General features: G+C 45.5%; 2 protein-coding genes across 2 annotated transcripts in view; both read left to right on the top strand.

Moving 5' to 3' along the window:
• The window catches only part of LOC142765645 (uncharacterized), an 18,036-nt gene extending 12,996 nt beyond the window's left edge, over nucleotides 1-5,040 (top strand). The window contains exons 2-4 of the mRNA XM_075866988.1: nucleotides 2,231-2,404; nucleotides 4,771-4,854; nucleotides 4,927-5,040. Coding sequence (XP_075723103.1) covers nucleotides 2,231-2,404; nucleotides 4,771-4,854; nucleotides 4,927-5,040 — 372 coding nt within the window. The remainder of the gene's footprint in view (nucleotides 1-2,230; nucleotides 2,405-4,770; nucleotides 4,855-4,926) is intronic.
• Nucleotides 5,041-14,220: 9,180 nt separating this feature from the next.
• LOC119178240 (neprilysin-2-like) lies at nucleotides 14,221-60,193 on the top strand. Its single transcript, XM_075887306.1, has 8 exons — nucleotides 14,221-14,347; nucleotides 15,133-15,184; nucleotides 18,116-18,180; nucleotides 19,210-19,313; nucleotides 51,895-51,951; nucleotides 52,539-52,646; nucleotides 53,091-53,149; nucleotides 59,724-60,193. The coding sequence occupies exons 1-8, from the start codon at nucleotides 14,317-14,319 to the stop codon at nucleotides 59,824-59,826; spliced, it is 579 nt and encodes a 192-aa protein (XP_075743421.1). The 5' UTR covers nucleotides 14,221-14,316; the 3' UTR covers nucleotides 59,827-60,193.
• Nucleotides 60,194-72,089: the final 11,896 nt, after the last annotated feature.

The raw sequence follows: 72,089 nt of genomic DNA, 5'->3' as shown, positions 1-72,089 counted from the left end.
CATGCATAAACAATCTTACGTAACAGTAGAATTCCTAAATCATCATCTAAGCGTTATCAATATGGTACAAGAAAATATGCACACAAAATGCTTTAAGAGAAAGATAGTTTTATATTTTTTTATCATTACAAATAAGATTCTTTGTTTTATTCCTGTTTTGTTTGCGCTGCAATCTGCATTTGCGTTTCTCTTCTGCTCTCATAGGTCTCAAGTGCACTTGTGTAATCGTATTAATCTTGTATGTGCATTACTAAATAAGTATCGCATATATAATGTTGTGTAAGTATTAATCTATGCTCTCGTAACGGCCTCTGTTGTTTTAGTTATGTGTAGATTGGGGTTTGACACTCGGTCAGGCATTCATGCCTTTTTGTCACCCTCCAAGACACGACACATGTACACTTGTTACTTGTTTTCTGAAAAAAAAAATCTATCTTATCTAACCTTCATATACATGTACATTGTACTCTGTAGTCGCTTGGGGGAGTTTTTACAATTGTACAACTTACGTGAGAGAAACGCGATCGTTGTGCTGAGAGAAGCACTACAGAACCTCGATGAAAATAATTTACCTTTCAGTGAAAGCTTTTTTTTTTCTTGATACTCGTTGGATGAACACAGTGCTGCCGGCTGATATTGTGATCGTCCTTGCAAAATTGTTTTTCTTTCAGTGTTTGCGCAAACATGTCTGGATCAACAAGCGTGTTCGTTATCTGAATGAAACCTTGCCCATAAATCTGCACGTAAAGGTTGTAGGGTGGGCGGCCACTCCAACCCCTCCGGAAATTTCGACCACTCCGGCCACTCCGGAGTGGTCGAAATTTCCACTCCGGCCACTCCGGGCGGCCACTCCGGAAATTTCGACCACTTCAGGTTCTTTAACATGCACCGAAATCTGAGCACAAGGGCCTATGGAGTTTTCGCCTCTATCGAAATTACAGCCACCACAGCTGGGAATAGATCCTGCACCTTGCGGGTCAGCAGCAAAGTACCATAGCCACTAAACCACCGCTCTCCTCATCCTCTGATGACCTAAAGAGAGGGGATCGCATAGTTTCCTTCGTACTCTTAATGAATATTTCAGGTTCAACGCCTTCCCAAGGGCGATTTCACACTGGAATTCATTGCAAGATCCGGTCATGACAAATAAATCACTTGCTGACTATTTAGAAGCTATAAACTCCACAGTGTACTTTGGTTTCATCCACCAAGATTGTGATGACATGAATAAATTACGTATCATGTAATTAGACTATGATGTTTAGTTCACGTGTTATGTGCTTTAATATATGTGTTTCAGCAGTGGTGCTTTGTTCCTTGTGTTTCACTGATGACCTTGCAATTACAGCCCTGACGTGGTGGTCTAGTAGCTAAAATAGTCAGCTGCTGACCTGCAGGTCGTGGTATCGAACCCCGGCTGTGGCGGCTACATTTTCGATAGAGGTGAAAATGCTGTACGACAGTCTGTTCAGACTTAAAAAAGCCCAGGTCGTCGAAACTTTCGGAGCCCTTGACTACAGCGTCTCTCATATCCATATGGTTGTTTTAGGACGTTAAACCCCACATAACAATGAACTTGCAATTATAAATATCTGTTATATGTGTTTTGATATGGGTTGCGAAACAATATGTGTTTCTGCAGCGAAGATTCCTTTTTGTGTTTTTCTTATGCACGTTTTTGTTTAAATATGAGTTTATTTCACTACTGTAACATTCCTTCAGAAAGCGCTGACAGTACCAATAAATGAATGAGTGAATAGTCGCACCTATATTGTCACTATAGTAGGCGGGCCCATCGTCACGCAGGTTTTGTCAATAATGGCGGCTCGTCACATTACATTCCAAGAACTGTTCACTTCTGTTATTTGCACCCGAAGGCACTGAATTGAAGCCAGTTCATTGCAGCAAGCAAGCCATCACGTACTGTTTTTCGTCTGTTGGGAAGCGTGTTGTGTACCGTGTTCAACTAACAAGAAAGAAAGGGGTTCTCTCATATAACTTTTACCCCGCCCACTGATGTGAAACCCCCGGTGCGCCAATACCTCAGCAATAAATGATTCCGGGCCCTCACGTTTTCTTTGACCACATTTATTTTGTGGTAGAATTTTTCTCCATTTCGATTTTCCAAAGCAGCACAACAAAACCTGACACTCACAATAGAAATACGAAAGTTGTTCAAATTATTCTAGAAAAGATTTTCTGCTAATGCCGACACTTGTTTCTTGTACAGCTCGACGAAGCCGACGTGCTACTTGAGCGCGTAGACGCCTCGAGCTATGAAAACGTAAAGAAGTTTACGTTCCTTGCTTGCAAGTTTTTGGAGATTGTTCATTCTGCAGCAGAACGAGACAACAGCACCAAAGCCTGCATGTCCGTCGCGCTTGTGGCAATCGACATGGCCAAGGTATGTGGTTTTGCCACTTGGAATGAAATATTTAATCCATTTTATTTGAGGTTCACAGTGGTAAGTGCCGTATTCTCTATCTGGATGGAAAATATTATCGGATGTGGCTAAGTGACCTGTTGATGTGGGCAAACTCGCAGTACTGTGCCCACTCTTGTGATTTAGAACTATTGACATCAGTCTTCTTTAAAGTGGTCCCATCAATGGTTACAGTACTTGTTGATATGAAACTGTGCGTGTTTAGATATTCAGGCAATCATAGAATGAATGCATACACAGACGAGGATATATCCCACTGTTTTTGACAAACTAATTGGCAACGTTCTGCACGATCGTCGTGAAAGAGCACACGGTAGAGCTTAGTGCCACCAATGATCATACTGAATTACGATGATTCTCGGTCAATACGGCATACTTTCCAATTGGCCTGCGCGTCGTAACTTTCGCTCTTATTCTAATTTCTTTCTCTCTGCTCTTAGCTTTTAGCTTTTTCGTTACTGTAATGGGTCCGCACGTGTGTGTGTTTGTGTGTGTGTGTGTGTGCGTGCGTGCGTGCGTGTGCGTGTGTGTGTGTGTGCGTGCGTATGTGTGTGTGTGTGTGTGTGTGTGTGTGTGTGTGTGTGTGTGTGTGAGTGTGTGTGTGTGTGTGTGTGTTCATACGCGCGCACACGTCCACTATGATGAAACAAAGGCCTCCAGAGAGTGCTATGCTCTTTGGCCCTGCCATCGCAATACGACTTTATGCGATGCAGGGGAATGTTTTGCATGCGCACTTTAACGTACCACTCTTCTATGTTCGTTGATACAGCGGTAGAACAGTAATTCTTACTCCAGCCTCTTACCGAGTCTCTTTCTGAGATGTACTCTGTCGTATTGTAAACTAACAAAATAGAGGCTTCTACCGTCTGCGCAGGGGTCATCTATATGATGTTGAAAAGAGCGCTCAAGTGAATAAACATACTGCTGTTCTGTTGAAAATATGACATAAATTGTCTGCAAGAAAATAAATAGAGCAGTTTCTTCGGAGAGAATCATTGAGAGGGGCTGCTAAGCATTACGCTACACGAAGAAATATCAGTAGCACTGTCTGCCTCACAAACAGCGCAGGACTTCAAAACTACCTCGCAAGAGCATGGTTCTTTTTTACAATTTGTGTTTTTGCGTGCACAACAAATAACTGAAAATGATGGTTTACTTTAAATGGTGGAGAAGCTAATAAATGATCGAGTTTAACTACAACGAGCATTTACGATCACCTAGACTATAGTAAAGCTTGCGCATGCAAAGTTTACATATTAGCTCTTTCCAAAACACTATTCGCCAAGATATATGTTTAGATTCATAAATATCTTGCGTTAAAAGAACCTGTGATGGTTATTATAACTCGAGACACACATGCGAACACTCACATGAAAAGCGAGACATCTTAGTTATCGTGACGCTCTTCACGCGCTGTTGATAGCCGGTAATAAAAAATATATGTGAAGAACAAGCCGTCCAATCACTAACGTCACCACAATATTTGCCTTTCCACCTTGTTTTGTTGTATGGGGCGGAAAATTACAGCAGATATACAATAAAACAGAGAGTGCTTTACTCCGCTTCTGCGTAGTGCGTTACGGCATAATAACAAAAAAGAAGGCTCCGCCCACAAGTGTTCATCATCTCATAAAAAAAACAAGAATCTCTGGACGCTTCATTCAACTACGTACCCTCAATTCAGTGATTTCTCGCACTTGTGTTTCTCCATTGTACTTGAATCTTATCACATTCAGATACACCTTGATGTCATTGAGCTTATGCAGAAACATTGAATGACCCTACAAATATTCTCATATGTGCCTGATAATAAAAAAATAAATTTTGATTACGAAAGATAGAATCCCGTTGGCCACCACGAAGACGCTCGTATGTCGAGGGAAGACTGACTGGCATGCGTACACAAAGTTGAAAAGCAGGCATGCCGCATTTCTAATAGTCTAGCTTACATTTACTGTAGGTCCTACCCCAAACTAACTGTCCACGTTGGTGAGAATACATGATAAAAATCAAACGCAGTCAACAACTGCCGTACCTTGAATTGTTGCAGCACCTGTCGAAAGGGAAAAAGTGAGGCTCAGTATGACTGCAATAGCTACAACAGTTGGGATTAGTTCAACTTGCGTATTCTAACATTACTTAGCAACGATGATTAGTTGCACTTTCGAAATTAGTTGCACTTTCGCAGGTGCAAAACTAAACAATGGCAAAGCTTTTGATAGAAATATTTGTACAGTGCCAACTCATACGCTCACTTTAAAATGTCGTGGGAGCATTTTCCTGGAAATAACGCGAGTTAAATGTGAGACATTTCGCTTTTTTCGCAGTCATCTTCGAGAGAGCTGCCATTCATCGACCGAATGCGGAATTTCACCCTAAAGTCATTCAAGGAGCTCATCGCATTTAAAACGGTAACGCAGAGCTTACATTTAAGGCTGTACTGCTGCGAGTGTGACTCAAAATTTGCGCGAACGCGCTTGCAGATGATATACAGAATCGCAAAATCGGAACGCAGACTGCGAGATGACACAATGCTGGCTGTAAAAAATCCAGCGCAGATTGTCAAAGTGAAGTCTCTCCTATCGTCAAAAGTGTGAGTGAGGACATCGTACTACTACTTTAACAAGATTTATTGTTGAATTATGGTGCTGTTAATCATTTTCTCACTTTAGCGCAAAATGTGACGTGTCTCTTTGGTCACACAGACAATCGCTGTTCTACTATCTGGGTCTTCACGTCACGGTCTACTTGTCCCCATTCCTGATAAATGGGCAGCCGTTCGAGGAGGCCAGCTCGTTTCTTCTGTCGGGTCGCTCACGGTCCCAACCAAAATGGCGAATCTGCGTTCGGCTAGTGGACATGATTATGCCAGGCTTGCTCATGTTGGCCTTCGAACCCTACATGAACACCTCAAATATTTTCTCCGAACTAATGGTATGTTTAGAAGCATATAAATTGGCCTACTTACCACCTGAAGATGTCACAATAGCACAATGAATGCTACTTAGTGGTGGGGCAGCATAGCTACACACAAAGCACTTAGCGTGCCAAGCAACCCATAGTGAAAATTCATCTTAGGTAGAAGCGTAGCATATTTGCTTCACTATTCATGAGCTTTCTTCTGTCCTTGTGGGTGCTGCAAAAATTGCTTTCATTGAGAACTTGGGCATTCATTGTGCACCAAATACTGGTGAAGTTGCCGCCCAAGGCACTATGAATTTGTCACGAAACTTCCTGTCGTCCATCGACAGATTCCACGTAAACATACAACAGAAGAACTGCGAACCAGTGCGTTAGGCGAGCCTTGCATATCATATGCGAGACAGATAAAAATTGCATACTTAAAAGCAAGGCAGACTTTGATCGACATGTGATGTACTTATATAATGTCGTTATTTTACCTCTCGTGGTAAGTGTCTGTGATAAAGCGAAAATAGAACTAGTTTGTACCAGTCAGTGCGACAAAACTTGAACCATTGTAACACAGTCGGAAGGTTAAGACACTTTTATTGCTTTTCCCTTTTGGTGAAGAGAATCTATTTTGATGCAGAAAGTGCGGCTTCAAAAGAGTCAACCAAGTTAAGCTCCTACTTCGAGTTATGAGCTATTCAAAGCAACTGCAGCAAATCTACCTAATTAGAAACCTCAAATATAGCTTGCCACAAATGTTTGTGGTAGGCGACACTATCAAATGAGTCTGTCCATTTAGCTCCTGACACGCAAAGACCCATATTCTGAAAAGTTCCTTAGCGCATACCACTTTTTTACGTTACGTTTGTAGCCATTTATGCCTTCTTGTCTTAAGAGCTCCTTGAAAGAGTCAGCATGCTCTAAAAGCTCCCTTCAACCTACCTTTACAAAGGGCTGCCTCAGTAAGGTGAGGTATGTGTTTCACAACTCTAGGATCGAAAGTGAATATGAAGTATGAGCTAAATATTTGCTTTTAAACCAAAAATATTCTATATTGTTTATCCACATAGAAATTTAATAATGTGCTAACTTCTTTTTGTGATATCGGCACAGAAACTTTTTTATTAAACAGTTACGGGTAGGCAGAAACTGGTTAGGCGAAGATTCTTGGAGCTATACGCTTCTATTGAGACATTTCTACTACCATTTATTTGGTAGCAAGTAATAAAGTTCATTTGAAGAATTTCTGGCATCAACGAGATTGACCTCATGACTGCGCAAGGAGAGGCCAGTGAAATTCACCCAATTTGACTGAAATTTGTCTCCAATATATTGATGCCCAAGTTAATTATTATCTTTTTCGGAACAAGGCTGTTTTTTTTTGGGGGGGGGGGTGCTTCGCTCTTTTCTGGATTGACCTATTTTTTCCAATACGAGACAGTCTTACAACAGCAGTTTACAGGAGCCTCAGTCTAGGCTGTATTTACAGATGTGCATGGTTTCTTAGTCGTCTTATGGTGTCATAGCTTGAGGTTGCATCCTGATTTGTTTTGCTACCCTGGTCACGTGACGTAATATTCCACTGTAGGATTCTGTCAGGTAGCTTGACCTTATATGCTAAATTTGACTAGCGATCAAATTTGCTGAACGTATGAGCCAGGCTCACACAAGAAATCCTACTGTTTTCATCTCCACTAAGTAACCTAGTCCAAAAGTTTATTATTCGGACTTGTCACTCGCCTGTCACTCGCCTGTATCCCTACAGGTTACTAACCGGAGGGGCGTATATAATCAGTATGAAAAGAAAGCCGGGATTCTCGCAGCTGCATTGTAGCGCGCACAGGTGCACAACTGGGTTCACTAAGACAAATGTGATTTTCTTCCGCCTGGACAACCGCATCTGCTTAGTTGTCGAAGGAGCCTGCATGTCATGCGAAGAATGCACATGCATAAGATGTCATTGCTAGCGTGATGCAAATAAGAACCTTGTCAATCTATATTGTTTTCCAAAGAACATATTGGTCATGTAACCGTTTTTTACTTTTACTTTGTTTACCCTTGTGACTGTATAATACCAATATTCTTTGTTCTTTTTTTTAAAAGTTAGTTCTTCAAGTAACTAAAACCTCCGTATAGTTCGCTAATAAACCTTTAGTGTATATGGCTAAAAAAACTGTCATTCCCGGAAGACAACAACACGAATGCTATGCGATTATGTGTACTTTATGTACACTTTGACAGCCCTTGTGGCTTTTCCCTGTTTTCTATTCCTATAAAATGCCTTGTCCGTGACCTTTACAAAAAATGTTGAGAGCCATTCAGCCAGACGTTCAAAAACATTCCTGACAAGAAATGTTTCAACAATGACGACGATATTAATATAGTGAGCTTCTGCAGAAATACGAGGCACCCTTCAAAAAAATAATAAAGCGCTCAGATACAGTGGCGCTGAAAAAGTACTGCAGAAAAACGCCCTTTCTGTGCACATCGCAGGGTAAGGAGGCATGAAGATTGACCTCGAGCTATCTTAACATGACGAAGCAGCAAGAAAGGCTTGATTGAGAGAGTTCAGTAACGAATATTCCAGAATACGGGATAAGGCATGCTACTGGATAATAAACACGGAATAAGGCACAGCGACTGTATTTAGAGGATGCTTTTCAAAATCCTGGTATGAGCTTACAAAGAATGCAAACGCTAGTTTGAATGGCAGAGCTGTTTTTGCCAGCCGTTCGTCGTGGTCCTTAAATTGAAAGGACTACCATTTCTATGAACCAGAACGCTCTATCTGCATTCTCTTTTTCATATTCTTTTTTGCTCTCAAAACACGTGTTCTATTCCTCCAGCGTGGCGTGTAATCACGCTGACGTGCTAACCAACATGTAAACAGAGACAGAGAAGGGGAGGAAAAGAAAGAAAAAAAATTGATAACCTTTCAACGCAAAACCTATTGTCAAGGTGGGATTCCAACCCGCTGCTCATGGTCTGAAGGCGAGCATCATAAGTTGGTTTTCTAAGCCTGCTTTCAAAGCATAATTAAGCCTTGTGAAGTTCAGTATTAATATGGAGTGGGAAATAGGTACATGGACAAAGAGATCAAGTGAAAGAGAAAGCGAGAAAGAAACAGATGCACAAATAGAAAAAAGAAAAGCAAAGAAATGTGCACTAAATAAGGAATGAAAGAGATAAAATACATAACTGAAAACCAAGAACAATAAAAATATTAGCGGTAGAGAAAAAGAAACATAGAAAAAGAAAGAGAAACAACGATGGTGGCTTCGCTCTGCACTTCTTTCCCGCTTCGCAGTGCTCACTGTGTCTTATCCTTTTTTGCAATAATACAACGAATACTGCCCCATTCTGAGTAGAAACAAGACAACAAAACTTGTTTGCGAAAGCGGAAACTGGGTCGACGCTTTATTCTAAGTACACAAGTGTACAAAAAGTGAAGTACAATATTTCGCGCTTAGATGCCTAGCGAAATGATACAATGTGCGAAGTTGTCACTGCTCTAGTTTATTACCATACGATATTGTAAAGTGAGTAAAAGGTCATCATCATGTGAGCGCACCCTATGCATGGGCATGGTTCTCTTGGTGCGTCTGATAATATTCACAACGAGGAGAAATTCAAGTTAGCTCCGCCAGCCTTATTTCTCGGGCAAAGTACTGCAAATGTATTATGCCAAAGCAGCTGATCTGAATTTACCATGTTATCTTCACGGTTAGGCATACATCATGGCCGAAGAATCACGGGCCGACTTCGTCGACGAGTTTTCTCACCTTCAGCATTTCGACAACTGGACTAAGTTTGTCATCTCGGAGAAGGTAAACAAACTACGCAATGTACATCTACTTTGTTGACGCTAATGTTCAATTTAAAGTTCTACTTTTTCCACGCGTATTGTCTGCATGTCAGTAACACCCATTTCATTCGAAGCGCAGTGTTTTATTAGTTTGAAAAGAAATCTACACTGATGCATGATTGATTCAAGGTCTGTACTCAAGCATTTTGGTAGTTTCACGCATAAATATCGGGTGAATATCCTGTGGTCACTTAATGTATTAAGGGCTTACACGCTGTGGGAGTGTAGAAACACTCCTCCCGACTCTACCTCAAACAAATGGGAGAGGTCCCTCAAGAGCTCAGTTCTCGCCGACTAGCAATGGGCCATTCAGCAGGCCCACGAAGCAGCCGCCCTGTCGGTCGCTACGTAGGAGATGCCCGCTACGCGCTAAGCGCGTCCTGCAGGACTGAAACAAAGATTTTTCACTCCATTCTATTCCTTGGCATAGCGCGTAGAATAAGGAGGTAAAACAGTTGTGTAAAATAAAACGCGTACAACACCAATTAGTAAATGATTGACATGTGGGATCTAACGTCCCAAACAATCTTATGATTATGAGGGACGCCGTAGTGGAGGGCTCCGAAAATTGAGACCACCTGGGCGGGGGGTCTTTATTGTGCCCCGAAATCTGAGCACACGGGCCTACAGCATTTCCGCCTCGATCGGAAATGCAGCCACTGCAGCAGGGATTCGATCCCGCGACCTGCGGGCCAGCTAAGCCCCTAGATCACCGTGGCGGGGCACCAATTAGAAGATAAGACACTATGTTTCATCCCTGGCCTCAGCAATTACCTCCGGAAATTGTTGTCGTATATTTTCTCCGAGGACTGATCTCTCATAGGGAGCAACCCACAGTAAAAATAGCGTGTTGTTACAAATAAACAATTTAGTCCAAATTAATATGGCGCGTCGATAACACCAGCCATTGTAAAACATAGATGCCCTGCAGAACAAAACAAATTTGGTATAAAATTGTTTTTTACGTAATGTTCTCATGAACACTTCGTAACAGTGTTTGTCACAATGAAAGCTAAGTTAGCATTTCGTATGCAGTCCTCAAACGAGACGTTGGAGTGAGCTATGTGCTCCTCTATACAACACATGCTAGAGACATTGTTGTGCTCATCAGTTATGCTTTGTGTTATCCATAGAAATGGTGTTTAAACGTGGCTGCACTCCTAAGAAAGAAGCACCGTGCACATAAGTAAAAAAATACATATTTCAAAAAAGTTTTATCTTTGATACCGTATGTACGACCAGTGCGCCTAATAACTATTCTCCCATTTATGTCAACTAAATACTTCTAACAGCTTGAACAAGTTCAAATGCTGTTCCTGTTTCCTGGTCGATACTCAGCGGACTCAACGATAACTTGGCTGGTCAACATGGTGAGCTTCAGATTTGATTAGTGACATATAAGTGTGGGCAATACCGTGAAAGTTAGCAGACATACTGTTGGCGTCTTCCGTGCGCACTTCATCCTATCCCACCTTTGTTATCAGTTAGGGTTTTGTGTATAACCTAAACGTAAATTTTGTCAACATTGTTCCAGTAGCATAGAAACACACTGCACAAAGCAATTTTGTGAAGTTGCAGCTCATGACCGAGTACACAACTGAAGCTTAAAAGAACGCCGTTAACATCATATTGTTAGCTCTAAATGTCAAGCTTTCAGAGATATAGGTGATCAATTGATTATCGTCAAACACTTGCCAAACAGACGGAAAGTGGTTGTAAAGATTTGAACCACTTTTAGCTACGAGACAACGCAAATAATTGGTGCCGCAAGTTATTCACCGTAAAAGGTACTTCATGCATGACTGCTTTCACCTCATTTCGAAGGCATTTGCTTATTTCTCGCCAAAGCTAGAAAGATGGCGGATTTAAGGCACTATCGACACGAACAGACATGTGCAGGTTGGCTGCTGGGGAAATATTCTTCTCTTATCAGCTCGTGAGCACTGCTTTCTTAAGTCTTTCGTTTTTAAGAGCGAATAAAAAAATTTAAAGGGGCATTTGACAAATTTGTAGAGGTAGCATACGGAGACTGCCAAAAATAGAAAATATTCACGCTTTGCAGTACTTTCCATCTATGCCATTGTAGACTTTTTTCTACTGTCAAAGCTCATCAGTAAAAAGAGAGACCGTGATTCCCTAACTATATAACACTATTCGTATATGTCAAATGACTTCTCATTCAACACATGTTTTGTATTAATTCAGATTGAGGAGCAGGTATCGGAGATGAACAAGTCTTTCGAGTATTTCCTAAAACTAAGTGCCATCGTCGCATCCAAATGGGCAAATACTACCTGGCATTTTGTCTCTGATGGTCGGTAAGTGCTTACATGACGGAACAGCCAGAATGTGACCCTAGTTAAGCTGAATTTTAACCATAATTTTTTTTCTCTGGTCAACTACATAATCAGCGCATAATGCCGAGGGCGCACACACGTGGTAACTTAGGACGTCATGAGTGTCTCTTGGTCCCCATTAAAAGCAACTAAGCACAACCTTTCACCAAAATACTTAAACTTATTTATTTATATTAGCGTTTTCATTTATTTAACAGGTTTATTGTTTTAGAGCACAAATACACATTCACTGAGCTGAATGACTGAAATGGATTTCTATTAATATTTTTGCTAAGTCACATGTGCAATCCACCACGTAAAAGTGTGTTGCAGCTTGGGACCTGCTATGGGACAGCGTAGGCACTCCCTCAAGTAGCTCCTAATGGTTATAGAACAAAACGTTGCTAAAGCATTGTGGCTGTAGCTTCAACGTCATGACATCATTGCGGCTACCAGGACAATAGCAGTGTACTAGCGTTTCAGTGCATCGGCTATCATCAGTGATAGAACCCCTTTCACAAACAACCGTTCGTTTGTACCACAAGGTTCTTGCTTTGATTGGTTTATTCACACATAAACTACAATGCGAATTTCCGCATAATGCGCGTGTCGCTTATATTGATTTTAATGTCTTGATGGCGCTTACATTGGTGACGTATACCTGTGCACTGTTGCTGCAGACTGGTATGAGGTGACGCATTCAGTGGTGAAAGCTTGGCCAATGTTACGAATGAGCACTTCGTAAATGTGGGCTTCTACGTTTTAACAGGTGTAAATAGAGATAATGTTCCAACCACTGATAACATAATATCCCTTATTCTATTTTTTGTACCCATATATTCGGTTGAAATGGTTTATCATTTCAACCGAATAGTAAAAATAGAAGAATAGGTTCTGTCCAGTTGAAATAGCTATCACCGCTAATTTTCTAAGTGTTCGCTTATACTATCAACCTGACCCACCTAACGGCTTATCGCTTGAGCAGCTAAAGGTGACAAAAGTATTTGCAGTACATAGGGATGGTAATAGTTAGATTTAGCCAACTATCCACTTATATCCGTGCTTCCAACAATGTGAAATATATTTAAAAGAGTAATTTTGAATATACTTTTATCTTTTTTTGATAAGCATCAAATAAAAACAACGAGTCAATATAGTTTTCAAAAAAATTAACTGAACAAATGTTACTGTATATCAAAGATAACACAAGTGAAATATGGAAAATAATACACGCTCTATTATATATATATATATATATATAGTTTGGGAAATGAGGTGTGTAAACGTTTTTATTTCAGTTCATGTGTTAACGTTGTATGCACGCTTCTCAATCTGCTTGTTGTCCATTTCTCTGAAACACACGTACTGATTTTTGTTGTGTGTTTTTTTGCTGTGCTCATGTCGAAGCTTAGCACGAACTGCGGGGAGGGGGGGCAGGGGCTTTTGTCAAGCTGGTTGCCCTTAGCCCTTGCCCTTGCAGTCAGCTCTGCAATGTGCTTATTGTAAATGAGATGCTCCTACTCTTACTTGTGCGTTGCATATGCATACAAACAATAAAAAAAATTCTCAACATGTGCGAAATCGAGCGCTACTATGAGAAGGAGTGCTTGTTGTACTATTTCTGTTCTGGTAAATTTGGGAAGACTATTATAAGCAGGGCGAAATTATAACGGGGTAGTGAGCGTAGCGAAGGTAAAACGTAATCCTAAATGTTGGTTACAGACGGCGTGTGTCAATATTTAACACTGATTGCTACTACGACATAGGACGCAGCGCCGTTGGTGAGTGTGTTCCCTTTCGTACTCTGGTATTAGCGGCACTGCACGCAGGCTTTGTTTGTAGACGTGCATAGAAAACAGGCGTGTGAGTGGGAATTCGATAAAGGTGCTATGTTGTTACGTAATATTGACCTGGTTTATCATTTGACGTGTTGTTGTTGTTGTATGCGTGTGTTTAAAAAGAAGCAAGTGAAGAGTGGCTGAGTCACGTCGGCAGCACTGTGCCATGTGCCTACAACTTGGTATTTAACTAATAGTCCTCTAACTATGTATAAATAGTTTATGAAGAGATTGAGCAAAAGGCTTTTTGAGCCTCGTTTGGCATAACGGTAACACAGAAGTAGCAGCAACCTAACATTGGGTACCAGGGAAGGTACTTCGACAACTTACAGATTACCATCATTTTCGCACAAGATATCAGTGCGCAGCAAGGTGCAATAGATGGTGCGCAGCGAGGTGCAATATGCAGCTTTTAGATGCATCGGTGGGAGCTAATACAATATTTAGATGCCAGTTTTGGCAACACACCGTTCCTTTAAAAATATTCGATGTGAAAAATGAGTGTTCAAAGTCTTCTACTTTTTTTTACTGTGACTGCACATGAAGAATTGCCTTGAAGGAATACTGAACAAAGATTCGAAAACTGACAAAACTACGGAATTCTACTCGGAAGATGCCACTGTTCCGATAAACGGTGTTTATTTCCCGCATTTTTCAACAGTTGGTTGTATTTTTGATAGATTGTGAGCGCGCAGCGGCTGCTCGCGAACGCGAGCAGTGACGTCGACCTCACCGAGGCGCATGCAGGGTGTAAGTGTTCTTGTCCTCCTCTTCCTTTTCTCCAGCTGTGCTTTCACTCCTCTCTTTCCTTTCCCCAAAAGCACTGGCACTTTGCCTCAGCAACAAGCATTGTTCGCTGGTGTTGCTGTTCATACCGGTTCTAGGCACCGAAGTGAAAGATGAGCGAGTTGAGAGACGCGGGCGATGGCTGGAATCGTTGGCTTGCCAGTTTCCGGTGAGCTTGACGTCACCCTACATCACATCCTCTAGTTCACGGCGCTGCCGCTAGACGCGACAGTTTGTGAAAACTGCTTTAAATTCATTACTTTGCCGTAGTTTCTGCTTGTGATGAAGGTGTTCTCTATCGATTTGCTGATCCAATCTATAAATTTGGCTGAAAATATTGGCGGCAAAAAGTTTGTATAGTATCCTTTTAAGGAAGACGTCTTTTCATGGATGTCTTCAAAGTGTATTCATGTTGCCTAGAAATAACGCCAACTCTGAGCCGACGAGGAGCTTCGTCAAGGCTCTTCAACAAGGGCAAGTTCACTCTTGAGCATGTTCAGTTGAGCTGCCTCTACAATATTTCTCAATGCATTGGCAAAAGGTTTGAAACTCCTCTTTTTTGTGTTCTTTTATGCTCTAACACATGCTTCAAAAGGAATAATCAGAATAAGCTAAAGTTCTCGAAAAGCTCATTTGTTTCCAAATAGTCACTTCTGTAGAACATTTACTACGCGGCACGGGGTGTCCTGGTGACTGATCTGCAGGCGTTAAAAGTGATTTTCTAAGGCGCCAAAATGCAAATGGCAAAAAAAAAATACTCACATCTACTTTATGCATTTCTGTGCATTAACGCAGTCTTCGTGCATTACAACATATAACGCGTAATAATTATTTCTGTTTTCCAAACTGAAACATTTCTGTCTTGATTGTCGAATGCTTTTTTAAACAGCGCGATTTTATTTTGGCAGTTTTCTCGACAAATTAATGTTGATTGAAACCAACTTTCGCTTACAGTTCTTCCGCTCAGCCTCTACAACATATCAATACCAACTTCAGTCAAGGAAGGGTAAGCGTATGCACGTTTAAAGCAATTGTATTTTTGTTTAATACTGTTACGCTGCTTACTAGAAAAGGAAGTATTAAAAAATGAAATAAAACCAAACGAATGAAACAGTGTTGCAAAGCTTCGTGCCATATACGACGGAAATTCAAGGAGAATATGTTTTTTGAAAGTCATTTGTTCTTTAATACAAATTCTTCTAGTTCATGTCTTAAAGTTGCTCTAGTAAAGATTCACCAATCGCTCTAGTACATCAACATCGTAATAATAAATTGTAGGAATATTATGTGGCAATGCATGCACAGTGGCAAACATACTGTATGCGTAATTTGGAAGATATCGGACGCGTCAGTCGCATTCGCTTCTTTTCAAAAAGGATTTGTAATTACGAAAATAAAAAACATTTGCCAACTTCTCTCTAAACGCAACTGTTCTTGAACCGCAAAAAAAATTATAACCATAGAACGGTATATACTTTTATCACATCAGCATCTATTACAACGCACGTAACAACACGTGCTTTGCAAAAAAATTCATTATGCTCGAACAAAGTGCAGGATTGTTTGGCTATGTTGTGAGGTTTCCTTGAGAGTGTGGCGCCAGTATGGCGGTTAAGATCATCGCCTACTGATTCGAAGTTAACGAGCTTGAATGATTCGGGTGGCCGCAATTTAAGGAGTCCTTCAATATGGCGCAACTCAACATCTTATCGCCATATTTATGTGGACAACCTTGCATTGTTCGGCTAGTCGAGCTGATTAAGCCAAGAGCTGGTTCAGTCCGATCTTGTTTGTCTTTTTCAACACGCCGCACAGACACCCGAAACCCATGCGGAAGTACTCTGCTTTCCGCAAGACAAACTACACGAATTATAAGGTTATTTAAGGCGGATGCATAAAACCTCAACAGGACAAGAGCTGCTGAAGTTGAGACGTGTCGATACGTCTTGAGACGTATTGAGACGTGTTGACTGAGAAAGAAGCGCCAAAGAAAACACTGGTAATGGCGTGGATGCTGACAATAATTGTGTACTTTAATACTCTGTCGTTTTTTTTACTTTATTATTAGGGTAATGTAGGGGCTGAAACATCCGAACACAGCCCCCTGCACGATATTAGAGCCTCCCCCTATCCCCTTTTCACTTCGTATTCAGGGCCGACGTTAAAGTTTTTCCTCAAAAGACGTTAAGCAGCAACAAAAAAAATCTGGATTTCTTTCGGCATTGTTCCTTTTCGTCACACAAAACCTCTTATACATATTCATGGTCATAAAAATTATTAATACTTGGCATATTTTATTGATTTTACATTACGAGTCTTGCTTTTAAATATTGAAAGATGTGCTGACACTATTTCTATCTATTGTTCGTCAAAACTATTACTTCCAGTCACCGAACTTGTTTCATTTTCCTTTCCATTTTCACTCTTTCCACTTTTTTTACTGGTCTGGCCCCACCATGTGTGCTTCAATCAACTCGGCCCTCCTGCTGAAAAGATTAGTGACGCCTGCGTCAGTGGATCAGCTAATTAGGCTTGTACAATCTGCATAGTGAAGTATTCGTTTGCACAGGAATGTTTATCTAGAAATTGCAAACTAGGTGGTGCTGTGGCTTAAAGTTGCTTAGAGACTACTTATTCGGCTGCATTTTTAGATCTTGAGTCATCATAAAGTTGCACATGCTGAGTGGTTTTGCATTCAGTACGCCACATAACCATCAATAAGATAGTGAAATGAAACAGCCATGCAATGGTGCAAAAAATACGGGAAACATGTATGCGTCTCAACCATATCCCAAGTGATAGCAGCTTAGGTTCATTTTTATAAGGTTACGGAGAGCTTTTTGTCTTTGTACTGAACTTTTTTTTTATATAAAAAGTATTAGTTGTCATATTTATGCTCATAGGAAGATAAGCAACGATGCGCGTGAATATCTCTTTAATTTGCAGCATCAAGATAACACAATGATGTGTTTTAACTTTTCGAGCGCTACTACATACGAAGTATTTACAACTTTCGCAATAATTTTTAAAGATGCAGCTCATGATAGCAGCCCACCCTCGGCGGGTGTTACTGGCAAGAAGTGTAGCGATCTCAGTAAGTGCTTAATTAGCACAACCATAACGCTGCAGGAATACGCCGCTAGAAGCATTCATTATGTTCTTTCCCTCGTGTACTCCATTACATCTATATTGAGCTGCTTTCCCAATAGACCAGGCAGTTTCCAACCATTGGTTGTCTTATGTGCATTCTTTGCGTACACTATTTTAAGCTATTGTATACGTATACCTATTGGCTCACAATCACATGCTCTTAAGTAACAATCAAAGAAGTAGCGTGTCTTATTAGAAAATGTTCCTTATAATGTGTCCATAGCGGCGCTGAAACCCTGCTGTGGTTACCTGTGCATTTCGGTCCCCTAGTGTTCTCTAACTTGCACAGATATATAATACCCGAACCTCTAGCATTCAGCCTCCGACGAAGTATGACTGCCGCGGCCTAAATCAAACAAAAGTATATTAGGTACGTAAGTAAACCTGAAGGTGAAGTAGATCCGTGCACCTCTTGAATCCACATTCGCCAAGGTTTCTGTAATTATACCTCATCGCAAACTAGAAATTTTCTGAATGCACGACGATGACAATCTACGCGATACACATTGAACGTGTTGATAAATCACAAAGTGAGTAATAATATGTTGCTGTAAACGTTGGCATCATTAGAACTTTTCTACATGTACTGTGAAGATTGTGTTCGAATCAGCGTGTGTATTACTACTGATTCTTTAAAGACTGCGATGTAAATCTTAAGGGTTTGATTCATTTGACCGAGCAAGTTTTGGTTTCAATAAGTGCTCTACTGTAACTGGCATTTAGTCTTTTCCCAGGGTACGCTACAGGTCAACAGCACGTAGGATATTTTTCGTTTCTTTTTCTGCAGGATGTTCCACATTCCGAGAATTGGCCCTCGCATTTCGAAATGTCTCTTCGAAGCTACTTTTGGAAGTAAGTTTATAAAAGTGACAGTCTCGCCTCGGCAAAAGGATTCTACTATACGTACTGTTTGAAGCCACCAGTAACGAAATAGTGTGAAGAAAGCTCATGGAAACAAGACGGTAATAACACTGCATAAATGATTAATACACTTCATCTCCCAGCCCTATATTGATCTGCAGAAAGCAATCGCACATACCCTTGCATCATTAGGTCGGCTACCAGAAAACAGCACACCAATTCTCATGGGCTATTCTATAACACCATCTCCTGCTGTAAATATCACCCAAATGATTACTTATACCCTACATGTTTCTCGCAAAAGTGGAGCAACTCCATAACAATTACCTCACAGCAAGTAGGAGAGTCTGTCAGCAGACTCTCCCACTTTTTGATAACATGAACAGTCCTACAAATTGGCTCGATAAAACAAGAAAGTGGCAAGTGTCCGCCACCCGTTGATTTATCTACTAAAATCGGAGTACGCTTGCCTTTAGAATAACTTAAGCTAACCTCCGTTCGTAGATAACCCATGCTGTCAAGAATTCCGCATGGTATCACACTCCGTTTTTATTGTGTTTTTTGGCATCTTCAACTTTTGACAGATGTTCATGCGACCTCGTATCAGCAGCGCATTCGCTGTCTATAAGCTGCGGCTTTCTCTCCATTAAACACCAGTTGCCAGTTAGTACCTATACTAAGGGCACTTTACTATGTCCTGTTTTCCTCGACCTACCCTTCAACATGAACATTTACGAACTCGCAAAGTACGTTACTTCAGATCAGTTAGCTGTTTAGGGCGAAACTATCTTCATTCTGCCCGAAGTTCAATGCATGTACACTGTTAAAATCACACATTGAACATTTTCTTGAAGTACTTGCCCTATGTCCCCCTATACTGAAGTTGAGCAGCACGGCTGACTTTCATTTCCATGAGCGCAGCAGCGTATCGCATTTCATACTTAGATTGCGCTGTTGTAGTATTAACCTCAAGCATGAAAGTAGGCTTCATTAATATTTTCTTTGTTTTTCGCATGGCAGCAACTGCTTTGAATACTATCAATATACCATGGACAGAAACGACGTTGAAGCAGTTTGACTCGACTTCCCAATGTTTGGAGAAATACTACAGTCCACAAGAAAAGGTGAGATAAAATGTCATAACATTATCATTCACCATGAAAAACACCTGACTATTGATAGCGTGAATAACAGCGTAATGTTGTACTGGTGATAAAATACAGCATAAACGTCTTTTCTGATCCGAAAGTTTGTACGTGGAAAGCACAACACAAAGTTGTTTAAACGTGCACTGCCTGGCATCCTTAAGCATAATTTTTGGAGTAGTTGCCCAAACGAGGGTTCTGTATTCGTGTGCACTACAATTGAATTGTCACGTACTACGATGAAAAAAAATGCATCCACGTTGTTCTATAATGCATATATATATATATATATATATATATATATGTATATGCATATATATATATATATATATATATATATATATATATATATATATATATATATATATATATATATATATATATATATATATATATATATATATATATATATATATATATATATATATATATATATATATATATATGCTATGGGCCGGGGTGATGATACGTGTATGAAACTGTCACCCCGACACAGCTGAATTGGCACCCAAATGAAGAAGACGACAACGTGGTTGTAGTGGGTTGGACTCTCGAGCTTCTCCCGTTGGCCTGCATGACTGTGCGCTCTTTAAGCCGTTAGCAAGACCAGCTCTCGGTGAATAAATCTTCCCCGTAACGTATTTTGGTGGAAGGTGCGGGTTCTTCACACAACCCGGCTCTGGAACTCCGCAGTGGACGCCAGCTTTCTCCAGCCGCGATGCCTGAAACTGGCACTCAGGCCTCGCCATCCGCGCCGGCCCCATCACCTGTGATTCCCCCCCATCTTCTCGACCCTGGCACGTTTTCCGGGACGGACAGCACGGACGTCGAAGAATGGCTCGCATTATTCGAGCGCGTCAGCAAGCACTACAGGTGGGACGAAACGCTTATGCTGGCAAATATTCTGTTCTACCTAGGGGGTACGGCACGCGCCTGGTATGAGACGCACGAAGAAGAATTAACCAGCTGGGACACATGCAAGCAAAAGCTTCGCGATTTGTTCGGTCGGTCAGTTGCTCGTCAGATGGCAGCCAGGCAGGACCTCGCGTCGCGTGTTCAATCATCGACGGAGTCGTACGTCACGTACATCCAAGACGTACTGGCACTGTGCCGGAAGACGGACAAAAACATGTCCGAGGCGGACAAGATCAGCAACGTGTTGAAAGGCATTGCTGATGATGCTTTCAACATACTAATGTGCAAGAACTGCACCACTGTCGACTCCATCATATCCGAATGCCGACGATTTGAACAAGCAAAAGGCAGGCGAATCACCCACCACATCGCGAGACTACCAAACACTGCTGCGACTTCGTCTTGCGAGGATTCTGCAGCGCCCCGTTCACTTGCGCCTCCTGCCAATATCGCAAGGATTGTTCGCCAGGAGCTGGAAGCCATGGCACCCGCTTCCTATCAGCCCCCTGCGCAAGACCACTGGGCAACAGTCTCGCTCATTCAAGCCGTCGTACGCCAGGAGTTTGCTAACCTGGGCGTCCAGGTTCCCCAGCCGCAGCCCATGAGCACTCCTGTCCACATTCTAAAACGGGCTCTCGCTGATCCAGCCCCGAAACGCATCGTATGGGCTCCTGGCCATCAGGGCCTACGAGGTAATGAGGCCGCTGACGCGGCCGCCCGAGCGCTTACCCACCGGGCTCCTCACCTTGGCTCTTATGACTCGGAGGCCAATACACCGCTGCTGCGGTTCAAAGAAATTGTCACCTATTATCGTGACACTCACCGCCTTTACCCGGCTCCTGCAAAGGGGCTGAGTAAGGCGGAAGAGCGAACTCTAAGGCGCCTGCAGACAGGTACTCTACTCTGTCCTGCAATCCTAAAGCATTTCGATGCGAACACAGATGGGCGGTGCCCACACTGTGGGGAGACGTGTGATATCTTCCACATGGTATGGGCATGTCCGAAAAATCCCCACCTACCCCCTTCCCCTACCTTTTCTCGAGAGGCATGGGAGACTGCCCTCCTACACAGCTCATCACTAGAGTCTCAACGGGCTCTGGTGAGACGGGCGCGAGTAGGGGCCTCGTCATGCGGCGTCCCGGACTAAGGACGCCGACCATGTAGCAGGGTCATGCTTTGGCCCCGTACCTCTCTCTTTTATAATAAATGTTTTTCATCATCATCATCCTGTCCACAACGCTGACCACCACTCTGCCCCACTTGTCGCTGCGACAGCTTCGACTCCTCGGTTTCCACCACGCTACCGAAATCCATCTGAGTGGCGTACGCACGATGATCGACCCATCTGTTTTAGATGCGGAGCATCTTATACTCGCGCCTTGTAGTGCGCCGTCCGCGCCGTCCGCACCGCTTCTCGAACATTCGACAGCTGACGCGCGCGCATGCGCCGTCGCGCCGTCGCCCACTCTTCCACCATCTGTGCATCCCTTCCTCCTCTACACACCGCGCGCGCTTCACTCCTCCACCATCTGTGCACCCTTCCTCCTCTACACACCGCGTTCGACATCTACAATTCTCCTGATTCTCCAGTGGACGCGCATGTGGCGTCGCGCTTCGAGAACATTCAACAGCTGACAGTGCATGCGCCGTCGTGCTGTATATATACTCAAGGTCGGCGCTCGCTCGCTCAGTTGCCGCTCGTCGGTTGGTTTGTACGGCGCGTCGACGTCCAAGGTCGCGGTGAAATGAATTCCAACGAATCCACAAACACAATGATCGACGTCCCTTCGACCAGCGCCGCCCTTTCGCATACGTGTGTACGTGTTCACTCATTTAACACCCCCTCCTACAACCACGTTAACCAATTTAGCCATCGACCCAAGTAAGTCGCACTTTAACACCCCGTTAACCAATTATATGGTCCGCATCCTCCTCAGTGTTCCCCCGAGGGAAGCTGCGGGCAATTTTTTTCTTGCTCTCGAGTTGGGCACATCTCCCGCCATTGTCGCAACAGGGGATATTTCCGGCCAAGCTTTCGTAATGTCGACCGCCGTCAGGACCGTGGACACTATTCGCAACCCGGTTTTTCGGATGACCATATTCAGGACTCTTCCGCTCGCCGTTCACCTCCACGCTCCGAACCGTCCTACGCTGACGTCGTCGCCCACAGAAACTGGTCAAGCCGCTCGCCGTCACCTCAGGGTCGGCCGTCACGCTCCCCTCAACGCCGCCGCTCTCCGTCACCGGCTTATTCTGGCCATTCCCCGGGAAACTGACGAGTGCAGCTCCTGGAGGTGGCGCTGCGTTGACGACTCGGAACAAAAACCCTCAACCAGCTACAATTTCAAGACGCAATTTACTTCGGGTGTTCGTTGATGGCCACGCCGTTACTGCTCTAATTGACACTGGTGCCCAAGTATCTGTTATGAGTTCTACACTTCGATCTCGCCTGAAAAAAGTTCTCACACCAGCTATGTTCTCTACTGTTCGAGTTGCTAACGGAAGTCGAACATCGGTACTTGGTATGTGCACTGCCCGCGTTACTGTTGCTGGCCACCACACTTCCGTTCTCTTCGCAGTCCTCGATGCTTGCCCACACGACGTCATCCTTGGAATAGACTTCTTAACCACCCACTCCGCCCTCATCGATTGTTCCACCGGTATCTTACGGCTCGAATTGCCTTTGTGTCCCGATTTCACTCCTCCAAGTCGCACTCGGCTACGATCCGTGGAGTCTCTACGGCTACCGCCCCAGGCTGCTATGTACGTTCCTCAGTCGCCCTTCCCGTCCGTTCCTGATGGAGACTATCTGGTAGCTCCCCTCATTGATTTGACCCTTACGCACCACATCGCACTACCACATACTATAGTGATTGTTGCTAACAACACGGTGCTACTTCCAGTTCTGAACTTCTCTACGTCGACCCAAGTTCTTCCCCAAGGCATCACTTTAGCTGATCTTTCGACCCTTGATGAATGTTCGATTTGTTCTTTTACACCTGACACTAAGACCATGGCGAAACCTGTCATCACGTCGCAAAATAAGGCGTTCCTCGACAAAATGATATCCAGCGACCTCTTACCTTCCCAAATTGCGGCGCTCCGGGGTGTTCTGTTTTCTTACCTGGATATCTTTGACGTCGACGACCGACCCCTGGGCCACACAAGTGCCGTAACCCACCGCATCGACACCGGCGACGCCAGTCCACTCCACAAACGCCCTTACCGCGTGTCACATGCTGAGCGCCAAGTTATACAGACGGAGGTCGAGAAAATGTTGAGGAAAGACGTCATTGAGCCTTCATCGAGTCCTTGGGCCTCCCCTGTGGTCTTAGTTAAAAAGAAGGACAACACCTGGCGCTTTTGCGTCGACTATCGCCACCTGAATCGGATCACCAAGAAGGACGTTTATCCTTTACCCCGAATCGATGATGCGCTCGACTGCCTCCACGGCGCCAACTATTTCTCGACCATTGACCTTCGATCCGGATTACTGGCAAATTTCGGTCGACGACCGCGACCGCGAGAAGACAGCATTCATCAATATATATATATATATATATATATATATATATATATATATATATATATATATATATATATATATATATGGGAGAGAAGTGTATACCTAAGGGCTCGTATTTCCGTGTTTTAACACAATATTAATGAGATATAACAGACAGTAATGCCAAGGAATGTACAGGGGAAGTTATTAGAACCAATGGAATGTAAATAAGAAGAAAGAAGAAAGAAAAGTGGATGAAAAAAATTACCAGCTGTGAGCAGGTAATTATATATATATATATATATATATATATATATATATATATATATATATATATTTATATATATATATATATATATATTGTGATGTACTAGACAGAGAACAAGAGACAACGCCCGATCCTGGGCCAGCTGTTCTTATTCTGTCTTCATCTTCCTCTCCCTTCCCTTAGCTGCCCACGCGCCGAAGCACCAGCGTCTTTCTTGGTCATGACACTCGGCCATGACTGCGCGAACGCGAAGCTGACGGCAAATTTTCTGGTGGACGGCACTGGCTGCCTCGAGCTGGTCGCTCTTTCGCTCGCCACGATGTCTTTTGAAAAAGTGCTGTGGACTCAGGCGGCCGGCACTGGCTGCCTTGTTGCGGCCGACGCTCTCGGCCGCGATTTGCTCCCGGTATCTGCCAAAGGTAGATCTGGTGGTCGATATAGTGGCTGCTTCTCGGAGGTCGGCCTTGGCCACGCTGAAACTCGGGGCCAGAGTCTTCCACAAGTCTATCGGGAGGTCGAGAGTGGCTGCTGTCTGCATCTTGAGTGCTAACTTTCTCCTCATGATCTTGGTCAGTGACACCAGCAGTGGTTACCTTGGCCTCTACCGGCGCCATCACCGTAGGCGGTTCAAGCATAGGCGATGCTGGTGTCTGCTCTTGCCTCAGTAAAGGTGATAGTAGGGCTGGCTTCTCTAACTGAGCTGTATGAGGAATGGTATCAGCCTCTTCCACTGACATGATGGCATCACGTGCCGGCGCGGGTACTGAAACAGCAGTGGCGTGTCGCACCTGCGTCTGACGTCATTCGTAACACAGGCGGAGAAGCTTTCTGCTGCGTGGCTGGAGGGCTCCGAGGAACCTTCGAGGTGTTGCTCCACTTCAGCTCGGTGTGCGAATGGGGTTGCGTCGTTAAAGGGCAATGCAGCACAGTCGAGAGGATTTTCCGCGGTTGTTTCGTTGGAGCAACGCACTTCAAGATGTCCAACTTCAGTAGCGGCCTCTGGCCGCAGTGAACTTGCTTCGGGAACTTCTCGTGTGGTAAGCTGCAGTGCACAGCTGCAGCCTCGAGGTGGAAAGCCTCTGGAGCTTGCTCCTCGATACCGGCCAGGTTGGACGGGGTGGTGGTGGAGAGGTGGTAAGGATTACGACCGAAAGCAGCAATGAGCTTGCAGATCCCCTCCGCCTATGACTGCTGCTTCCAGCCTTCATACCGGTGCCACGCCGCTGCACCTTCCCGAAAACGGTCTACAGCCACGGTTCATTTCTGAGATTCCGTCCAGGCCTTGCGCATTGCTTCCGCTTTGACGGTTGCCACCCAGCTGTCGGCGTCGTTCTTGACCCCGTGGAATTCCGGTAGTTTGCAGACGGCTCGTGATTGTGAGGTGGCAGGTGGGAACGCAGAGATCACCGACGTTAAGCAGTCGAGCTGGTGTGAGAGCTTGATCAGAGAAGACCGAAGCTCCTTGCGTTGCTGCGGTGTGCTTGCCTCTAGGTGGTTTGAGGCAGCTACACCCAACACTGCGTTAATGTCACACAATGCTGGCAACATTGTAGGTGCTCGCTTGGCGATCAACGCTGTCAGTTTGTTAGTCTCGGCGCGGAGCAGTGTGATGGTACGCCGCAGCTCCATGGCACTGCCGCACGAGGCTTCTGAACCGCTTTGGTTCGCGTCCGTGAAGTACGTGGTTCTAGTAGTACTCACGGTGGCGACACGCACGTCCAAGGAAGCATTAACAGCGTTTCTTGGCGGCTCATGTGTTGGAAGAGTACCGGACAGGGAACGCAGGCCGTGGGAAGCTTGAACAGCATTCCGAAAGGACAGGAGCCCGTGCGTATTACGACCGCGAAGTGGTAGCATAGTGTCGATTGGGTGATGCCCTGGTACCACAGAGGAGGCATGGACACCGTCCACTGATTGTCCAATGGGCAGCTGAAGCGTCGGCCGAGTTGTTGACTCCATCGTCAATAAAGCGTGAACGGCGTTCCTGGATGGAGAAACCCGCGCTGCCGACGAACCACGAAGACACGTACTGTAGCGATCAAGCTATGCCTTGACCCAGCGGGTCATTCGCCACGCCGGATTAGTGCCAAAAGGACAGTCTCGCCAGGTCTGGACGGAGGAAGCAACAGAGGCCGACTCCACGAGACGGCGCCCACTGATTGACAGCGGCGCCAACTGAGTGGAATGTCGCTAAAGAGGGCTTTGGAGCCGCCGCTCTATCTCCCGCCTGGGCCACGCATCGTTAGCGCGTTAACCGGCAGACGACGACGGCGCTGGTCAAAGGGCTCTCCCCAGAGGATTCCACGAACCTGGCACCTCTCGAAAGGGCGCGCTAAGATCTCCTCGTGGGAACGCAGCCCGAAGACGGCACCAAAGGGGTCGAGGAGCCCGTGCGTCTTCCGCTGTCCCCCTCCCTGTTCTACGGCAGCGCTGCGACTAGTGGCAAGGGTATGTGTGTATGTGCAAGCCTGTGTTGTGCCTCTATGAACAGACATGATGGGCGGTACTTAATTGAGACGAACTGCCACATCACCATTGATCCGCATTGTTTTATATACTGATCCCCAACCTAGGGACCTAGGGAACGGGGGTCAACAAAAAGGGCGTGCAGTGCCTCGCCCAACGCTCTTCTCTTCTCTTCTGTCATCTCGACAACTCACTGTAAAGATGTAAATAAATCCGTTAAGTTTGCTCAAAGCTCTCCCCTAGTCCTTGGCTCGACGGAGCGACGGCGATCGGCCCCGCTACCCGCGGACTGCGGTCGCCGCGACGCGCAACAACTGGTGGCAGCGGTGGTATGCCATCAGCGACCTTCCTTTCAACCGCACCAGTACCGGTGGGTTTCCGCAGAGGGTTCACTTGTCGGACCGCCGAGGAGGCCTTGACGCCGTCCCCGAACGGTGGTGGCAGTGGTGGCAGGTGAACAGCTGCCGAGGAGGCCTTGACGCCGTCCTCAAGTGGCACTTATCGCGGCTGTTCTGGATGACGAAGCCGGGACGTAAGCCTTCTTCTTCGTCGACTGCGCCATTGTGATGTACAAGACAGAACAAGAGACAACACCCGACCCTGGACCAGCTGTTCTTATTCTGTCTTCATCTTCCTCTACCCTCCCTTAGCAGCCCACGCGCCGAAGCGCCAGCGTCTTTCTTGGTCATGACATTATATATATATATATATATATATATATATATATATATATATATATATATATATATATATATATATATATATATATATATATATGAGATCTAACAGACAGTAATGCCACGGAATGTACAGGGAAAATTATTAGAACGAATGGAATGTAAATAAGAAGAAAGAAAAGTGGATAAAAAAATAACCAGCCGTCCAGCCGTGAGCAGGAATCGAACCTACGACCTTCGAATAACGCGTTCGAGGCTCTAACCACTGAGCTACCACAGCGGCCTTCCCTCCATCCACTTTTTTGGGTTTATATGTGAATTTAGAAGTAGGACTGAGAGTCAGCGCCATCTGTAAGCCAAACGACGAGTGTAAAAACACTCTTATGCGCATGTTTGGCGTCAAGCAGCACGTGAACTTATTATGAGCGGGCAGCTGATTAATTGTGCCTCTTATACAACCTAAACACACCAAGTCTGCCAGTACGAAACCCTCGTTCAATGAAATAAGGGAAAGAAGTGTGTACCTAAGGGCTCGTTTTTCCGTGTTTTAACACAATATTATTGAGATCTAACAGACAGCCATGCCAAGGAATGTACAGGAGAAGTTATTAGAACCAATGAAATGTAAATAAGAAGAAAGAAAAGTGGATGAAAAAATAACCAGCCATGAGCAGGAATCGAACCTACGACCTTCGAATAACGCGTTCGATGCTCTAACCACTGAGCTACCACAGCGGCCTTCCTTTCATCCACTTTTTTGGGTTTATATGTGAATTTAGAAGTAGGAGTGACAGTCAGCGCCATCTATAAGCGAGACGACGAGTGTGAAAACACTCTTATGCGCATGTTGTGCGTCACGTAGCACGTGAACTTATTATGAGCGGGCAGCTGATTAATTGTCCCTCTTATACAACCTAAACACACCAAGCCTGCCAGTACGAGACCCTCATTCAATGAAATAAGGGAAAGGAGTGTATACCTAAGGGCTCGTTTTTCCGTGTTTTAAGACAATAATAATGACATCTAACAGACAGTAATGCCAAGGAATGTACAGGGGAAGTTATTAGAACCAATGAAATGTAAATGAGAAGAAAGAAAGGTGGATGAAAAAATAACTAGCCGTGAGGAGGAATTGAACCTACGACCTTCAAAAAACGCGTTCGAGGCTCTAACCACTGAGCTACCACAGCGGCCTTCCCTCCATCCACTTTTTTGGGTTTATATGTGAATTTAGAAGTAGGACTGAGAGTCAGCGCCATCTGTAAGCCAAACGACGAGTGTAAAAACACTCTTATGCGCATTTTTGGCGTCACGTAGCACGTGAACTTATTATGAGCGGGCAGCTAATTATTTGTCCCTCTTATACAACCTAAACACACCAAGTCTGCCAGTACGAGACCCTCGTCTAATGAAATAAGAGAAAGAAGTGTATACCTAAGCACTCGTTTTTCCGTGTTTTAACACAATAATAATGATATCTAACAGACAGTAATGCCAAGGAATGTACAGGGGAAGTTATTAGAAACAATGGAATGTAAATAAGAAGAAAAAAAGTGGAAGAAAAATACGTGACGCTAAACATGCGCATACGAGTGTTTTCGCACTCGTCGTTTGGCTTATAGATGGCGCTGACTGTCACTCCTACTTCTAAATTCACATATAAACCCCAAAAAAGTGGATGGAGGGAAGGCCGCTGTGGTAGCTCAGTGGTTAGAGCTTCGAACGCGTTATTAGAAGGTCGTAGGTTTGATTCCTGCTCACGGCTGGTTATTTTTTCATCCACTTTTCTTTCTTCCTATTTACAATCCAATGGTTTTAATAACTTCCCCTGTACATTCCTATGCATTACTGTCTGTCAGATCTCATTATTATTGTGTTAAAACAAGGAAAAACGGGCCCTTAGGTATACACTTCTTTTCCTTGCATATACATATATATATGTATATATATATATATATATATATATATATATATATATATATATATATATATATATATATATATGAAAATACTCCTAATATACAATATGTCTGCGAGCATTTTCGAGGCTTTTTTTAAATAAAGTTTAAAATCTTTCTGTCGAAAAAATGCTCTACTAAGATACTCGTCAGCATTTTTTATAATTTTCAGCTGGCTGAACGCTCAGCACACGAATAGGGTGAAGAACAAAACTTCGAAAACTCTTGAACTTCACCTACAAGATTGGGTCGCGACAACATAAACGGCCTCTGGTCGCACCGCCATGTTCGCTTCTCCGAGGTCACCTCATCTGTGCTTCAAGAAAAGGAGCCTCTGTTAGTGTATAACATTCATTAGTCATTTCGAACTAGCCTATAACGATTCCTTGCTGGGTTGGGTGAGTTCAACTGTACTCGGCGAAAACCTATGTTGCAGAGAAGCAAAGCCTACGGAGAAGCGGGTATCTTCATACTCGTGTTGATCAGCAAGTATAGCAGGTTTTGCAGCTCGCATCGTTAAAGCGGTTGGAAAAGCGTGTGCACGGCAAATGTCAGTAGTAGTACAGTGAAAATGTTGATGTTTTGACACACACACACACACACACACACACATATATATATATATATATATATATATATATATATATATATATATATATATATATATATATATATATATATATATATATATATATATATATATATATATATATATATATATATATTATAATGGGGCGTTTTAGAGTGACACTCTTTTATAAAACAAAAGAGCGGTCACGACACGTCAAGTAGTAATGGCGGAACCAGTCTGAGCACCCAGCCAACCAAACGTCGTCTTCTTCACTGACTGAGTCATACCCCCTGCCTTTCTGAGCAGCACTCATCTTCTTCACTACATTTTCTTCCCCTCCGGAAAAGAGCCATCCTGGCGACTCATGGGCAGGAGACAATAGAGGGATCATAATATGGTTTTAGGCGGTCTATGTGGACTGTCTCACGTCCACAGCGTCGTTGATCATGGGGCTGCTCTAGCGGCTCGACGATGTAATTGACGAGTGAAGTTTGCTTAACCACACGGTAAAGGCCGTCATACTCTTACGTAAGTTTCGTTGAGAGACCAGGGCTGGTTGAAAGGATGCGAAGCCAGACAAGGTCATCTGATGCATAACAAGCCGGAGGCGTCGGGCTATCGCGGTGGTGCTTCTGCCGTTGCTGTTCAGCACTTTTGAAGGAGCGGGCAAGCTGACGACACTTTTCCACGTATTTAGCAGCTTGTGACATCGTCGTCGACTCAGCAACATCCGGGTGGTAAGGGAGGATGGTGTCTAGCGTGCAAGAGGGCTCGCGACCATAAAGGAGGAAGTATGGAGAGAAACCAGTGCTTGTCTGGACAGCAGTATTATGCGCGTATGTTACAAAAGGGAGAATACTGTCCCAGTTGGTGTGATCGGTTGCGACGTACATTGACAGCATATCTCCTAATGTACGGTTGAATCGTTCTGTAATTCCATTAGTTTGAGGATGATACGCGGTGGTGGTGCGATGACTGACTTGGCATTCCTTGAGAAGTGATTCGACGGCGTCCGACAAAAACACACGCCCTTGGTTACTCAGGAGTTAACGTGGTGCACCGTAACGTAAAATGAACTGATGCAGTATGAAACGACCGACGTCACTGGCTGATGCAGAAGAGAGTGGTAAAGTTTCTGCATAGCGCGTAACGTGATCCATAGCGACGATTACCCAGCGATTTTCAGCCGGTGTAATCGGAAGAGGTCCATACAGGTCGATACCAACACGGTCAAACGGTCGGGCAGGACAAGGTAAGGGTTGTAAAGGAGCTGGAGAACTTAGGGTAGGATTCTTCCGGCGTTGTCAAGCGAGACAGGAACGTACGTAGCGACAAACGAAGCGATACATTCCACGCCAGTAGTAGCGGTGGGACAGGCGGGTGTAGGTTTTTAACATCCAGCATGGGCGCATTGTAGGTCGGCGTGAAAGGAGGCGCATATGTCTGAGCGGAGACGACTGGGAATGACTAGGAGCCATTGGCGTCCTTCGGAGAGATAATTCCGTCTGTATAACAAACCTTCTCTGATAACGAAGTGCTGTATTAGACGGCGCATACCTCTAGGGATATTTTGCGAGGGAGCTCGACTCAACAAGTTGATAAGTGAAGCGATCCAAGCATCTTTTCGTTGCTCCTGTAGCATGTCGCTGACACTAAGTGCAGATACGTCGGGGGCAGGCGAAGACGGCGACTTGTCACTACATTGTAGAGGTGATCGGGACAAAGCGTCTGCGTCGGAATGTTTCGGCCAGATCGGTAAACGACGTGAATGTCGTATTCTTGTAGCCGAAGCGCCCAACGTGCGAGCCGGCTGGTGGGATCTTTTAACGAGGAGAGCCAACATAATGCGTGATGATCTGTAACCACGCTGAATGGGCGCCCGTAAAGATAGGGTCGAAACTTGCCTATAGCCCATATGATGGCTAGACACTCTTTTTCGGTGACTGAATAGTTGGCTTCTGTTTTTGTGAGTGCACGGCTGGCGTAAAAGACGACGTACTCATCAAATCCAGGTTTACGCTGGGCGAGCACAGCACCGAGGCCAACTCCGCTAGCATCCGTGTGTATTTCCGTTGGGGCAAGAGGATCGAAATGTCGCAGTATAGGAGGTGACGTAAGAAGGTGGCGGAGTGTGGCAAATACATCATCACAAGCTGACGACCAACTAGAAAGGTCGTTGTTGCCGCCAAGAAGGTCAGTCAAGGGCGATATGATGGAGGCGAAGAGTCGAATAAAACGACAAAAATATGAACATAAACCGAGGAAGCTGCGAAGTTCTTTTAACGTCTTCGGTTTAGAAAATTCGGCAACGGCACGGAGTTTCGTCGGATCCGAAAGAATGCCATCTCTAGATACAACATGGCCCAAAATTAGGAGTTTTCGAGCGCCGAAGCAGCACTTCTTCAAGTTGAGCTGTAGACCGGCGGAGGTGAGGCAAGTGAGCACTGTCTCGAGCCGCTGAAGATGCGTTGAAAAGTCGCTTGAAAATATCACGACATTATCTAAATAAAGCAGACATGTCTAGGATGTTGTCTATCATGCGCTCGAAAGTGGCAGGCGCATTGCAGAGCCTGAATGGCATGACGTTAAATTCGTATAAGCCATCAGGGGTAACAAAACCGTCTTGGGGCGATCAGCCTCAGCCATGCGAACCTGCCAATAACCTGAACGCAGATCTAGTGACGAGAAGAACTCCGCGCCTTGTAAGCAGTCAAGGGCATCGTCAATGCGCGGTAGCGGGTAAACATCTTTGCGTGTGATCTTATTCAACCGGCCGTAGTCGACGCAGAATCTTATTGAGCCATCCTTTTTCTTGACTAGAACAACTGGGGATGCCCACGGGCTGTTAGAGGGCTCAATAACACCTTGCTTCAACATGTCATCAACTTGTTCCGCGATTATACGACGCTCAGATGCCGATACACGATACGGACGCTGACGTAAAGGAGCGTGAAGGCCAGTGTCGATTCCGTGAGATACTGTGGAAGCACAGCCCAAAGTCAGTTGCTGGTGGTCGAAGCTGGCACGGAAGCGCTCGAGGAGGGTGATGATGTCGGTGCGCTGCTGAGCCGTAAGGTTGGTGTCGATGCAGCGCGAAATTGCGTCAGTGAATGATGGGGAAGTGAATGACGCGCAGCAATCAACAGCGTCAATAGGTAGCGTAGTCGAGTGGTCAGGAACTACACGTGCACTCGAGGGATCAATTTCATCGGCAAAGCGCAAGCACGTACTCTCCGTACAGTAACTTGGAAGGTGAGGAAAACGGATTTGAAACATAAATTGCACTTGATGCCTCGTGAACATTCAGAACGGCGAAAGGAATCAGGAAGCACTTGCGGCGAACAGCGGTTTCAGAAGGCGTAAAAGGAACAGTTGAGCCACTAGAGACGTCACAGGAAAGCGGAACTAGGGCAGATGAGAACGGGGGTATCGAAGTGTCAGCGGCAACGAAAACTTTTGCAGGTGGAAGGGACGAGTCGAGTGAAGCAGCGTCGCATAACGGCGCGAATTCCACTTCGGCGTGAGCACAGTCGATGACGGCATGATGAGTGCAGAGAAAGCCCCAGCCTAATATAATGTCATGGGAACACTGCGGAAGTACTACAAACTCGACGACATAAATATAGTCAGCAATAGCGACACGTGCTGTGCATGCAGGAAAAGGGCGAATTCGTTGCTCGCTCGCAGTGCTCAAAACGAAGTCGTGAAGAGGCATTGTGACTTTTTTAGTCAACGGCAAAGTTTTTCAGTCGTTACAGACACTGCGGCGCCAGTATCGACCAATGCAAAAACATGTATACCTTCAACGGAGACAGCAACGACGTTGGACGGCGAAAAACAAAGTCTTGCGGAGTTCGAAAGATCCGCACTTCTTGCCCCCGGAACTGCGGCTCCTAGTTTTCCTCAGGGACAGGGCGAGGTCGACGTAGCATAGGGGAAAGGGAACGGCGTTGAGGTGAAGGCGACCAGTGTCTGTTGAAGTTCCGGTGAGGTGAAAATGTGTCTATGGTCACAGTCTCGCCAGATACAGCAAGCTCTGGGCGTTGTGGGAAAGCATAAATGTTGGGCCTGACGTCGTCACGCAAGAAAAACTCACGCCGTCGACAAAATTGTGCCGCGTGCCCCGCAATTCCACAGGCGAAGCATATGGGGTGGTTGTCTTGAGTGCGCCAAGGGTTCTGAAAGCGCGGAGGTGGTGGTCGGGAGAAAGGACGGGCAGCCTGGTACATAGGCTCAGTCGGTACGACAAAGGGGCGCGTGGACGTAGGAGTTCGTGACAAAGAAGCGTGGCCGCTCGCGACAAGTGGACGTCGGGTTCCGTTCAGTGCTTCGGCATAGGTCGATGGAGCAGCCACAGGTGGTGCGTGAGCTGCTGGTAGCGCCTCGGACACTTGCTCCTGGACTACTCTCTGTATTGATGGCGCTAAAGTAGATGGGGCACCTTCGGAGGTATAAGGCCCGAGGGACAACTGGCGTGCGACCTCCTCTCGTACAAATTGCTTGATCTCGAGAAGCAAAGTGTTGTGGTCTATAGTAGTGCCAGGCGACGTTAAAGTGGAGATTGTTGCACATGGTGCATTGGCACGACGAGTGGTGTCACGCTGTTTTCAGAGCTCATCATAGCTCTGACAAAGTTGTGTCACTTCCGCTACCGTTTGCGGGCTTTTGGCGACAAGCATCTGAAATGCGTCGTCAGTCACGCTTTTCAAGATGTGTTTGATCTTCTCGGCTTCTGTCATGGCCGAGTTGACACGCCGGCAAAGGTCGACCACATCTTCGATATAACTGGTGTAATTCTCACCATTCTGCTGAGCCCTAGTACGCAAGCGCTGTTCGGCCCGTAGTTTGCGAAGTGCTGGACGGCCAAACAAGTCCGCGAACGCCGTTCGGAAGGGCGACCAGGTGGGGAGGTCTCTCTCGTGATTACGGTACCACAGACTGGCGACCTCGGTCAAATGAAATTGGACGACAGTAAGCTTGTGTGCATCGTCCCACTTGTTGTGCTTGCTTACCTGGTCGTATTCGTTGAGCCAGTCTTCCATGTCTTTGTCATCGGTTCCACTGAAGGTAGGCGGATCGCGGTGCCGGAAGGAGCCGAGACTGACAGGAGGTGCAGTAGTTGGAGCCGAGGCGGCCGCCTGCTGATCGTCGTCCGTGGACATCGTAGCAACTGGAGGCAACGTACGGTTTCGCAATTCCAGGATTAGGCGTTACCCAGCACTCTCCACCAATTATATTGGGGCGTTTTAGAGTGACACTCTTTTATAAAACAGGAGAGCGGTCACGACACGTCATGGGGTAATGGCGGAACCAGTCTGAGCACGCAGCCAACCAAACGTCGTCTTCTTCACCGACTGAGTCATACCCCCTGCCTTTCTGAGTAGCGCTCATCCTCTTCAATATATATATATCTATATATATATATATATATATTGCCACAGCTTGACTATCGCAGAAGGCGCGTGCCACAATTCGCGTTCGTAAAAGCCGCCACCCAAGTATCAAGAAAGCCGCGCCATGGAACGTCGTCCTGCGTGCGCCACGATGCTACGCCACGGGACCGGCACGAGACTCGAGGGGCAGATGAAGAGACCGACGAAGTTGGAGTCAGCGAGCAAGAGACATTTTGGCTGACCATTTTTAGTTTTGAGTTTAAGGGCTCAAGTTAGCCCTAAATAAACAGTTTCTATAGTACCAGGTGCTATATTTATTCGTAACGATCTGGTTGGGGTGCGGGGTATGATTCCAAGCCCATCACAGGCAAGAGCGAGAAGCCCAGATCCCAGAAGATTGGAGCCAGCAGAATTAACACCTGTGCACTAACGCACGAGTGTTTGACTACGTGGTGAGCAGCCCGAGTTTGGCCCCCTAATTGACCCATCAAGACCTGTCGAGACCTCAAGCACAATAGTCACTGTGATGGCCACCCTGTCGATGCCATCTCCATCTCACCTCGTTGTGGATTTGCCACGTACACCAGAGGTCTTCCACGGTGAGACCTTTGAAGACTACGAAAACGGGCTTGAAGGCTTCGAGCGCGTTGTACGTTTGAATGGTTGGGTCGAAGCCCGAAAACTTCGTTACGCTTACGTCGCCCTGCAAGATTCGGCACGTACGTGGTTTGAGAACCACGAAGCGTCCTTGCTGTCGTGGGACGACTTCCGACGAGAGCTAATCGCAACCTATCCGAACACGGACCGCAAAGAGAAGGCAGAAGCTGCTCTTCAGGCAAGGAACCAACGGAATAAAGAGAGCGTGGCCATGTACATAGAAGACATGTCGTGGCTCTTCCGCCGAGCCGACCAAAACATGGCCGAAGAGAAGAAGTTGCGGCACCTAATGCGTGGAGCAAAAAAAAGAAATTTTTGCAGGCCTGGTGCGTAATCCACCGCGAACAGTGGCGGAGTCAACAGCCCTCCTCACCAACGTTGACGTCCTCCAGGAAATGGTGAGGGCTATCGTTAAGGAGGAGCTCCAGAAACTGCAACTCCTCCAAAGTCCTCCAGCAATGCCCTCAATCGCGGACGTTGCACGTGAAGAAGTGCGGCAAGCAATTATTCAGCCACAGCCTCAGGTGCCCCACCACACGCAACGGGAACCTCAGCCACAGCTGTCATACGCGCAAGTCACGTGACAAGACATCAGACGCCCGAACTTTGCACAAGCTCCCGTTATGCCACCGACCTTTTCTCGCAGTACGCCACCGCCGATGCCAGAAGCGAGACCCCGCAAAAGTGATGTATTGCGCACGGCAGACCAGCGGCCCCTCTGCTACCACTGTGTGGAGGCAGGTCATCTTTATGGGACATGCCACTACCGTCGGGTCGGTCTACGTGGCTTCCCAGTGAATGCACCCTGCCCTCGTAACGGGGAGTGCCCTTACGAAATTGAAGAATTTTTATCTTCGCGCTATGCCTCTCCAAACATTCAGCGACATGAATCGCGGTCACTTGCACCAATTCGCAATAGGTCGCCGAGTCCACACCCATCATCTAGTTTTCGGAGGCGTCGTTCACCAAGCCCGCGACGGGAAAACTAGAACCAGCGACCTGTGGAGGCAGGGCCGCTGATTTTCGGAACACTGAAAACGCTCCATCGTTAACCGAATCAGACGACCACACTGACACAATGACGGACAAGCGCAGTAATGGTGACGTGACATCTGAGCTACAAGTCAGAATCGACGACGTCGAAACCATAGCGTTAATAGACACAAGTGCAGACTACTCAGTAATAAGTAGCATGCTCGCAAAGAAGCTGAAGAAAGTGCTCACTCATTGGACCGGACCACAGATACGCACCGCCGGAGGGCACTTAGTCAGCAACGTAGGTTTGTGTACAGCGAGAGTGGGAATAAGCGGCCATGTGTACGTCTGCAGTTTTATTGTTCTCCACGAATGTTCCCGTGAGGCAATTCTGGGCATGGACTTCCTGCAAGCAAACAGTGCCATCATCGACTTGCAGAAATCCCAAGTTTCTTTCTCTACAGAGAACGCTGTTGCCATGTGTCATGCGGAGCAACCAATTGTTTCGGCTCTTCGTATTGTGTATGAAGGTGTGACAGTGCCGCTGCGTAGCAGCGTGACAGTTTCTGTGAAAGGCGACGTTTTTCGTGAATATGTCGGACTAGCTGATGGAAATATCGAACTGCTACTCACAAAGGGGATACGCGTGGCGAGAGGTCTAGTAAACCTGCGGAACGGATATACTGATGTGCTATTGACTAACTTTACCAACGAGGTACAGCATGTGGCGAAGGGAGCAGCCATAGCATCACTTATTGACTACGTACAAGTCTCAGATGTTTGCACAAAAGATGAAGTGCCCACAAGTCCCTCAACAGTGGACAGTGCCCTCGAGAAAATAGATATTGGCCGAGAGCTTTCATCTCTACAGAAACACCAGGTTTTGGAGTTGATCAAGGAATTCGCAGAGTATTTTTCCTCTTCATCGAAAGTCAGACGTACTCCTGTAGCAAAGCACCACATTGTTATCGAAGGGCATGTTAGACCAGTATGTCAGCATCCATACCAAGTAGCTCCGAAAGAAAGGGAGAGGGGATAAAGAAGCAAGTACAGGAGATGCTCGACGACGATGTCATACAGCCCTCCAAAAGCCCATGGGCATCGGCGGTAGTACTGGTGAAGAAGAAGGACAACACCATGCGGTTCTGGGTTGATTACAGAAAGGTCAACTTCGTCACGAAGCGAGACGTGTACCCACTCCCACGAGTCGAGGATACGTTAGATAAACTGCGCAATGCTCACTTTTTTCATCGTTGGACCTAAAGACCGGGTACTGGCAAATAGAAGTCGATGTACGAGATCGTGAGAAGACGGCGTTTGTGACACCCGACGGACTCTACGAGTTCAAAGTACTCCCATTTTGTTTGTGTTCTGCTCCCGCTACCTTCCAGAGGATAATGGACACTGTGCTCTCCGGTCTCAAATGGCAGTCATGCCTTGTCTATCTTGATAACGTAGTAAATTTTTTCACTACGTTCGAGCAGCACGTACAGAGATTGAGAATGGTACTGGGCGCTATTCGTATGGCTGCACTTACGATCAAACCCGAAAAGTGCCACTTTGAATTCCGGGAGCTTTGGTTCCTTGAGCACATTGTCAGTTCTCATGGTGCCCGGCCAGACCGGGATAAGATCGCTGCAGTTGAAAGTTTCTGAAGGCCAAGAGACAAAAAAGCTATGCGACGTTTCCTGGGGCTTTGTGTCTAGTATAGGCGCTTCATTAAAAACTTTTCCAAGATTGCGGAACCACTGACGCGGCTTACGAACGAAGATGTGCCATTCATCTCGCACCAAGAGCAAGAAGACGCCTTCTCTGAGTTACGACAGCGTTTGCAGTAACCTCCCATACTCGCTCATTTTAATGAAGATGCCAAAACAGACATTCATACGGACGCCAGCAACGTTGGCCTCGGTACTATTCTTGTTCAGGAGCAGAAAGGGGAAGAAAAAGCTATTGCTCATGCAAGCCGCACTCTGTCTAAAGCCGAGTATAATTATTCAGCTATGGAAAAGGAATGTCTCGTAGTTATATGGGCCATCAGTAAGTTCCGTCCATATTTATACGCTAGACCATTCCGAGTCATCAGTGATCATCATTCATTGTGCTGGCTTGCGTACCTCAAGGATCTTTCTGGAACACTTGCTAGATGGTGCCTGCGTCTACAAGAATATGACATCAGCGTAGTCTAAAAGTCTGGCCACAAGCACAATGACGTGGATTGCTTGTCACAAGCACCAGTCCTGACCTCGTCTCCTGAGAATGAACAAGACTCCGCATTTCTTGGAGCTATGAATATGTCGGAGATGGCTCATGATCAGCGAATGAACCCAGAAATACTTTTGCTCATTCAATACTTAGAGGCGCAGCAAGTTGAAGTGCCGTGAGTTTTCGTCCGTGGACTACGTTCCTACGTCCTCCGACACAACGTTCTCTACAAGAGAAACTTTCAACACACTGGTGAAACGTTCCTACTGCTGTTACCATCATCACTGCGAGTGGATATTTTAGAAGCGTGTCATCATGACCCATCGGCAGGTCACTTGGGCATTAGTAGGACTTTGGCAAGAATCCGCCAGATATTGCTGGCCAAAATTAGTGGATTTAGTACAGCATTACGGAAGATCATGCCGAGAATGCCAAAGACGCAAAGTACCACCCCTAAAGCCAGCAGGTCTTTTGAAAGCGATATAGCCACCGAAAGTCCCGTTTGAGCGAGCCGGAATGCATTTGCTAGGACCATTTCCTATCTCATCGTTTGGGAAGCACTGGATAGTTGTAGCAACTGACTACATGACACGGTATGCCGAGACGTCATCCCTCAGACACGGAATGGCAAATGAAGTGGCTCAGTTTTATGACCCAGATAATGCTGCGACATGGCGCACCTAAAGTCCTTATAACTGACAAAAGAACTGCATTCACTGCCAGGCTTGTACAGTCTGTCATGAAGCTAACGCACACCGACCACAGAAGAACTAGCGCGTACCATCCGCAAACTAACGGGTTAACAGAAAGGCTGAACAGGACGCTTGCTGACATGATCGCGATGTATGTAGACGTCCAGCATCGGACTTGGGACACCATATTACCGTATGCTACATTTGCATAAAATACCGCTGTGCAAGAGACAACCCACTTCACGTCATTTCAACTGGTTTATGGTCGAACAGTAATAACGATATTAGACGCGATGCTGCCTGTCAACAGCACGAATGAAGAGGGCCCTGACATAAGCGAATGTGTAAAAAGGGCAGAAGAGGCGCGACAACTAGCACTGAACCGCCTCATTCAACAGCAGGACGTTGACGCGCACTGTTACAATCTAAGACGAAGGAACGGTCAGTACTCCCCTGGAGAGCGAGTGTGAGTCTGGACGCCTGTACGTGCACGTGGCCTATCATAAAAGCTTATGCGACGCTATTTTGGCCCTTACAGGGTTCTTTGTCAGCTAGGCCCATTAAACTACGAAGTGATACCTGAAGGTCAAGTATGCACAACACGACGCAGGAATCTCCCGGAAGTTGTACATGTAGTACGGATGATACCGTACTACGACAAGAACTGAACAAGTGAACTGACTCACGTCGTCTAACACAAGGACAACTCCTATTGTTTGGAAACTGTCAGCCGGCTCTACGCATCGGGGCGATGCGTGCTAAGAGGGGGACTAAGGCCACAGCTCGACCATCGCAGAACACGCGTGCCACAATTCGCGTTCGTAAAAGTCGCCACACAAGTAGCAAGAAGGCCGCGCCATGGAACGCCGTCCTGCACGCGCCACGATGCTACGCGACGGGACCGGTACGAGACTCGGTGGGCAGATGAAGAGACCGACGAAGTTCGAGTCACCGAGCAAGAGACATTTTGGCTGACCATTTTTAGTTTTGAGTTTACGGGCACAAGTTTATTTATTTATTCATTTTCAAATACTGCAGCCCCACTATGGGGCTATTGCAGGAGTGGGTACACAGCAAGAAATAATAAAAAAGTACAAAACGAAACAGCTGAATACACAAGTACATTGGCGGATCATAGAAATACAAAAATTTTACAAACAGTTATACAAACAATGAAAGGTTTACAGCACACCGTCTTTTAATGCCTTCAAAAATTCATCCTTCTGCAAAGACCGAATGTGACCTAGTATGAGGTTCCACATTTCAATACATCGAGGAAAAAAGGTGTATTGGAAGAAATCAGTACCAGGATGAAACACAGATACATTAGGTGCGTGGCTGTTTCTGGTGGATGATGGTTTGGCAGGTGTTATGTAGTTGTTGTGTGGTGAATATTGTGGTGAATTAAATAAAGAGTGAAAAAGTTCCAGAGACTCGGTGTCTCGTCTTTTAGAAAGTGATGATAGACCAAGCTGCGCTAGATGGCATGATGGTGAAAAATAACGATCATAGCGTCTGTAGATGAATCGAACAGCTTTTTTTCTGGATGGATTTAACGCGTTTTATGTCAGTGATTTTATAAGGGTACCATACAGTGGCTCCATACTCAAGGATCGGTCGTACGAGGGTTTTGTATGTGAGCAGTTTTGTTTCCCTTGGGGCAAAACGTAGTGAGCGGTTTAGGTATCCAAGTTTGTTCAGAGCTTTGTTGCATGCTGTATCGATGTGACTAGACCAAGATAAGTTAGTAGTCAAAAGGAGACCAAGGTACTTATATTGTGAGACCCGCTGCACCACATAGTTATTAAAAGATTAATCAAACACAGATAGGGTTTTCTGTCTACTGAAACACATAGCTGCTGTCTTTTGAAAGTTAATGCTCATCTGCCAATTTTGGCACCACCTGCAAAAGTTTAAGAACGATGTATGGAGTGTATGATGATCATCAGGTGAATTTATTACGGGATATAAAACGCAGTCATCAGCGTAAAGATGAATTCTAGTGGAAACTGTGTCGGGTAGGTCATTTATATATAACAGAAAAAAAGTAATGGCCCTAGCACGGATTCCTGGGGCACTCCGGAAGATACACGTGCTTTAGATGAATGGAAGGTGTTAAATTATACATATTGGCTACGACCTGAAGGGAAACTTCTAATTCGCTGAACAAGCGATTGGTTTTTTAGTAAGAGATTGAGTTTATATAGAAGTTTTGAATGGATGACAGTATCGAAGGCTTTGGAAAAGTCTATGAATAATGCGTTCACCTGAAGACCTAAGTCAAGAGCTATAGATATGTCATGAGTGAATTCTGTCAGCTGAGTTATGGTACTAAATCCACGCCGGAAACCATGTTGTGCATTGGACAGAATATTGTTAGTTTCGAAAAAATTGATGATGTGTTTGAAGACAATGTGTTGCAGTAGTTTGCATGAGTGAGAGATTAATGATATAGGCTTGTTTTTAATACAGATTGCCTACTACCTGATTTGTGGAATGGAAGGACTTGTGCAATTTTCCACGATGATGGAACAGTTGATGTTGATAATGATTTGTTGGAAATTACTGACAGGTATTGGCTTGTCAACAGAGAATAGCGATGAAGAAATATATTATTAACATTGTCTGGGCTAGACGACTTTTTTGAATCAACATTCAAAATCAAATTTAAAACACCTTCTGTAGACACAGAGACATGATCAATAGAAACAAGCGAGGCATGAAGTGGAGTGCGAGAAGAAATTTCGTGATTATCCTGAGCAAAGACAGACGTAAAGTATTCGTTAAATGCATTGGCAATGACCTGCGTCTGGCTAGTAGGAGTTTCATTAAGGACGAATGTACTAGTAGAGCATTCCTTTGGCGAGATTAAGCTCCAAAATTTTCGGGGATTACTCTTTACCATATTTGGCAAGGTAAACGAGAAAAAGAAGTCTTTAGCAGCATTTATTTTCCTACGAAGTTCCTCCTTCACTGAATTGAATTCAGCTCTACGCAGGGCATTGCCATTACGACTTGCATGCCTTAGTCTTGATAGTTGACGCTTTAAATGCAGTATTTCTCTCGTTATCCATGAAACTTCAGTATTTTTCTTTTTAGGTTTTAGTGGTACATGTGTTTCAATACATTCTATAACAAGGTTTTCAAAATAAGACACCAAACTGTTGACATCACCAGCATAGCTAAGTTTTTTAAAAATGTCAAACTCGCTGCTTAAGGTGTCAATTATAGACACATCGTCAGCCAGGCTATAATCGCGAAAAGTTGTATAATCATAGCGGCGTTTCGAAACTGTGCAATTAAGAGAGATTAGTACACCTCTATGATCAGAAATACCATTGATGACCTGAGCTGTAAACCCCCTTGTATACAGTAAAGCACTGAGAAAAACGCAGTCCGGTATAACATTGTCCCTTGTGGCATCAGTGACAACTTGTTTAAGACCTAAGTTTAGTGAAAAATTAATCACCTTTCTACAAATTGATGAATCGGTGCCCAAAGTGGAGAGCAATGGCCATGAAATGCCAGGCACATTAAAGTCTCCCATGCAAATTAGGTTACCTGAAGAAAAGCCTTTTGTTGTATAAAACTACTGAGTACTGTGAACTGATCTAGTGACGAACCGGGGGGACGATAAAATACACCGACAATTATAGGAGAGTTTGCGATATGAACCTTGCAACAGACGGTTTCAATATCTTCAGGTGACTTTAATACAAAAACCTTAAATCAGACCTCAAGAAGATGGCAACGCCACCACCTCGCCCATGCAATCGATCAGTACAAACAACATTGAACCCTGGTGGAGTAGATTCAGAATCATATATGTCGCCATGAAGCCAGGTTTCAGTGACGCCAATATTGTGAGGACAATAGGCAGCAAGCAAGTGTACAAAATCAGGAAGTTTATTAGTGAGACTTCTGGCATTTATATTGAGAATACACACCTTATCATGATTCGGTCATTTCGTAAGAGTGGGGCGTTTAGAAGACTGTATGGTGTATTTTACTAATGAGTTAGAAATATAATCCCAGTCGTACCGCGCATTATCAACATATGCGTGATCGTACCTTAATTGCACAGTGAAACCTTCATTCCTAAAGGATGCAGTGGCGTCCCATAGTTTTTGGCGAATAATCCGTATGTGTTTAGAGAAGTCCTCCGTTATACGCATGTTAGAACCCTTCAGCTTAAAGCCATTCTTCAGCACCTTAATCTTTTCGCGGAAGTCAAGAAGTTTAAGAATGACCGGGCGAGGTTTACTACCAAAGTATCTACCGATCCTGTGGAATCGTTCGATCTGCGGAAATTCAACTTTAAGAATATCTGAAAAAAACTTCGACAGACTGGCTTTTAAGGAATCACTATTTTCATCTTCCGATTCCTGCAGACCGTATATGGTAATGTTGTTTCTGCGCGAACGATTTTCTAAATCATCACTTCGAGAAGAAAGCTTGTTGACTTGTTGGCTTGTTGACGAGAAGAAGCTTGTTGAAGTTCACCCTAAATAAAGAGTTTATATACTACCAGGTGCTATACTTATACGTAAACATATATATATATATATATATATATATATATATATATATATATATATATATATATATATATATATATATATATATATATATATATATATATATATATATATACATACAGGCTATTCTTTCCTTCTCCACGTACACATAAATAATAATTTTTATTTACTCATTTTTTCAATTATGCGCTGGAACCCCAAAATATGAACATTGAATTTTTCTGTACTTTACGCACGCGCTGTTATTTTATACACGTTGTAAAGAAAGCCCGCGAAACGTGAAAATAAGTCGTGTGACGGACCGCGAGGGCACTGCTAAATTGCTGCTATAGACTTTTTTACAACGCGGAAAAAGTAATAGAGCTAGACGTATCGTACAGACAACGATTTCATCGCTCGTTTCTGAAGGTTCTCTACATCTCAGTGTCAATATATGGAGTTTCCAGGCCATATATTCGAAAATTGGTAAATAAATAATCTAAGTAGTTAGTACGGGGTGATAAAAATAGCCTGAGTACCTACTAGGCTAGTGCGAGTAGTACGCGTTTGGTTCAATTTGCCACTGATGTGTCTTTCATTTTCAAATTCTTAGCTGAAGTTATGTGGCACGTCATATATATATATATATATATATATATATATATATATATATATATATATATATATATATATATATATATATATATAACGTAAGAAGGTAGCGATGGTTGATAGAAGAGAAGGAAGAAGTGAGATGGAATAAACATGGCGTATGAGCTAGGCCACGTGGACCATTCATCATAGCGTCACACGAGTCGACAGGATGAAGACCTCGCAACCACTTCATCAACCGGCCATCATCATCGAAGACCTCAGCGAAACGCAGTGACCGAAGACAGATCACAGAAGTGCGTCGCCACTGGACACCGTTGCAACCATCATGACGGAACCATCGACTGATTATCCCATCTCCAAGTACACCGGAGCAGCAGACGATGATCCCGCGCAGGACTGGTTGTATCTGTTCGAGGTCCACGCTACCGCTGCATCTTGGTCGGAACGGGAGATGATCACCAACTTCACTGACTACATCTCCGGTGAGGCTTTCATGTTTTACTTCACACACATATTCGAAAACGACGTATCATGGAAAAAGATAAAAGAAGAGGTGATCGCCCGTTTTCATGACAGTGATGAAAAATTTCTTATTGCCAACCACATGGAAACAATCGCACTCGGTCGCCACAGAAAAAAGAGCTGCTCCCGCATTAGGACACCAAGAATGAATCGCCCTTTGCAACAAGACCAATGAAAGCCCCCTCTCTTTGAAAGGCAGCCAGAACTATTTGCAGGAATAGTGTACTCTTTACCGCAACGCATTTTGCAACTGCCTGAGCGAAAACCAACCTTTACGTCATCACTTCAACGTAGCACTCACGTTACAGAGCCAACCTGTGCACTATACTCTCCGTCTCGGGCACTTCGACCACCTCCTGCTTTTCAGTCGCTTGGCTCTTCAGTCGCTCACAACGCTCACCTCGCGTCTCACACGTTCGCTCTGGGCAGAACAAGGCAGAGAAGCTCGGAGCATACTCAGTCAAGCCCGGGACCTACAGTTCACTTTCATGCGCCAGAAGAGCTCGCATCGTTCGTTGCACAGAAAGACAATCATTCCCAACTAGACTCTGACCAAACCACGCCTATTGCGGTGTCACCATTGAGAACACGGCCATCTGAAAGCCCAAACAAAGGAGGCTCGGAATCAACTCTTACAGGTTGCAAAGTGCCAGAAGCCTGTGTAATAAATGCTGTCGCAGGCCCCTCTGATGTTCCTCCAGTCAAATCTGTCCTACCAATATCGCTGCCTAAAAAGCGTCGCAACAGCTGCCAACTGACACTACGTCAAGTTGCCAAGAAAAGCATTGTCCTATTCCGAAAAGGCTGCCACCTCAACCCTTTTCGCAACACCAGTAAAGCCAGCACAAATAAATCAGCCAGATTGAGCGCCTTCTTATCCGATGCGGACAACTACAGACGTTGGAAGAACACACACGGCATCAAGAAAGATGTTTACAGATGACTCAACCAACGCGACAACATATTCAAGATGTCTCACTCGAGACAAAAAAAGCATTGAATCCCGGACATTTTCCCAAGAGACGTCAAGTAAGTTTTCTCCAGCAGCGACCGATACTCAGACAACGTGACATAAGACGACGAAAAAGGCGCAAACCGACACCCTGTATTCCGGAAAGACTCGGAAATCACTGCACCTATCTTGTTCAACAAATGCGCAGATGGGTGGCACCTTATGTGTACCAATCTAGACAAAAAGCACGACGCCTACGCAAGTTAGGCTGCCGGTGCTCCAAAGCCTTCACACGACGTTCATTTCTCGAGAGAATACAAGCAGTGTCATCATCAGTTTCCACGCTCAAGGTGTACTTGTGTTTTCCAGAACGCAACAGTCAGCCTCGCCCACCAGAGCTGTACTAACCCCGGATTGCTGCCCTCTCCTGTGAAATCTTTGTGCGACTTTACTCAACTGCAATCTGATGTGAAACTACTGCCCATTTGGGCATTTCTTTGTGTATTTTCAGGCTGCTTGTTCATCATGCATTGTAATATGCAACGCGCGCATTTTTTCGAGGGGAGGGGGAATCCTGTAACGTAAGAACGCGGCGATGATTGGTAGAAGGGGAGGAAGAAATGAGATGAAATAAACATGCCGTATGAGCCAGGTCACGTCATTCATTCACCATAGCGTCGCACACACACACACACACACACACACGCACGCACGCACGCGCACACACACACACACACGCACACACACACACACACAAACACACACACACGCACGCATGCACACACATATATATATATATATATATATATATATATATATATATGTATATATATATATATATATATATATAGAGAGAGAGAGAGAGAGAAAGACTGAGAGAGAGAGGCTGTCCCACATAACTTCAGCTAAGATTTTGATGAAGGCAGAAACTTGGTGTCTTTTTCCTCCGACAACAATCTTTGTTTACTGAACGTTGGCAGTCTTACATTTTTACGTGGCTCCACATACAGTAGCTGTCCCGACTTGGCTTTTGTTTCGCGAAGCCTAGGCAAACATACTGAATGGTTTACGGATATAGAAACGCATGGGAGTGATCACATTCCAACATACGTCAAGATCAGATGATTGTCGCCTCCTAAAATGCCCGACATTGTTAAAAGAGTGGACTGGAAAAAATTTCAGCCTGATATGGAACACCAATGCCAAAAATACATATCCAATTTACAAGAGGCCATCAAGAACACTGTAAAAGAGACTGTGTGTACGATCCCATGCCCTGTAAAAATTATGAACATTGACATTGAGCTGGAGCTTCTTCGAGCCTTGCGACGACGAGCTGAAAGAAGGTACCGCCGCATGAAGGACATAGAAGATTTACGGACTGCTAGACGTATGCAGAAGAAGATCAAACGTTGGTTGGACAAGCTAGAATTCCAACGCTGGATTACTTTCTGCGAGTCACTCGACCCTCGTAAGCCTTTATCGCAGATATAGAGGACGGTAGGAGGTTTGCGGTCATCCTTCTTTCAGAAGTCACCGTTCAAGGCCTTAACCCTTTACCAAAATCGACCAGATGTAGATGTTGCTGAAGAGTTCTGCGCCGGACTATCAGGGCAAACTACAACACTTAGCAGCTCACCACTTTCGAGCAGTTGCCCGCCACCACGTGATTCCTGTATGGACATCCCTTTCACCATTCAGGAGCTGAAGGCAGTACTCTCTTCCTGCAAACGTACCTGTGCACCAGGACCTGACGGAATCTCCTACAGAGCCCTGTGTCGTCTAGGTGAGCGCGCGAGAATAGCTCTACTTCAGATATATAATAATTGTTGGCTAGAGGGCACTGTTCCCTTAAGTTGGAAAACTAGTCGTCTAGTACCACTGCTATAACCTGGCAAATAACCAATAGAACTCTCCTCCTATCGCCCGGTTGCATTGGCTAGTTGCGTGGGTAAAGTGATGGAGAGAATGATTCTTGGCCGACTCGAGTGGTACTTCGAGTATCATGAAATGTACCCAAATGCCATGGCTGGCTTTCGACGTGGTCGATCATCGATCGATAGCGTTATCGACCTAATCACGTACGTTCAACACGAGAAAGGCCATAAGCGTCTTTGCGCCTCTCTGTTCCTTGACGTCAAAGGAGCCTATGATAACATTACACATGAAGCCGTCCTTACTGCACTAGAAAAAATTGCAGTGGGTGGCCGAATGTTTAAGTGGATACGCAGTTATCTCCAAATGCAATCTTTTTTGTGAGTACGGAGGCTGGGAACACGTCTGCACATTTCAGTTGTCATGGCATCCCTCAGGGTGGTGTACTGAGCCCCATGCTATTCAATATAACACTAATCGCTCTCCATACGCACCTATCAAACAATATTTATCTATCAACACGCGCTGATGAGATCTGCATCTGTACATCTATGGTAACTCGCCTGCAGTTACGAGCGAGAATACAGAGAGCTGCTACTGCAACTGCTTTGTATCTCCGCAATCGAGGCCTGAAAATTTTCTCCGGAATGTGCACTCTTCAGGCATTTACGCGCAAGCCTATGTCGAATTACATAGTGTCAATTAACGGTCAAAATATACCATATCGTCGATCTCACAAATTTCTGGGTGTTATAGTCGACAGAGACATATCATGGAGCCCTCATGTGTCGTATTTGAAAAAGCGATTGACAGGCATATGCCATATTTTCAAGTTTCTCGCTGGAAAGACTTGGGGAATGCAGCCTAATGCTATGTTACGACTGTACAGGGTGCTTTTCTTTAGCTTTTCACGATACAGTCTGCCTGCATTATCAAACGCCAGCAAAACAAGTCGAAGCATGATACCAAGCGTTCAGGCACAGGCGCTTCGAATATGTCTAGGTCTGCCTCAGGGTGCCTCAACAGTGGCAACTATAGCTTTAGCCAAATACCACCTCGTGCAGACCCAAATTGAAATTGAAGCTTTGAGGACACACATAAGCCATGTGGGCTGGACTCCCCATTACCACCTAGCCTCTATACCAGCGGATAGACCTCATACTTCCTTTTGTCGAACAATAACTACACATGGTGACTCCCTACCAACTGGTTTTACGCCCGCGGCGAGACCTTGAATTCCTTCATGGTGCCTCAAACAGCCAGTCATCAACCTGACAATACCAGGAATACAGAAAAACGAGATTTCTCTATACCAGCCCTCAAGCAGCTCGCCTTACTTCTGCTGTACGAGAAGTACCAAGACTGCACCACGTCTACACCAACGGCTCCGTCCTGCCAAACAGCTCAACTGCGGCGGTCGTTATTCCAACGCATACCGCAACCATCAAATTCAGAACAGCTCATGCAACCACAATAACGGCAGCAGAGCTTGCAGCGCGTTGCGTTTCATTAACGACCAAAGCACGCAACGGTGGACGATTTTCTGAGACTGCAAGGCAGCACTTCAGTCACTTCTGCGAAATCTACGACGTGGTTTACACGAGCAGTTGGTATTTGAAACACCATAAATACTACATCTTATAACAGAGAAAGGGCACCACGTCATATTTCAGTGGTTTCCAAGCCACTGTTGATTTATCGGTAACGAACGAGCTGATTAAGCTGCCCGTTCAGCCCACACAGAAGACAACAACCAGTCAATACCTCTCTCAAGGACTGATGCTGCTAGGAGGCTTCGCATGCTTGCTCGCCAACGCTTCATGGCTCTTTAGAACGAGTCTCTCTTTACGCATGCAAGATAACGATCCCTTGATCCAACGTTAAGCTTACAGCTTCCAACAAAAATTCGACGAGGTGACGCTACTGCTCTGTGCAGATTAGGGTTGGGAGTCGCGTTTACTCGTGCGTACGCGTTCCGCATAGGTATGGCTGACACCGCCGACTGTGCACACTGCGGAGATGAAGAAACAATTCGACATATCCTGCGTGACAGCCCGGAATACAACCTGTAAAAACAACACCTTTCTAATACACTAAACAGGTTAGATGACCAGCCGCTGTCAGAAGAAAGTATACTGCGCCATCGTCATGACTCATCATCACAGAAGAAAGCCGTGCAAGCGCTATTGGGCTTCTTGCGAACTACTGGCCTGTCGGAACGCCTCTGAGTGGACTGATTTTGTGTGTGCGTGTGTGTCGGTGTTTTTCTTTTATTTATATTCTTTTAACTCTTTCTCTTTCAAACCCCTATTCCCCTACCCCAGTGTAGGGTAGCATACCGGATACTAGCATCTGTTTAACCTCCCTGCCTCCCTTTTTTCTCGTTTCTCTCTCTTGATAATGAAAGAGAATTTAGTGGCGCATTCTATATATTTACAGAACTAATTATTGCGCTTGAGGCGAAAAAATAACACCATGAGTCAGGGACGTGATGTCTGAGAAACTAACAAATAAGGGCGGTGCTGAGAAATAGAAAGATAAGAACGGCATTCTATCAAAGCAAATAATAACTGTATTTCATGTTGCAATTCCCACAACTACCCTTAAAATCATAATAAAGGATGAAGCAATTCGTTCAGCAATGCAAATGAGTGAACTATTGCAAAACTTAAGTACAATTTTTTTTCACCGTAGCAGGTATGCGCTTAAGTTGTGCAGCTTCCACAACGGTGACAAGAAAAGTTATCGCTGAGTATAGTGTAACAGCGCGAAACAGTTGAATTGGTGATGATAGAAACGATGCCTTTAGCCTGACGATAGAAGCATCAAAATAGCACACTCATCACCATTGAAGCTACAGCTATCGCTGAAGGGAATTGCATCAGCAAACCTTTCATCGCTCTTACTGACGAAGAAGCCCAGCCGTGGTTGTCTAGTAGTAAAGGTACTCGGCTGCTGACCCGCAGATCACGGGATTGAGTCCCTGCTGAGGCAGCCTCAATTTCAATGGAGGTGAGAATGTTGTAGGCAGGTTTGTTCAGATTTGGGTCACGGTATGGACCCCGAGGTGGTGAGAAATTCTGAAGCCCTTAACTACGGCGCCTCTCCCCCGTATTCACAAACGATCCTTCACTCAAGCGCTCTCCTCGACTCGACAAAGCCGAAAGTAGCGCCGTCTCTTGGCCGACCATGTCACTGCATATCGGCAATATTCTGCAGCGATTCTTGAGAAGCGCAGCGTCAATTTCAGTCGAGCAGTGGCGCAGTGCTCAACTTACTCGAGTGAAGGACGGAATTCGAGTCGAGGAGCGTTTCTGAATATGGAGGTCTGACAATCATGTGGTGGTTCTGGGACGTTCGACCCCACATATCAATTACTGACAAAGAAAGAGATTACGCTAGTTCATCCGGTGAAAGAGCATAAATATACAGCACTTTCATTGCTTGATGTGTTGTCAGGGTTGTGGTTTATCACAACGTCTTTTTGTATGTCTCAGTTTTCTTCCGATGTTTGCCGTCATGCGAATTTGATGAGCTTTGATCACGTGTGCTATCTCGTTTTCTTTTTTCATGTTCACGTTAATAATTTTCTCTGAAAAAATCAGCACTAGTCCTCGTTTATACCTTGTCCCTGTCACTTTCACGCGCTGTTCACGTCGTCATTGATTAGGTGACACCGAAAGGCTAGTGTAAGTGTGCTGGAAATTAAGTGCCTTGTCTCAATATTCTTCTGTTGCTGCAGTTCAGCCTTCTTTTACCTAGTGATTTGCGTAACATTTCCATCTTGTATTGTGCAGGTGATGACACCAGCACACAGGGTAGAGGAAAACTCTGCGCTCGTGATTGCGTACGAGGTAACTAACCTATTTGTCTTTTTCTCAACGTATTGTACGAAAGCAGGGCACATAATAAATAAGAACCGACAAAAGTACGAGGCAGACATGTACGGGTTCCACGCAGTGCTGTTACTGATCGACCTCGTCATTTCGTGTCTGTTTTTTTTTGTTGTTGTCGTTGTTGTGCTGTTTCGACAGTGTTATAATAATCCACGCAGAGTGAAGGTGCCTTGTTCAAATGCAAATTACGGCAATAATGCATAGAACAGCTTATTGGTCGTATACATACATACACTATCAGTGTATTTGTTATAGTCTTTTTATTCGCGTTAAGAGGTGTCACAGTGGATGTCACATGTGAGGGTGAGTGGTATAATCAGAATTTGAAACTAAGGACCTGCCGTTTGTTTTTGCCACATCATGTAGCAGTGTTGAAAAAATTGAATTGCAGATGATGGCAGCTCTACCAATCAAATATTTTAATGCTTGATCTCACCAAGTACAACTTTTCGAAGTAGCGCCAGTCATTTATGTACGCTGATTTTCTAGTCACGTGTACAATTTAATTCGTGTGTGTTTAGCCTCATGCATTTCTTTTTCTGCAGGGCTATCAAAGTCGATTATATACCAAGCACTACCTGCACAGGGACTACGGCATTGGTAATCTTGACAATGTGACCTCTGAACAACTATTCTTCCTTTATTACGCTCTTGTAAGTGCCTTCGGTTCTATGAAAGTGTGCGCATAATGAACCATTACGCACTATACTAATTTTTTGGTTCTCCTCCTTCAAAACGGATCGCTTCCATTGGAAGTACATACCGGCTAATATAGAATCAAAACGTCCTTACCGTTATCTTATGAAGGCAGCGGCTTTAACGCTTCAACACGTGGGAACTTATTTCCCTTCATTTTTACGATTTCTTGAAGTTTGCTCACGACACCCAAACATCAAATACAGTTTCCTGATTGTCTTGCGCACATTTTTACAGACAATACACAAAATTTATTTTTATCTTACATTTTGGTTGCGTTGTTATAAGCGTCACAGACATTGGTGTCGGCATAAGCCTCCACCAAGAACGTAGCCTCCCGAAACTTAATTGAATACACTTTTAACAATATTTTTTGTCTTTGTTTTCTTTTTTTACTTCAGAATCACTGTACAAGCCGAAATAGTCCCAATGACACAAAACGGGTTATCATGCATGACAGGTAAGAGTAGCGAGAACTTTTACCAACTGTTAGTTAAGTTACAGCGCACGCGAGAAACTGGAAATAAAAACACATAGTTGGCACAAAAAGTCTGAAAAGTCATTACAGCGGAGGTCCTTACCTATTTTATTTGTGCAGATGGAACCTGCTTTTCTGTGAAGTAACAGACACCGAAATAAAAATTGCGAGCAGGAACAGTGTTCAGTGCAACAAACCGCACTTCGCGTCATTTTACCTGCTTAGGTAGAACGATGAAAGTGGAGTAGTGGCAGTAGCATGAACGTCGGTGCGCCGGGAAGCGCGATTGTCTGCGTCACCTTCAATAAAATGCGACAGAGTTTACTACATCTTCCTAGTGCGAGAACTCTGGCGTTGATATCGTTCCGCCATCATGAAAATGTGGGTAGTACACGGACTTGCTTAACATTCGTGTTTGCGGCTTCGAACGTGCTTGTGGCTTCGTTTATCATTGTGCTTTGGTGTTTGTTTTTGCATAAAGAACGGATCGTTATGATCTTAGATGTATTCCAATAGGTCAGCCTTGAAAATTCTGGTCGTAAAGTGGAACTGCTAAACACAATCTGAACTTCAGATAATTGAAATTGCTCCAGCCACAGTTCAAAAAGAGCCCGACGTTTCGGGACCGACTCGGTCCCTTCCTCAGGGGGTGACTGTCTTGGTCATGGAAGTGTCGTCGCGTCGTGTTCTCTCACCACGGCTCCGGCTTTCCCTTTCCACCACGTTTCGGAGACCGTGAACGTACACCGAAGGCATTGTTCCCAGCGAGCGGTTCACGTTGGCAGGCGTATGCTGAATGTGCCAAGACTCGAGCAAGAGCCTCTTTCCCAAATTCTGTTCTGTTTCAATAACAGAAGCGCCGTCTAAGTCAATTTTATGGTCGTGCTTCTCGCAGTGCTCCGCCAGAGCGCTGCGTTGCACTTCCATCTTCCTGACGTCGTTCTTGTGTTGGCGCATTCTTTCCAGGAAACACTTGCTCTCGCCTATGTAGCAGGCTGGACACCCAGAACACGACACTTTGTAGACAACGCCCGGGTGTAGCTCCCTCGGAGGTCGGTCTTTCGGCCGCGGTAGCAAGCGAGTGAGCGTCGAAACAGGTTTATGGATTACCGTGACCCCGGCTTTTCCTAGGACTCTCGAGAGCTGTTCACTTATGCCCGGCACATATGGAATGGCGACGCGGTTGTTTGGCGACTTCGTTTCTCTCGTGTGCGGTGGTGTGGCCAGGGCGGAAAGGGGGTCGGGCGGTGTGTCGCTTGCAGGTGTCTTTCCGCGGTGCGGTGGTTGTCGTCTCGACAAACGGCGTGACGCCCGGCGGATGAACGCTTCTGTGTAGCCATTCCTTCGTAGCTCGGCGACAATCCTCTTTTCTTCTTTCTTCCTCTCACCTTCCGACGTGCAGATTACTCGTGCACGTGAGAGGAGTGCCGAAACCACTGAAGCTTTGTGGGCAGTTGGATGACAGGACGAAAAATGCAAATACCTGCCGGTGTGAGTTGGCTTTCTATACACCGAAAAGGTCATGCGCTCGCCCTGTCGTCTGACAGGGCGAGCGCATCGAGAAACGTCGCATCGAGAAAACATCGAGAAACGGAAGCGCCCCGTCTCGCTCTCGTTCCACCGTGAACTGTATCGCTTGGTCGATGGAGTTTAGATGTTCGAGGAAGCTGTCTACTGCTGCCTTCTTTATTATGCAAAAACAGTCATCCACGTACCTCACAAATACTTTCGGCCTGTCAATAAAGGAGCCCAGTGCCGTCTCTTCTATGTGTTCCATTGTGAGGTTCGCAGCCGTAACTGAGATTGCCGCTCCCATCGCGGTCCCGCTGGCTTGTCTGTAGAAGCTCCCGTTGACGCTGAAATACGTCCCCTTGAGGCAGTATTCCAGTAGGCGACACAGTTCGTCGACGCCCAGGCAGGTTCTTTCATCCAAGAGCTCGTCTTGGTTCAACGCTGCTCGTGCGCTAGATACCGCTAGTGCTACGGGCACACTGGTGAACAGGGATACGACGTCGAACGAGACGAAGCACTCATCGCTGCTCACGGTCACATCTCTCATGCGCTCCACGAAGTGGCTGGCGTCGCGTATGTGGGTTGGTGTTTGCCCCACGAGCGGCGCGAGAGTCCGGTGGAGATACTTGGACAGCGCCCGGAGTGGAGATGTTGTAAAATCCACGATAGGACGGAGCGGAACTGTGGGCTTGTGGGTCTTGGGAAGCCCGTAAAATCCTGGTGCAGAGCCGTTCCGGCAGATGAGCTGGAGGTATATGTTTCTCGCCTTCGGGTGCGCTTTAAAGATATCCGCCAGGAGCTTGTTCATTTCCCTTTGGACACTTGGTGTGGGGTCCTTCGTCAGCTCTTCGTAGGCCGGACTGTCCAGCAGGTCTCGCACTTTGTCGTTGTATGCCTCCCTGTCGAGCAGGACCACTGCGTTCCCTTTGTCGGCCGGGAGGATGACAACCTTATCATCATTTCGGAGCGCATGGATCGCCTTACACTCCTCTCTCGACAGAGGAGTGTAAGGCGATCCATGCGCTCCGAAATGATGATAAGGTTGTCATCCTCCCGGCCGACAAAGGGAACGCAGTGGTCCTGCTCGACAGGGAGGCATACAACGACAAAGTGCGAGACCTGCTGGACAGTCCGGCCTACGAAGAGCTGACGAAGGACCCCACACCAAGTGTCCAAAGGGAAATGAACAAGCTCCTGGCGGATATCTTTAAAGCGCACCCGAAGGCGAGAAACATATACCTCCAGCTCATCTGCCGGAACGGCTCTGCACCAGGATTTTACGGGCTTCCCAAGACCCACAAGCCCACAGTTCCGCTCCGTCCTATCGTGGATTTTACAACATCTCCACTCCGGGCGCTGTCCAAGTATCTCCACCGGACTCTCGCGCCGCTCGTGGGGCAAACACCAACCCACATACGCGACGCCAGCCACTTCGTGGAGCGCATGAGAGATGTGACCGTGAGCAGCGATGAGTGCTTCGTCTCGTTCGACGTCGTATCCCTGTTCACCAGTGTGCCCGTAGCACTAGCGGTATCTAGCGCACGAGCAGCGTTGAACCAAGACGAGCTCTTGGATGAAAGAACCTGCCTGGGCGTCGACGAACTGTGTCGCCTACTGGAATACTGCCTCAAGGGGACGTATTTCAGCGTCAACGGGAGCTTCTACAGACAAGCCAGCGGGACCGCGATGGGAGCGGCGATCTCAGTTACGGCTGCGAACCTCACAATGGAACACATAGAAGAGACGGCACTGGGCTCCTTTATTGACAGGCCGAAAGTATTTGTGAGGTACGTGGATGACTGTTTTTGCATAATAAAGAAGGCAGCAGTAGACAGCTTCCTCGAACATCTAAACTCCATCGACCAAGCGATACAGTTCACGGTGGAACGAGAGCGAGACGGGGCGCTTCCGTTTCTCGATGTTTTAGTCAGACGACAGGGCGAGCGCATGACCTTTTCGGTGTATAGAAAGCCAACTCACACCGGCAGGTATTTGCATTTTTCGTCCTGTCATCCAACTGCCCACAAAGCTTCAGTGGTTTCGGCACTCCTCTCACGTGCACGAGTAATCTGCACGTCGGAAGGTGAGAGGAAGAAAGAAGAAAAGAGGATTGTCGCCGAGCTACGAAGGAATGGCTACACAGAAGCGTTCATCCGCCGGGCGTCACGCCGTTTGTCGAGACGACAACCACCGCACCGCGGAAAGACACCTGCAAGCGACACACCGCCCGACCCCCTTTCCGCCCTGGCCACACCACCGCACACGAGAGAAACGAAGTCGCCAAACAACCGCGTCGCCATTCCATATGTGCCGGGCATAAGTGAACAGCTCTCGAGAGTCCTAGGAAAAGCCGGGGTCACGGTAATCCATAAACCTGTTTCGACGCTCACTCGCTTGCTACCGCGGCCGAAAGACCGACCTCCGAGGGAGCTACACCCGGGCGTTGTCTACAAAGTGTCGTGTTCTGGGTGTCCAGCCTGCTACATAGGCGAGAGCAAGTGTTTCCTGGAAAGAATGCGCCAACACAAGAACGACGTCAGGAAGATGGAAGTGCAACGCAGCGCTCTGGCGGAGCACTGCGAGAAGCACGACCATAAAATTGACTTAGACGGCGCTTCTGTTATTGAAACAGAACGGAATTTGGGAAAGAGGCTCTTGCTCGAGTCTTGGCACATTCAGCATACGCCTGCCAACGTGAACCGCTCGCTGGGAACAATGCCTTCGGTGTACGTTCACGGTCTCCGAAACGTGGTGGAAAGGGAAAGCCGGAGCCGTGGTGAGAGAACACGACGCGACGACACTTCCATGACCAAGACAGTCACCCCCTGAGGAAGGGACCGCGTCGGTCCCGAAACGTCGGGCTCTTTTTGAACTGTGGCTGGAGCAATTTCAATTATCTAAACTTTTCTACCCAGCCAGACAGATTGCTGTCAAAATGTTTACGTTTAACTCTGAACTTCGTCTTGCAACAAAGCGGCTTCAGGCCAAATCAAGCCAAACGGAGCCGAAATAACGAAGGCTGGACAAATCCGTGTACTCTCCAGAACTACCAAGAAAACTGAAGCGCCATGCGTTGCAGCTGCCATAGGCACAGCATTGCCAGAGTTCCGTTTAGTGCACTATAATGAAACTTTATGGCCTAAGCCACTATGGCCCAAGCCACTGCCGGTGATAGCGGAAGCGAACGCAAACGTCTGCGCTACACCTCACCGCAGGGACTCTTCCCGAGCTTCACTGGGATTCTCTCTTCACAAATAGAGGAAGGTCTCTAAGTATTTGTGACAGTGGGAGACCTATTTTTTTTCTTTTTATCATTTACGCTGGAGCGTTATCACACTTGTGCACCCAAGTAGCCCCATTCACTGCTTTCAGTGTTTTGTGTATTTTACATAAAACTCCCAGCTTTCCTAGCGCATTCACATAAGTTGACTCGTAGGCAGAAACCATTTTCTTTCTCCTCTGGCCCCGCCGCAGTGGTCAAGTGGCTAAGGTACTCTGCTACTGACCCGCAGGTCGCAGGATCAAATTCCAGCTGTGGCGGCTGCATTTCCGATGGAGGCGGAAATGCTGTAGGCCCGTGTGCTCAGATTTGGGTGCACGTTAAAGAACCACAGGTGGTCGAAATTTCTGGAGCTATCCACTACGGAGTCTCTCATAATCATATGGTGGTTTTGTGACGTTAAATTTCACATATCGATCTTTCTTCTCTCCACTGTTGTATTGACGCTTCGGTATCTATGCCCCTGATAAAGTTTTTCACTGCCTCACAGATAGGAAGCACTTCACTTGATTTGTATTGAGTCTATGATTGTACCACCTTTGACCAAGCTGCGATGTGAGGTGATAACATCGCCACCTGGTTTCTTTATGATTACGTCAAAATGAAGTCAGAAATTCGGATGATCAGTGACGTCATTATAACGCTCTGTAGCGACTCCAGTCGTCGCGACTTTTTACATTACTCGTGTCTGACGCCACGGGACGAGGCCAATGGCCAAATATTGTGTTTGAAGTGGCATCGAAGGTTTCCGCGTGAAAACATTCCTTGTTCAGTTTGGCATTGCAAAATTTGCTTTGCCCCAGTTGATAAATGTGTCCAGCATCGGTTGTAGAAGCTGCAATATACCGGTAAATCTGTACTCAAAGCAATAAATTAACAGTACTGGTGTGTGGCTGCATGAACAAAAACAGTGACAGACTGTAGGTCGATTACAAAGGGCTTCGTACAACACGAGATGTGCTGAAGACCTAAGCGAGGAGCGGTCCTATTGCAGTAAGATGCGCCAAATGAATTAGGAGTGATCGTTGGAGCTTCCGAACCTTTAAATTTGAAATAGTCTGAATGACAAATAATCATCTGATGAAGATAATTGACAGGTCAATTGTAATTTCTTTAGAACACCTGTATTAGTTAAACGCTTGTCTCATCAGAGCACAGGTACTCCCCTTTGCCCTTTTTGACATGGGGCGAAATTGGGCAAATTATTTCATGTTACTGACAAATAATAGATTACTTTTTTTCTGCCTTCTATTCATGACGCTTTGCTATGAACGTGTGCAACTGTGGGCATCGGCAGCTAGAAGTAATAGATACTCACAACGTCGCGAATTCTCTGATGCGCTTCGGTGAAACGACCAGTTGCTCAGACTCTCTCATGCCTTTTCAAGAATATGATAATGTATTAAGCGTTGTGGCTGGTACGTTAGTCATGAAAAATCAAGTATATCAAGCTGCGTATTGGAATGGCGTAGGCCGGAGAAATATTATGAGTAAATGGCATGTGTGGTGACAATCACAAAACTTTGATTTGCATTGCGTAGTCCACAATGCTTTGTGATTTTACACGTTGCGCATGATGATAAGCTTTCGCGTGATGTTTTGTCTCACACCTACATAGAGTGTTTTCGCGCTGCAATTGTATGATTTATTGAGCGGTTGGCCAGCAGAATGTGATGTTTTCATCGCTTTTCAAGTCATTGTGAAAGGTTTTATGCATCATTGTCCAACTGTCTAGCAAACTTAAGTGTTTCACTTTATTTTCAGGGTGAACGTCCCTCTGAAGAATTCGTATGAATTCGCCAGTGCATTTAGCTGCAAGAAGGGTGCACCGATGAATCCATCGAACAAGTGCAGTTTTTGGGACTGACTGCGTGCGACGGACTTATTTATAATATGTTCCAGCGGATTTATGTTACCGCAGCAATCGTAGACCTAAGTGATTCCACTACGTTACGCATAGCTTACAATTTATATTCGTTTTTTGGAGTGAAATGACGAGCATAGGAAAAAGCATTAGTGGTTCTGCCACATGATTATGTGCTCTATGTCCTATCGACTGACAGCAAGAAAAAATATTCACGTTCACCTTTTACGCCAGAATTCTTCAGCTGAAAAAACTGTGGCCATCTTTTTGCAAACCTGTCTATATCCCATTACTTCAAAGCGGCGGCTGAAACAGGAAAGTACAAGTTTAGTGCATTTAGACAAAATAAAATACGAGCTATTGCTTTCGAGCCATTTGTACCACGATTAAGCGCACATTCAGATGAATGAACACAGGATCTGAATCGCTAAGCACTCATATTGCGTAAACCAATAATTTTATTGTGGTATCTGTTTCTTTGTATAGAGGAACTCCTGCGATTTCTTGGAGAATATGCACCGGTTTCAATAAAACTCAGAGCTTGTGTTTTCGTCGGTGACATGCTAATATGTGCCAAATTATACAACGGTAACTCTAAAGCACTCTGAGCAGCGAATTTTAAAACTGGTAGCCGACTTTAGTATTATATTTATAAATGCAGATGAACTTGTGTGTGTGTGATGCGTGCCTATTGTTTTTCAAATCCCGCCTTGTCCAGCCGACGTACGCCGCGCGCGCTTCGTTCTACGAGGCGACAACGACGCCAGAACACTCAGTTTTTTGAGCTGCATACAGCTTCTTAATCGTCGTTGACGTCACGCACAATACTGACCCTCGAAGAGGTCCATTCAGGGCGCGTCAGACGCTTCACGTGCCGGCGGGTCAAAATCAAAAGGTGAAGCAGTGTCGGCAGTACGCAAAAATTGCTGCGATTTGAATAACCCGGTATCTTTGTCGACTACGTCATGAAAGCCTCTACCTTAGCCCTTTGTGGCACATGCCGACCTACCACAGTTCATGTTATGTGGGTATGAGCCCCAAGCCATTCGCAGTCTAGAAAAAATGACCAGCGAAAATAAACTTTGAAACGTAAAGTAGGTAAGGGAAATGCAAAAAGAACACCCCTGGAAGACGCTCGGCTACATACCACATGTCCACGTGATCCGTCATAACAGCTCATAATTCTCCATTCATTACGAGGTGGGGTGGAGGCCTCGTTCAGCCCGAAGATGACACCGAAATGACTTAGAGCGAAACAGGCGTTTCTCCTTTCTTCAATAACTCTGCCGAACAAATTATGCCCCTCATCATTTCTGGTTACTTGAACATCGATTCAAGAAAACGCAACAATGCCTGCTTTTCACACCACATGTAATACGTTTTCACAGTAGTCAGGGCATCACACGACCAAGTTTCCACGTGAAAGACAAGATGCCTGACAGATCATTTCCGCTTAAGAGGCACTCACGATTTCCACTAGCTGTACGATACCTCAGATATTACTACACAGAGACTCCTCATCGTCGTGATCAAAAACAGTTTGAATAACAAGCCCTCTCCAGCTGCAGGTGCTCACTGATCGTAATGAATAAGACCTTGTTCAAAAACTCTAAGAAACACCTTTCACTGATGTAGGCAAAATCGTGAAAAGTGCGTGTGACACTCCGTCACAAAATTAAAGTATAAGTACTACGTAGAAGCTCTTCGTATTTGGTGTTGCTGATGTATGGGTCACAGTTTATTTGGTGTGAAAAAATTCGCAGCATATCTCCAAGAATCGCTGCAAAAGACGTCGAAAAACAATATTCTTCTGTCGCGAGCCACTACGCGAGATATTGCGCCATCTGGCACTAATCTGAAGAAGCAAACTTTTTTAAACGCAGAGCCTTTAGTAAGCGGCAGCACAGGGTTCTTTAGTTGAAGCCCCTAATTTTTTGAGCGAAGCGTAAGAAACGACCGACATTTTTTTTTCATAGCGTAGCATTGTTAGCTCAGCGTAATTACGTATCCATAAATTTTATAAGTAAAAAGCACACTGCCTAACATGTTGATATATATGTTGTGTCTGGAATATGCGTAATACTTGCTTTTTCATTGACAATGTTCACCAGTCTGAACGCAGCCACGAGATAGTCAGGTAATGAGCAAGGGGTTAAGTTTTCGCCCGGTGGCAGAATCGTTCAACTGATATCAACAAACAAGCAAACAAATTGCTTGCGCTTAAATATCCCGCGGAACTTTATTATTCTACGTTACGTATGTTTAAACTACTTATTATATAACGCTAATGAGTCATATAACGCCAAACGTCCATCGGCGGTGCACTACCACCGGCAGCACCTACTGAACCCGTGTCACGCACGCCTCAGCCCACCATTCAACTTCCCAAAATCTGCCTCGTGAACTTCGATGGTCAGCCTTCTATATAGCTACCTTTTTGGAAACAGTACAGTCCACTGAACCACAATAGTGGGCTCACAGACGTAGAACGTTTCGCCTATCTACATTCGATTCTGGCCGGTCGCGCAACATCGGCTATCGCCGGACTTCCAGCAACGGAAAGCTGCTATTCAGAAGCTTTGGGTATTTTGACACAATGCTTCTCGAAGACCGACATCTTCATTGAGGTTCACACGCAGCGACTCATTGGCATGCGACCCGTGCGATCCTCAAACAATGCTCGAGGAGTTCAATGCCTTTACGACACCGTCCAATACCAGACGCGTGCCCTCAAGACTCTCGGAGTATCGGAGGACCGTTACTCCGCTATAATATACCCCATCCTGCTCTGGTCGCTTCCTCAGGAAACCGTCCTCGGTTTAAACAACACCATCGCATGCCAACATACGAAGCATCCAGGGTGGAACAGCCTGGAGCAGAAGGCAAGGTAAGTCTTTACTGATTTTTATTCGAATGGGCTCAAGAGCAAACATTCCTGCAAGTTTCTGTAAGAGAGGACGCGTCGAAGATCCAAGTTAAAAGTTCTCATACTAGCGTGGAATCGTCTTCGCGACATCGATCAACCACATAGCATTTGACATCATTCGTAAAACCAGCTTATCAGAAGAACGCTTTTTTTGTGCTTCAGCTACGCAATATACCAAGCATTGCGACTTTAAATATCATTAGACGAAAAGGCACCTATAAGCTGCTGGTCACTGCTTTCGCTGCACCTTCCAGCATCACTTGTCAAAAAACTGCAGGAGAAAGGTTATATGAGCAAAGTGCTATCGACGCCATGGTGATACCATGCGCGACCCTCAGACGATGCAGTCGACTACAGATGTTGCTACGTTGCCAAAACGAATACAACTCGAATCGATTGATACTGATAATTATAAACAGTGCGTATACGTACAAACTGCTGTTGCTTGGGCAGCTGGCAAAGCAAAGTGCTTGTTCGAGTTTTATTCGACGGAGGCAATCTGCGCAGTTTCGTGACGAAGCGAGTGGCTGAAAAATTGCGTTGTCGACTACTCGGTCTCTAAAGTCTTTTAGTGGACTATTATGGAGGGTGACATAAAGAGAAGCCCTTCTTACGCGTGCTTCTTACGCTCAGTTCAATGCATAGCTGCCAGTCAGTGCAGATAGAAGCTCTGGTCATGACGAATATCAGCCATCAATCAATCCCACGTCCGACAAGAGACTTCATCAACAAGCTCAGACACCAAGGGCTTTACTTCTCCGACATCAACCAAGCTGACAGCCCAAACGCTTTTGACATCTTGATTGGCGGTAACTATTACTGGTCATTTGTCACAGGAAACACCGAGAACTCAGAAAACAGACTATAGGCCGTCAAGACCTCTTTAGGCTGGAAGTTACATAAGCCAGCAGCCCCTTGCACTAACGCCATGCACTGCAACGAGGTCATCGTTCTGAAAGCAGAAGTAACGGAGCGTATCAAAACAACAGAAAAATGCGCGTACTTGGAAGTAATGGAAATGAAAGTGTAGGGGCGTAAAAACACCCACAATGAAGACCAAGTAGCTTCTTCCATAGAAAATGCGTTTCTACAGCCGTCACAAGCCAACGAGATAATATATGCCTCTGTGAAGATACACAATGGGGCTTCAGACGATCCACATGTTATTGGAATGAAGTCTACACGACCCTGACAGTTTAATCTATTGTGGAAAATGTACCAAAAGCCTGGAAACGGCGCACATTGACACGAACGTATTTTCAAGTAGCACAAATGCCGTGGAATTCTTGGAGCAAAGAACCGTAATTGAAGGGCACCAATCTTTCACGACAAAAGCGACATCACGACTAGGTGACACTCTCGACATGTTCAACACTTTCGCAGTAAAGATGAACCCTGAAAAGCACAACCTACGTAATTGTTAGGCAAGACGAGGATGAATTCGTGAATTCTTTCTTTTCCGGTGGACAGGATCCAAATAGCTTGCTCCCAAATGTCTTCAATGGCCGCACAACTCTGCCGACCGCGTCACACCTTCGCTACTACAACATGCCTCCAAGCGCAAGCAGAAGAGTGCTTCTCAGGGAGCCTTCAAATGCCGAAGATATGAAAGCTGGCATTGTACGCTTTCTTGGAAACAGTGAAAGGAGGCCTTTCGAAAATGAGAACCACTTTAAGGCAAAAGTTAGCGCCCCGTTGACACTGGTCAAGTGAGCACCGGAAATTATAAATTAATAGTGAAGCTCCACAGACTACCGGGTAGAGCTACCATGAAACGACATGGACCTTTAAGCATGTGTACCCACCGGAATTAAACTTCTGCGAAATTCTGCACGGGGCAGTTTGTTAGAGAAAAAGATCAATGAAGAAGACGACGAGAGTGCTGGACTAGGGATCACGCACTGCAGCAGCAACCCACGGAGTCGGGCTGCGGTTCATTTCCAATAAGCTCCTTAAGGCTGGTCCACACACGCGACTAGCAGCGGTCGCGCGATCATTTGCGACTGGTCGCAAACAGTCACAAATGCTCGCAAACTGTCGCAAAGCGACTGCTTTGGCTAGTCGCTTTAGGCTGGTGCACACCGGTTACTTACAGCGGTCGAGCGACCATTCCCGACTGGCGACTAAAAAGCGACTGATGTTCACACCAACGTTACTAGATCCTGCCAGTTCTCAAATTCTCACGGCGGCTGCCGTAGAGGCATGGCCCTTTTTCGTTTCCGCTCACCAGATGGCGCGGTGGCCATGGTTATGCCATTGCTCTGCAGCAGGAAGCCGGTGGCGCGCGTTGTAAATCCCCGTTCTTTACCTTGAAATACTCGTTCAGTGCGTCTCAAAGCTATACTGCCATTAGGGACCTCTTCGAACAATTGTGTGATGCTTTATGTATTACATTAGGTACAATACATTTCTAAATACGCATTATTTAGTCTGTTATTAGGAATGTTAAACTTAATTATGTGTTTTCAAAGTAAGCATCCTGTCATTTTTTATAAGTCAGCTAAGTTTCTATTTCTTCAATGCCTTGCTCTGTGTATCTGTGTATCTGTGTAGGGCGAGTTGGTGCATAGCTTAATAAAATATTTGTGACGCAACTGATACTAGCAAGAAAAAAAGAATGAGAGAGGATTGGGCGCCAGACTTTCAACTCGTTTATTTTCTTCACATTACCGAAATATATATGCTTCCAGAATGCTCACAAAGAGGAGGCGCAGAACAAGCGACGATCACATTGCACACACGAAAACCTAAGCAGAAGAAAGCTATCGCACAGTTCTATCTAGAAACAGGTATTCTTTTTTGTAAAAAGTGGTAGACACGTGTGGTAGGACGAAGCAGGGAAACGTTAGCACGTGAAGTACTTGACGCATATCACATACAAATGAAGGGGAACGAATGTGTCATAGTCCCGTCGATAACTTTGTATCCAAAGCTATGGCGGCGAAGCTGCCCGCAACCGTGCGGCCAATGTTGGCGGACATTCGTGTCTGCAAAGAAAAACTGAGCAAAAAAGAGAGCCTTTTATTCTCAGTGCCGCGAAATGCGTTTATTGCCAGCGCCGAAGGCGCACGCAGACAATGCAAATGTTCAACGGCTTCACAATAGGCGAACTTTCTTTGTGGCGATGGCAACTTTCTCGCGGGTTTGAAGGCGTCGGTTTACATCCCTGGCGTAAAAACGCGATCGTGTCACGATAAAAAATAGAGGACCTAACACATGAACGTGACTTGTGCTGGTCGCAACCCAGCCAAGTCAGACTGCACTCTTTAGACTCGTCCAAGACCTAACAAAACAGGTCCGCACAGAGGCCTTCCGTATCAGGAGAAAATGAAATCGATTCATTTCGAACGTACATGAAGTGTAGTATCTTGATGCGGGGGTCTAAGGCTGCCTTCCTTGAAGCTCGATTGATTGATTGATATGTGGGGTTTAACGTCCAAAAACCACTATATGATTATGAGAGACGCCTTCCTTGAAGCTCCGGTATGTAGCTAAGTACGCATGAGAGCCAATGACAGGAGCTTCTGAAATGACGTCCTGTAGACACAAGTCGCACTCTGTACGCTTGGTTATTTTGTGTACAACATACCTAGCTAAATATTCAACAACTCTGTCGTCTGGTGAACCTCTGAAGTAGCTGTGCTCATAACTCATTTGGCAAGGAGTCACGACTGAAAAGTCGGTAAGGATCGACTTTTCAGTCACGCGACTACGGTCGCAAAGCTGCTTGAACCAATCAGCAATGCTCAATTTTCGTTCTTTGTTTTTTCATTGCGCTGGCGAGAACAGATAAAAACAAAAAAATGCGGCGTGCTCGGTTTGCTCCGCTCACTCAGCTGGCGGCGATCAGCTGATTGACACTGGTCTCCCGAGTTCTCACTGATAACGAGGTGGGACGTGACTCTCCGCTATTGTGACGTCCGGTCACTCGCATGCAGCCTCTGCCGGTGTGAACATCAGTCCCTTTTCGGTCGCCAGTCGCAAATGGTCGCGCGACCGCTGCTAGTCGTCGGTGTGCACCATCCTTTATTCTACGCTGCCCCGCCGCGGCGGTTTAGTGGCTAAGGTACTCGGCTGCTGACCAGCAGGTCGCGGGATCGAATCCCGGCGGTGGTGGTCGCAATTCCGATGGAGGCGCAAATGCTGTAGGCCCGTGTGCTCAGATTTGGGTTCACGCTAAAGATCCCCAGGTGGTCTAAATTTCTGGAGTCCTCCACTACGGCGTCTCTATAACCATATGGTGGTTTTGCGACGTTAAACCCCACACGTCAATCAATTTATTCTACGCTACAGGAAGCTAAATTTTCTACAGCATATTTTGCGGGAAAAATATTTTTTACGCCTCTGGTAATGAAACTTTATTTTAAAAATTTTTTAAAAGTCACAATCTTGTCATTTTTGTCCACACTAACACGCGATTCGCAGCATATGGCTCAATCAAAAATCAGTTTTATACCTCATTCAAAAGCAAGTGAGCAGTACTTCATGTACGGCAACTTTCACCATTAAAATTTATTTTCATGGAAAAAATTATTTTTGAAATTTCCCATTGACGGATATCTTCCCGTTTGTTCATGTGATAGTTTCCACCGTGAAGTTCTCTGTTGCCATCAATGAAAAGTTTCAAAAAAAATATTTCCTTCTTTAAAACATAAACTTAATGATGAAACTTCCCATAAATGAAGAACTGTTGCTTCTCTTTTGATTGAAGTATAAAATGATATTTAATACAACCATCACAAGGGTAATATTGCGTCTCATTGTGAACAAAAATGACAATTTTGTAACTTCTTTTAACTTTCTCCCTAAAGTTATTCACCTGACGGGTCAAAACATATTTTTCACACAATTATGTCTTTTGTGGAGTAAGTATTCACTGCTCAAATATTTATACCAAATGCACCATTGCCGCAGAAAAAGTGCGAAAATAAAACCTTTTGGCTAAACTCTAGGAGGCGTATGTGGAAGAAAATATGTGCTAATATTACTCAGCTTCAAGCACCTTACACAAACACCTTTACATAATATATAGACTATATTTGGTTTAGAAGGAAAGAGCTGTACTTTTAAGACTTTTTAAAAAAAAACAACGCCCAGACGACATTCTGGGAAGGTCCAAAACTACCCCTGCGACCAAAATATTTTTCTTTCCGAAATAATCAAGCAAATCACTGTTTTCGATTAAAAAAATCAGCACATAATTTTTTCGAATAAATTTAAGGGTGTCGCCAGAGGTGTGGGATGTTTGGCGTGGAATGATCTCTATGCGACTGTTTAGCCTTTGTTACTTATCTTTTGTGTCATTTGCTACGTTTTCTTGCGTATGAAATATTACGCACATCAATTTCTACGGTAAGTGTGATCTGCCGAATTTCTTCGCCACTGCATCGTAAAATTTACGGGAGAGTAACGGCATCAAGTCGCTTAAGTTGCGACATTACATGCCAGCTATCATATAAAAATTTCTTGCCCAAAAACATCTTGCCATAAATGTCGAAATTCGTGCCTCAAGCTGGAGAATGGCCCACCATATGGTCACACTGTAATACATTCCACCTCTTCAATTAACTCTTACCGATATTTGTGTTCCTCACATATGTTGGGTGGTGTGCTGTTGTGTGATTACGCACGGAGAGTTCGGCTTTATTAGTGTTTCTGCAGCACATGAAAGTATAAAATGGAAGCATTTAGTTTACCACAAAAGGAAAACTACATTTCTAGAAATGGAGGGAGAAAGGTTGCTTGAAAAGCGCAAATGTTGACCAGAAGAAAATATCAACTTTGCTGAGCTAAACTAAGGAACAGCTAAAGTATCACAGAAGTTCACGGAAGAAAAAGAAAAAGGATAGATGCTTTCAAAGGAAAATTCAACCAGCGACTCTTCACTGACACCGTCAAAACAGTGAAACTGCTGGCATTCCGTTCGTCAAGTTAATGCATTAGGATGCATTGCAAGTATTTCAGGTATATTTTATAATGTTCTTTAGCAAACACTTCTTAAGCTACGAGGTGGTAGTACAGTATGCTCCAGTACGTTGTATTGCTGTTCCTTATAAAACAGTTTTTGTTGAGCTGTGAACTGGTAGAGTGAGTTGAGTTAAGTGCACCTGTTACAAATGTTGCTGCTGCTTTCGGGGCTAAGATGCCTGCAATATAGGACTTGAGGAATGTGTTCCGAAGTCCTTTGTAACGGCCCTGGCTCGTTAGCCGGCCCACACTGGTGTTCGAGCTGCTCGCTGAGAATGACTTGCCATCACTCAGCAAAGCGCCCCGTTTTAGGGAGTCCTTCAGTAGGCGTCGTATTTTCTACTGGTCTTGCGCATTGCCAAAGTACATGGACTATATTGGCCTTTTTGTGCTCGCCAGACGGGCAGCCAGTCTACGGGTGTAGTGCGTGTCACAGGTGGTGCAGATTGCAGAGGTTAGTGAAAGTGCCCGCCTGTACGCGCCACATGTCCGCCACATGCGACCTGTCCAGGCGCACGTTGGGTTGCGGATATTCGTACAGTGACTAAGCACGTCGTGGTACGTAGCAGAGACCTTTTCGACATAGCCGTCGGCGCACCTGCATTGCCTTGCTTCTTTCTGTACCAACTTCGCTTGTCGCGGGGAACACAGGCAGTGGTTGTGGCAATAGCAGTGGTGCCGGAGCCTGTAGCCACTGGTATTTTTTCGCCTGGGACCCTCTCAACAACGGTGGCGTCTCCTGCCTTAATAACTGCCGCGGGGTGGGTAAATTTTCTCGCGACAAGGTGGGCGCACCCATGGTGGGGTGGGGCTCTGTTGCTCTGTGGCTGTTGGCATGGCTGCTGTTGTTTTTCAAGATGTTAGTGCTGATAGGTGCAATGTTCTCTATTTGCGCGGGAAAGCATTTTAGGGCCTTTTCAGTAAACTCGCCTGACACCAAGTCCCTGGCCTTAAAGGGGCCCTCAAACACTTTTTCAAGGAACGATGGAATGAATTGATTGTAAGAGCTCATTGCCTCACGAATTCATCACCACAAAACTTTTAGGAATCCCTGTCAAGCTAGGCGAGTTACGGAGGTTTGTCGCATGCTGCAATTGCATTCTCTCTTCTCTTGTCCCGACAAAAGCACTGGAGGTTACACCGAAGAGGGGAAGGGGGATGCCAGGGCCACAGAAAAAACTTCACGCATGCCTGTCGACCTTGATCACTTTTGTTTCCTTTTTTTTCTTCGAATGCGCGGCTTCTTCAATGTGATCGTGCGTGCACATGTGCACAAGAAGCGGCCTCCCGCGGCGATCTTTGTAACGAGCGATGCGCCATGTTCAAATCAACCAATGTCTGATAAATGGGTCATTGAGATGTAATTTGTGGGCATATAATGTGATTTGTAGAGAGAAGATAAAGATATTTTCTGCTGATTTCGATAATTAATTGCGAATTTCAGGCCACGTGTTGTGCTCTAATATTTAGCTCGAGTGTTTTTGGAAGCCTCTACTACCAATCGGAAGCGTTATTTGACCATGCTCAAACAGTGTTGCAGGGCGCCTTTAAGCGTTTAGCATATGAGCCGCCTCCTCGGACACCTAGTCTTTAATATAGATCAGAATTGCTGATTTAGAACCACCAATGATAAGGATGTTGTCTGCACCATCTTTCAGTACCACTACAGCTATCATTATGTCTCCTGCAGCTGCGACTGATGCCACCCACGTCGATGCCGTAAATTGAACCTTTCCCGTTGGATCTATACGATTACCATGGAGAAGGCAGGTGCCAGAATCATCGACTGGGCTTGTCGTTTATGTTGCTGATGACGCTGGTGCCATTGTTGTCGTAACAGTAGTAGTAGTAGTAGTGGTGTGGGCGCCTTCATTTCGTCTCGCACGTTCACTTGTAGTGGCGTTGGCAGCGATCGTCCTCCGTCGCCGTCACCAGCTAACCATGGATACCTGGCCGCATCGACGAAGAGGAAGTGCTCTTGGATTCCGTGCGCTTTCAGGATCACTACACCTCCGCATTTGCGCCGTTGGAAGTCATGAACGGGATGCATGTTCATGGGCATGTGTTCTGCGAATATGGCGTCCCTGAATGCTGGCAGAAAGCGTACGTTTAGTCTCCGCACCTCGTGATATCTATTTGTGAAGTGGTCGAGAATGCGTGTTCCGTTCCGGTGCCCCACAATCTTCGACCTGCGTGATCTTCTGCGCCTCGACAATCTTTTCGAGGTTGTTGTGCATGAGCCTAGTGGTTTCCATGTACCGGGGCACACCCAGGACTACCTTAAACGCCCCGTGCATCGCCGCGTTGCGCTTCTCAGTTCCGCTTCTTTTCAAGTCGACGTATGCGGCGACGTGCGCTGTATTGCTCAGTGCGCGCGCATGTATAAACTTTGTCACGTTGTGTTTTCATCCGTTTTCTCTTTTTCGCGGCTCATCACACAAAGTGCATCGCGGGGACCACTTTATTCTGCAGTCATGCAACCAGCTCGAAGTTGATCGGGTTTCTTCCAGACACAGTCCCGCCACTCATATTTTGGAGCCATCGATAGTTGGTTCGCCTCCCTCATCGCTACGTGAATGCCCAAGCGACGACCTTCCAGCCAAGCAGCCGAGCACGCACGCGTAAGTTTCTTTCAGAGCTTCCGCATGGGTAAGCGACGATCCTATGAACTCCCGAACTGCGGATAGTATCAGAAAAGCACCCACAATTTAAAAGTGAGAGAGGTCGCATTCTCCGGGCCGAAGCTGTGCTCTGGGCACAAAAACAGGTCTCGTATGCCGACTACTGACAGCAACTGCGTACCCATGATTCAGCAGGCTTCCAAGCCACACTAAATCGTGAACGGAAATGCAACCATCGATGGCAAGCGGATCCTCTAAAACACATCAACAAGTTACCTCGTGATGCCAAATATTTCAACTATGGTGCGCCAAACAAGAGGCGTTGCGAGCACAACAACGCCAGCATGATGATAGAGGAAGCGCGTTCAACTAGCCGAGGGCAGGCTTTCAGTAGCATTTTCCCCAGTGAAACTTAGGCTTCCACTGTGGCGTCTGTGGCCACCTACGGTGAGAACTTCACGACATTCCACAGAATCTGGTCTCTACAACAGCAGAGGTATGTCATGGAGGTATACTGCAACGTTGCTTCCTGGCTGCTCCCGACATCGCTCAGTTTCGGGTCTGTAGGATGTGCCAGGAATCAGTTATCATGTGCAGTCTGCCATATATAGGCCACGTCAGCTGGGCCGTACATTTCAACAACCGCTTGTTAATTATTTCTAAGGAGTATGGGGGCACTGATTTTTTCGTTCTGCTTTCTGTTCCTGGCCAGTTCTTCTCTAAAATCACGATTCTTTTCTGTGATTTCTATT

This window comes from Rhipicephalus microplus, chromosome 1 (genome assembly GCF_043290135.1).
Source record: "Rhipicephalus microplus isolate Deutch F79 chromosome 1, USDA_Rmic, whole genome shotgun sequence".
In the NCBI taxonomy this organism is placed as follows: domain Eukaryota; kingdom Metazoa; phylum Arthropoda; class Arachnida; order Ixodida; family Ixodidae; genus Rhipicephalus; species Rhipicephalus microplus.
Note: the sequence above shows the minus strand (reverse complement) of the source record. Positions and strands in the feature narration are given on the sequence as shown.

Bases quoted from the DNA above. Each gene is read 5' to 3' on its own strand.
- LOC119178240 (XM_075887306.1), top strand. From the start codon at position 14,317: ATGGCTGGAATCGTTGGCTTGCCAGTTTCCG. The intron at 19,314-51,894 runs GTGAGATAAAAT...TGTATTGTGCAG, and splicing joins ACTACAGTCCACAAGAAAAG to GTGATGACACCAGCACACAG. The intron at 53,150-59,723 runs GTAAGAGTAGCG...CTTTATTTTCAG, and splicing joins CGGGTTATCATGCATGACAG to GGTGAACGTCCCTCTGAAGA.